Genomic DNA, 72,089 nt, shown 5'->3' with positions numbered 1-72,089 from the left:
ATCACCCTCTACACACACTCCAAAACAGGAGCACATATAGAGGACAATTCAGATGAACACTCCACTCATATGATTAAGGGATGCCCCAAGAGCATGTCAGGACATCAGGGCTTGTGTGCTCTCGGCCCATCTCTGACCTTCTCTTATGTACCAGATGGCACTCATCCAAACTGGCCCAAAGTGGCTTTTCCCCAAACCAGTATCACTTCTCTTGAAAACTAGGATAATGCTGACATGATGGGAAGAAACTGCCATATAACCTCCTCCCATCTGGTCTGGGGTTTCTCACAGCAGCTATTCCCACACCACCGGAGTGACATAAGAAAGAGCCACCAAACAAATGGTGGTAAAACTTGGTATTTTCATCCAAGTGGTTCTTTGTGAGGCACCTGAGCAGTTGCAGAGGTGAAAGGCACTTGTGTAAGAACTTCCTAAACTAAAAGCACTGCTCTCTTGAACTCCTTTAAAAAGCACTGCTCTCTCTTCCATTTCCCTTTTGTCCTGAAACATTCAAAAGAGCAGCATGTGCACACTTTGCCACTTATATGACATGGTATGTGATGGGTGTATATGTGCATGTAATTATCATAGCAACCTGTTCAATGGAAGGACAGCAGAGACTGGGTACCTTGAGGCGCAGGTGTTTACCCTGTTTCTGGTATGCTTGAGCTCAGTTTTCTGTAGTGTTGGTCAGATGCAGATATTTGATGTGACTTGCAAGTCTTCTATCTTGTACTCACATTCGACCATCCAGGTGTTACAAGAGGGAGCCGCCAGGATAGGACTCCAGCTGGCCTGGATCAGGAACATTTGCAAAGCTGTTTGGGGCTCATCAAATGGGGCAAAAGTTTCAGGAGGGGAAAGGATGCCATTGCCCTTCTCTATGGATGGCCCTCTTTCACTGCTAAACCAATAGGCATCGGACCACCAAGTACAGTATTAGGAAGAGAGCTATAATGATCTTACTTACTTATTTACTACCTACATTTATATCCTGCTCTTCCTCCAAGAAGTCCAAAGCCTTGAATATGGTTATGTTTATCCTCACAACAGCCCTAAGAGGTAGGTTAGGCTGAGAGAAAGGGGGCTGGCCCAGAGTCACCCAGTGAGTTTCATGGCTCATCGGGGATTTGAATTCACATTTCCCCAATCCTAGTCATTTTCTGATATGAGAAAGGCAAAGAGAGAGATTGGATCTGGCGATCGATTGACCTAGCTACCCCAACCATCCTATTTTTACACCACCCAATCTAATAGGCCCTGGCTAAACTAAAAACAATAAACAATTAAAAGTTTAAACAATTAAAATTATTAAAAAATCACTGAATGCTGGAGTTTAAAAAAAAGAGTCCCAAGGTTGTCCTGAAGGCCATTTGTGTTATGCCGTGAATTTATGCAGGGAGTGCATTCCACAGTTCATGAGTGGCTGTGGAGAAGGCCCTGCTCCAAGTCACCATCTGCTGTCTGTCAGGCAGCTGGAAACAGACATCTCCTGACGATCTTAATATGTGTTGGGAATCATGCAGAAGAAGATGCTCTCTAAGGCAACCCAGTCCTAAGCCATTTATAGAGTGTTGTAAGTTTCACTTACTTTTTAGAATTAATAATAATAATCCTATTATAACACCCATAGCAACGTTGCTGCTTGTTTGTGAACTCATTCAGTTCCTCTACAAACAGATTCAACTTTTCCAGTGGAGCATACTTCCTGTACAGTGGTCCCTCGACTTACGAAGTTAATCCGTTCCGAATGCACGTTCGGAGGTCGAAAATTTCGTAAGTCGAAAAGCGCACCCACGGAGGTTTAAAAAAATTCGTAAGTCGAGTAAGCCGCATCTAAAAATTCATAAGTCGAGGAAACTGCATCTAAACCGCCAACGGTTTCCGTTCGTAGCTCAAAAATTCGTAAGCGTGCGGCCATTTTTGTCGTTCGTAAGTCGAAAATATCGGATGACGAGTAGTTCGTAAGTCGAGGGTCCACTGTAATTCCATTCTATCTGTTCATCTATCTCTGATCCATTCCTCTTTCTTGTCAGCTGTTTTCTCCAGAGGTACGGCAGTATTCATGTGGAAGGAAAGACATTTCAAAAAGGAAAATTTAAGAGTAGCAAGGGCGCTGCATTATTTAATTTAATTTATTTATCTATCATATTTATATGCCACCTGATATAGACATCTCTAGGTGGTTTTGGGAATTCTCTCTGGTAAGCGATACCCTTCTAATATCGCAGAGTGCACAGAGGCACAACACAGCAGAGTCTGCCCAGCCATGTGTGTATGCTAAGAGTAAAATAACTTGGAGCCAGTTCATAGTTTCAAATCAATATAAGGAGTTTTTATTAGTGAACTCCATTCTAAATAGTAAAGTGGAGAGATAGGATCTCTAATCTAGCTAGCTAGCTGGATGCACATGGATTCATCTCTGCACACATGATGCAGGGAGAGAGGAGCTTGCATGTTGCAAGGGAGAAGAAAGGGAAGAGAAGGAAGAGGAAGTGGCCAGGTAGGCAGGCAGGAAGTCCTACATACCAAAGGGATAGTGTCAGAGCAGTAGAGAAGGGATAACCAATGTCTTGACCTCTCTAGCCCTCTGACTCACTAGTTTGTCCTCCTCTGTCACTGAGACATGAGACAGCACAAAGTCCTTCACTTCCAAAAGGTGGTATACACAATCCAAATCACAATATAAAAACAAAAACAAACAATTAAAACACTTTCACAGGGGGAAAAACAATTAAAAACAATTAACAGAGTGAAACAAGATAATTTGACAGGGAAAAAGCAAGTAAACAGTTTAAAATTACTTTTAATTAAAAACCTGAGAAAAAGGTGTGTTTTAAGGGTCTTTTTAAAAGCAATCAGAGATGGAGAAGCTCTTATTTTGACAGGGAGTGCATTCCAAAGCCCTGGGGCAGCCACAGAGTAGGACTGGCTCTGAATGCCATCAGAGGAGCCCACGGGAACTGTGAACAGACCTCCAGATGATCTAAATAGGCGGCAGAGTTTATGAGCTTTATATTTTGCTCAGAAAATATATTTCCCAAAGACATGCAGGTACTGCCCAGAGGTGCAACTAGGAAATTTTGGGCCCTGCACCTAATGAGCTTACACCCCTCCACCACCTCTGCAAAATAAGCATTCTCTCCGCATATATACATTTCACCACAAACCCACAGGTCTGGACCAGAGCACATATTGTGGGGAAAGGACAACACAACCCCCAAAGGGATTCATACAACTTCTTGATCATTCACCACAAACCCACAGACCTGGTCCAGAGTACATTTGAGCCAGGAAAAAAAAAGACTACACAAGCCCCAGTGGATTCACATGGCTTCTTGACCATTCACAAACTAACTGGGATACAACACATGTCCCTTACTCCATACAGTTCAAACACAAAACCAACTTGGATATATAGTGCATTCTTAATGGGGCGGGGGGCGGGAATTAAAATCACAACACATCCACTTGCTTCACAGTTCTTACAGTAGTGACCTTTTGGATCACAAACCAACTTGAGCTTACTGCATTTGTTTTTTAAAAAAATGTTGTTTCTTTATTCATATGTAACAGTTAGTTGCACTTTCACTATGTATGAAGTACTCCATGGATAGAGATAACTCTTTCTGGCAGCTTTACTACAGAAGGGGAAAAGATAATTAAAAATCACAGTATTGAAATTTTCTGCCAAAATTTCAGAACTCTAGGCCAAGCCATTCCATAAATACAAAAAGGACCCTCTTTTTCCTTGGAGAAAATCATGGGGCCCTCTAGGAGAGTGGGCACATGGACCTGGGTCCCTAAGTCTATGCCTAGGAGCAACCCTGTGTCTCCCTTCTTAGGCAAGCCAAGAGGCTTTGAACTGTTACACTTGACTGGCCTATCAAGAAATTCCTTATTTCCAAAAGGGTCCATCAAGCCCTATATACCTGAGAATCAGCTAGAGGAGGCTCTCAAGTGGATGAACTAGAAGATTGGTTGGAAGCAGTGAGTTCTCACAGGCGGTGTCAGCAAGAACAGAGCCAAGGTGTGTGATGGCACAAGCTCAACATGAGTACAGTTAATGTGACTGGAAAAGCAATGGCTCAGACATGCTTTAAGGAGGAAATTACTACCACCAGTGGAATAAATTGTTCAGCAAAAGGAGACTTCATTATTGTCTTTGGAGCGATTTCAGCTGTGGGTAATGTATCCTAGCATTATCCCATTGAATCACTTGCACATAGATCCTGTTCTGTGCAGACTCAAATGCTGCTGCTGGGTTAATTAGATCCCTTCTGATCAGCGCTGATCTCAACATATAGTTTGTCTTTTGATTCCTAATTGGCAAATGACTCTTCTGCTTTATATCATATCTTTGTTCAGTTTCCAGAAACTGACTGGCATGGTTTTTTGTTTTTGTTTTTTAATGCATGCATCTCCTCTTTTAGTAGCCATGTCCTGCAACTCAGCCAAATTCTTCTGCGTTGATCTCTTGGCCCACATGGAGGTAAAGGTAGAAATTGTTTGGGTTGTAATGATAATGTCTGACAGTAGGACCAAGTAGACTTGTGGACCAAGTTCCACAAGTACTTGCACTCAGGAAAACAGTTCTAAAGCACACCAAGAAAGATGCAGAAAGATATTTTACATCATGACATAAATACTGCACAGTTCAAGTAAAGTTCAATTGCAGTTTCCTGTTTGCATCATGTATTACGTTTTCAGAAGTAAATATTGCCTGGGGCTGTCGTTTTTTCATCCTGCTTAGTGTTTTACATGTACTATTTTAATAAAAATCACGTGTGGTATCCATATGTACTGGCTTGAACTGTTTCTCTTTCTCTTTCTCTTTCTCCTCAGTGTTTTTATTGTTATCTTGTATGTTATTGCATCACTTTATTCTTTTAATTGCACATGTTTTGGAAGACTTGTGAACGTATGCTGAAGGCTGCTTATAAAAGCACTAAATAATAAAATAAATTAAATATGAAATGATTCAGCTGTCAGACCTAAACCCATTTTAAAAAATACCTGGGGATTTGTGTAGTCTTCTCCATTTTACTCGATATGCCCACTAATATTCCTGTTCCTTTTAAAGGGCTCTGCCATGTTAGATGCCATACTGTAGCCATTTTTGGTGCAGTACATATACCCCTGCATTATGTTGAAAAAGCTAGTGGCTGGCAATTGCACTGTGTGGATATAAATGTGAGGAGGAGAGGAGAGCTGGTCTTGTGGTAGCAAGCATGACTTGTCCCCTTAGCTAAGCAGGGTCCGACCTGGTTGCATATGAAAGGGAGACGAGAAGTGTGAGCATTGTGAGATATTCTCCTCAGGGGGTGGAGCCACTTCTCTGGGAAGAGCATAAGGTTTCAAGTTCCCTCCTTGGCTTCTCCAAGATAGGGCTGTGAGAGATTCTTGCCTGCAACCTTGGAGAAGCCGCTGCCAGTCTGTGAAGACAATACCAATGGTCTGGCTCAGTATATGGCAGCTTCCTATGTTCCTAAAGGTACTCAGTGGCTAACATCCTGATTAACTTTACATCCTACATGTAAAGAGCACCTCTGAATGCGGAGCAAGTCAGCCGCTGCATCTCTTAACAGCTCCCTTGTGTGCACATTTTTGCACAACAGAGTCACTTCTGAAGTTCTCTTCGGCACTCACAAAGCCCTGTGTCACTGCAGAAACATGTCACTGCCCTCACTGATGTGTTTCTGCTGTGACAAAGGTCTTTGGGAGGGCTGGGGAGGGCTCCAAGAGAAGTACCTACTCACTCTGTTGTGCAAAAATGCACACATAAGGGAATGGATAGAGCTACAGGGTTTACGTACACTGTGCGTTAGGATGTCAGCCAGTAGCATTAGGTAGAATGAGCAGAATGTAAATTGCTCCACCAGAATGCAAACCTGAATCCACTCCCTTCTCTGCAGACAGGTCTTCTAGCAAAGTGGGAATTACATGGGAATGTAGCAGTTACAGGCATAATTCCTTAGGCCCACTATAATGGGCTAACCCAAGTCTTTGTGCTTGTTTCTTTAAAAAACAAAACAAAACAGTTAAGACTAGCACCTTCTGATGCTCTTTACAGCTGTGTCCTGAATGATGAATGCAGAAGCTGCAGGACAACAGCTGGGACAAATCAAATGCATAGCTGAAACAGAGGAAGGAAGAAACCCCCATTCATACAACAGAGGTGAAGGTCAGCAGGGGCTTTTACGCACAGCAGGTTTTACTGCGAGTTTACAGGGAGGCTTTACTGTGAACTCGAAGTTGTCCCAAAAAACCGACATAAATAGTGGATTTTTTTTAACCCCAGATATAAATGGGATTACACTATAATGTACAGTGAAAAACCCAAATTGTGTGTGAACTGTTCCCTGATAACTCACAGGGTCTTTGGGGTAAATCGTCTGCATTTGCCACTGACTCGTCTGGTGGCCACTCAGGGACAGGCCTTCTCTACTGCTGCCCCGAGGCTTTGGAATGTGCTCCCTAGTGAAATATGAGCCTCCCCATCTCTGACAGCTTGTAAAAAGTCTTCAAAGATGCATCTGTTCACCCAGGCTTTTAATTAATATTGTTTTATGGTTTTAATGCTGCTTTAAAATATTGTTTACAATTGTAAATTGTTGTAATGTTTTAAACTTTTTGTTTTTGTTTTAGTGAATATTTTACTTTTTCTGTTTTTATTTTGTTGTAAGGCTTCAAAAGCCCCATGTGAAAAGTTTCAAATAGATTCTCTTGTATCAAAGGCACATTAAAAGTCAGGCAGACCAAGGCTGGGAATAGCCAGAGGACCAAGTTCTAGAGCAACTATTTAAGGCAAGGCTAGAAGAGAATGGCTCGACCAGCAGCCAAGACCTAGACTTAAGTGAAGCTTTTTTTTTTTAGGCAGGAGAGCCAGGAAAAGTACCTTTGACCAGACTTCCTTCACGCATCTTCTGTAGTCTCTCAAAAAGCCAGCTTGCTGATATAGTATCTAGCTGCTGATATAGCCAGATGCCAGCTTGCAGATAGAGTATCTGGCGCCATCCACTTCACTGCACTGGGTCTCCAACTTTACCTTCATAACAGTCGCAGTGTTACTCATGATACAATCCTATGCATGTTTACTTGTAAGAAAGCCCCATAGTGTTTATTAGGGCATACCCCCAGGTAAATGTACATAGGCTTGTAGCTTACTACTAAGTAAATTTGCATAAGACTGTGCTAAAAGTCACTTATGCTGTTCACCTTTTTTGCAGTGGCACAGCCACTTTTAACTCCAATGAAAAATTCCCACTGGTTTCAGTGGGATGATTTCCCACTGAACTCCTTTTAAAAGCAATGGAATTGATCTCACCTTGAAATCAGGAAGACTTAAACTGACCTTGCTCTTTTCAGTAAAGAATTATTTCAATATTTGCATTTATGTCGAACCAATAATAATTAGCTGCAATAAACTGCATCTTAATGATCTTGGGGCAGAACTGTTCTGCTCCTGAGCATGTCCACATGGAACAGATAGTGGACTGGTCTCCAGTGCAGGCTAGCTTTCAAATAAGCAGAGAGACTTGATAGTTAGGAGTAATGGATTCAGGACAGCAACATAAGGAGGGTTGTTGTTGTTGTTTGAATGGTGTTGTTATTGCGGGTGAGGCTTTATCTCAGTGGTAGAGCCAGTGGCGGAGGAGGCCAGCCGGTGGCCCATGTTCCTCCTGCCGTGGGGCCCCCTGCCACCCCCCCAACCCCCCGCATAGACACATGGTGTGTTCAGGTCCCTCTTAAAAATGCCTTTTCAACCTGGTGTGGAGTTCCATTGTGAGGTAGGTTGCCAGTTCATACATCTTCTGGCTATTATTTGCAACCAAGCTTGCTCTAGAAATATTAGCAGCGGGATTTAGGCTGCAAAACTGAGAGAGGAACTCAGGTGCTGGCTGGGCAAGTCTAACTCTTCATAAGACTGCTCAGGCTTTTGCTGTGGACCACAGAGAGAACGCTTTGGTCTCGGGCCCATTAAAATTAGTCATAATTAAGTCTCATTGAAGCCAATAGAAGAAGTCACAACTAACTCAAGTCCTAGTGCTTTCTTTAAGACAGTCATGATTAACTTTATCTAGATTGGAGCCACGGCTTTCATCTAGAGGCATAAGGCAAACCCATGGTTGCCATGCCAACATGTATTCTAGAAAAGGGTAGCTTTCCTATCTTATTCTGAAAAGAATGAGGGGGGGGGGGAATTAACAGTGTGATTCCAAACATATTTTTTCATATGCAAGTGCCACTGTATTGAATGGGGCTTACTCTCAACTAAAGTGTTCATAGGATTACACCTTAGACTACTACTGTAAGCACACTTACTGGCCTGTGTCTGGACAGGAAGCCCCATTGAACTTGGTGGACCTTACTTCCAGGTATACATGTTTCCTCTCAGGCTACAAGAGAGACAAATGAGTTTTGTAATCTGCATTTTGCAGATATTTTTTAACAAAGGCACATCATTTTAAGTGATTTACCCTGGGTCAGACAGGATATCTGTGGCAGAGCCAGGAAATGAGTTTATATCTCCTGTATCCCACACCCATGTCTTACCACAAGATTATGTTTCCTCTTTATCCTGGGACTTTTCGAAATGAGTGGCTGCAAAGTGTTTTTCATGTTAGGGATGAAAAAAATGGAGCAAATGCTCCCTCTCTCTAATCTGTAGCGTTTTAATTCTACAATAATCACCCTGGGTGGTGTCCTGTTGCCTCTTTAATTATACATGTGTTTTAAGTACAATTAAACTAACAAGAACCATCCTCCATTCTTAGAACTGAACAGAAGCCAAACCTTTGTGGAGATTTGCAATATGACTTTGAAGTTTTCTTTTGTTTGTTTTTAAAATAAACCTCCTCATCCTTCCACATGTACTGATTCTAAGTGGCACAAGCACCACACATCTAATACTCAGGGAAGTTTGATGCGGCATTGTTGTTTTAGAACTGGAGAGCAGCATCCAGAGAACGGGAATCGAAACTGCTTCATATATGATGTCTTTTTCATCCTCCTTGAGAGGAGCATCAAAGATTTCAAACTTCAGAGAGCTACTCCTTCAGCAGGATGAAATGATTATTATTGCAGCACCATTGATATACATTAGGGCTTCAGAGAGAGCAATATATGCTAAAGGCAAGCTTCCAAAGAGCTTCCAAAGGAAGTGGGAAATGGGGAAATGGGCAAGGGGAAGAAGGGAGGAAAATACATGAATTAAGTCACACACTCTGGTTTTGTTTCTGTAGGGAGTGATAATATTACTATCCATAGCTTACGTACAGTACAGTGCACTGCCAGTCCAAGAGCAAGGCGTGCATGCTCGTTTCATGCCTCTCCAAAATGTATCCACACTGCTAATGAACTCACAGAGGTTCCATTGCTGCTACTAATTGTGTTATCACTGTAGCAATCAACTGACATTGAGAATAATGGGATGCTTGTCACTACAGCAATGATGCAGTTGTTAGGATCAATGGAGCCTCTGCGAGCTCCTTAGCAGTGTGGATATAGCAATAGCAATAGCACTTACATTTACATACCGCCCTATAGCCGGAGCTCTCTAAGCAGTTTACAATGATTTAGCATATTGCCCCCAACATTCTGGATATGGTTTGGAGAGGCACAGAATGAGCATGGATGCCCTTCTTTCGGAGTGGCGGGGCATTGCACTGCACATAAGTCCACATAGATTATTGTTTTACACTCTTGTTTTGACAGAAGAAGAGTTCTGGATAGCTCAAGAAACTTGCATACCATCCCCAACAGATAAAAGAGGAAGAAACAAGAGGATGCACGCACACACAAAACGAGGATATTCTGAGTAGATCATCATTGTGGTTGGCATGTCATTAAAATGGTGACTTGCAGGCTCCTTGGGTCTGCTGCCGCTACTTCTGCAACTACTACCAATAGTGCAAACTGGAAAAACTGCTTAGAATTTATTAGCAACAGTGGTTGCTCAGTCATGCACAGAATAAAGCTGTGACAACATTCTTGCCCTTGGAAGTTACAGTTCGTGCTACCACTGAAATTCATCAGAAATAATTTGGGCTACAATTCTATCAGTTGTGAATATGATCCCTTGATCATGTGTGAGGGTTGTTTGTCCAAATGGCCCCTAAACATACTAAACAATTGCTTAAGTATTTGGAGCATATGCTTAGGAGCCATTTGGACAAACAGCCCCACAATCAAGGGAAGGTGTTGGGACATCTGTGGGGGAGGATGTCCTGATGGGCACACTCTTGCATGCCCCTTCCTTCTTCATGTGTGCTGGGGCCAGTATGATTTGAACTGGCCTAGTATTTTTATCTGTACATGTGTATGCATGTGCATGCATGTGCTTGTGTACTGAAGATAATACTTTGTGTCTCTGATGGATTGTAGTTCACAAAAGTTTATGCTACAATAAATTTGTTAGTCATTAAGCTGCCTGGAGACTGTTGTTTTAGCTGAATTCAGCAGCCTTCAGGTTTGGGTCCTTAAGTAATCTAAAAATGAATGGAGTTATGATTAATAGAAGTTCATGCTGTGAAACATCCTTCACAGGAACAGAGCACCTTTTTTGCAGAGGTTTCTTGTAGAAAATTTTCTGAAACTCTGTATGCTTTTTCTTTGCACCATGACAGTTTCCAGGAATAAAGCTACAAATATAACTGAAATAAACCATGCAAAAAGTTTGACATCTTTCAAAGGAACATCCATCTTTTGATTTACCTGGGACTGGCCATTCCGAGGGAGCGGCTGGCCATAGGCGGCAAACCAAAGATCTTCTCACCCTGGTGACCTTCAGAGAAAGGAGAAGATCAGAAGGGAAATTTTGTTTGGTTTGTTTGTTTTCTTTCTCATAGTGAAATGCAGGGGAGGGGGTGTAAATCCAGCTCTGTGGGTGGCCCTGACATCCGATTCTTGATGAGTCTGGCAGAGTTAATTCTAGATTCCTGGGCGGGTCTGAGTGAAACATAGTGGTGGCATTCTTGAGAGAGGAGTGTGTAGGCATTCCATTTCCTTTTGCTGGCTTGTCTGGATAGGCTGAGAAAATGCTAGATCACAGGACTATGTTTTGCCTGCCTCAGAGACACCCGCAAATTCCAGCAATCAGGCTAGCTTGGGTAAAGTCAGATGGATGGGGGAGAAGTTGGAAAGGGCACTGTGGTATTGAGAATAGGGTATAGGAACTCAAAATTAGTGAGTGCACAAAATACTTAGAAGGACTCCAGGAGAGGGATGGAAGGGAGCAAACCCAGGGTTCTGAGAGAGGAGGAATGATATTAAGCTATATGGCCCAGAAAATAGTTGAATGACATTCTGTGTTCCAAACCAATAATGACTGACATGAGGAAAATTACTCAGAGGAGTCCAACTGAAATTAAGAAAAGAAGTTTTAATTCTAAGAAATCCTGATCCCAAATATGATTTTTAAAATGTGGAGGAACATTCAAACATGGAAACCTTCACCTGAAATTTGAAATGGTATGGTCCAGGAAAGTCTGTACCACACCATATTTCACAAAATGAAGTTCAACTCTAAAATTATATTTAAAATTATTCGGAACTTTATCCCTTTAGTTGGAAATATATGACAAACAAACAAATTTGAGTGTAACCACTGTAATTGTGGTTTCACAAGCAATGCAACTGCCATAAATCACCATGTTTTACAAATTTTTAAAAGCTCATTGTGAGGCCCCACAAAACAACATAAACACATTTATTGTTCTGGTTTATTGAGTCAATGGCTAGGTTCAGATGTAACATGAAACCAAAAGTTGGAGAACCTGCAGTTTCAATTTTAAACTGTAAATAGCATTGCAAACGGTTGTCCTCTAGTTCCAGGAGAGGAGAGCCCCTCCCTGCTGCATGGCTGCTGAGGCCGGTCCCAGCAAGCTCCACCACCAGACTGAGGGCAAAGCATCAGCACGTCAGCAGAGTGGCTGTGATTGGCCACAATCTCGGAGGTGGCATGCTGAGCACAATCATGTCTTTTCAGAGCAGTCCGCCTGTCCGAAACATGAAAGGGCATTTAAATCCCTTTAGATGCCATGCCATGCCAGAGCTTCTTCTGAAAGCAATGGCACTGCCACCCCCCACAAAGAGCCCTGCACCCGAATAGTCCCACACAAGCATAATTGGGGCGGGGGGGCGGGGCGGAGGCAGTATTTCCCTGTTACTCAGGGAAGGGAACATGTTTACTTCCTAGGAGGGGATATATAGATGAGGGAAGGCAAAGGATCGGGGGGGGGCGCTCTGTTCCGCTGTGACCTAGGATGCTCTTGCAAGGGATCATCCTAGCAAAGCAGTCCATGCAGACCAAAGCGAACTCCAGCCCAATGGCAACATGCTGCCAGTGGGCTTGCCCTCTCATGAGAGGGCCAGCCTACTGGAGAGGACCACAGGGTGTGAGCACTATGTCTCCCTCTGGACTGCACGGTTACGAGTTGAACTAACCCATCAAAGAGGGCCCCACTTGTTTAAGGCCCCCAATTCTCAATGGTAAAAGGTAGAATCTCTGCAACTGCCCCCCTGCCCCGTGAAACCTTGCATACACCCAAAGGAGATTTTGATTCTCCATGTGCCATAGCTTGGCCTCGTGCATGGATGGGGAGAACACTAAGTTCTGGGACAGACCTTTAAATCCATTCAAAACTCCCAGGTTTGGTCCGGCATTGTGCCATATGCAGATCTGCAGGCATGAGGAATTGCAGGCGAGGGGAGCCCCAATTTCTAGTGACCACAGAGAGCAGGTTACCATTTCAAGCCACAACCAAGGTACACATGTCCACATGGGTGGATGGGCTGGTGGGGGGCATGCTTTGTCAGTTATTTGGTGGCAGTCACCAAGTCAGGGAGCGCAATCACTGGAGTACCCATCTCCATGGCTTTCCTCCATAGAACAACATTGCTCGATAAAGAGCCCCAATGGCCTGAAACTTTCGTGAGAAAGCAGTCCATGGGAGAAGGGGTTGTTTCATCACAGCCACCTTGTTCCCCACGGGATGGTTCTTCTTATGAGTTGTGAGGGGATGTCCCCATGGCCTGGCACTCTTTTGAGTGAGTGTGGTTCTCCTCAGGTTGGCATCTCTGTCTTCACAGTAGTGGGCACTCTCCTTTGTCAGGAGCACTACTGACACTGGTGACAAGCCCTGCTCATGAGTAAGCCTAGAGAGTGCAAATCCCCCAAGGGGCTGGGCCCCCTTCCCCATCTCTTTGTGGGGGGAAATAGAACTTGGATGCTTCCGAATCCCTGCTTGCGTCTGCCTTTTAAGCCCGACCCTAGGCACACACACACACCCCAGCCATTTTCTGCTCTCCTGGTGCTGTGATGGGATGCCCTGATCATGTTGTCACCTTCAGGGTCTATGCTTGTGAACATACATCATTGCCACTTCAGTCTCAGGGAGCAAAGCACTTAGTACCTGTCCTGTCAGATGTTCCTCTACTGGCGTGGTGATGGGGTGCCCTGCTTATGTTGTTTGCTGATGATGGGCGATCCCTCATGGGAGGGCCAGCCTACTAGGAAGGACTAAGGTGTGTTAGCCCTAGGTCTCCCTTCAGACTGCACGCTCACGAGTTGAACTAATCCCTCAAAAGCAGGCCCCACTTGCATGGTCCCCTAACTCTCCATAGCAAAACATCAAACTTAAGTGCTGCAACCTCCCCCCTGCCCCCACTTCCCTGTGAAACCTTGCACACACCGAAATGGGAATCTGGCACTCCATGTGTCAGAGCCTGGCTGTGTGCGTGGACGGGGGGAACACCGGGTGCATGGAAGGATCTTTAAACCCTTCCAAAATTCCTGGGTTCCATCTGGCATTGCGCCATATGCAGATCTACTGGCGTGGGAATACATGGGATCAGGGAGCCCTGATTTCCAGCAACCCTTGGAGAGCAGGGTTGCCATTTGGGGGGCACAAGCAAGGGTGCACATGACCACCTGGGCAGATGGGGTGGCAGGGGGCACACTTTGACAACTATGTGGCAGCAGCCGCCAAGACAGGGAGAGCAGTCATTGGGGTATCCAGTCCTGTGGCTTTCCTCCATGGAGCAACCTGGCTCGATTTAGAACCCCAATGGCCTGTCACTCTCATGAGAGAGTGGTCCAGTCAACCCATCCGCTTTCCCTCCTGCTTGCTAGGTGTGGGGAGCAAGGGATAGAGTGGGAAGAAGAAATGCCCCTGTGTGACTGTGCCACTTGACAGGCTGACAAGCCAGAGACATGTCATGGTGGTGTCCCTGTTGCTGGTCAACTCCATAGCTGAGAGAGTGACAGGAGGGGTGGGGCTGCTACTCAGAGAGATGGCCAGCAAGAAGCGCCGCAGGCTTGGAATGGCCATGACCGTGGGTGCATCTGCACCACCACCTCTATGACTGCTATTTGAAATTCAGCACAAAACTGTGGTTATGGTGGCATCTGGGTACGGATGTAATGCTTTGGCAGCCAACCAGAGGTCTCGGTGGCGAACCTTTGTGCAAATCAAAGGTTTAAATTGGAGTTTGGCAAGGCAAACCATTGGTCACTTTCAGCCCCAAACTGTGGTTTTCTGAATTCAGATGTACTGGAGTTCCAACCAATGCCCCATTTAACTCTGGTTTCATGTAACGTCTGAACCCAACCATTGTCTTCCTGTCAGGGGTGGGGGTGGGGTGTGTGTGAGACATTTACATTTATTTCCCCTGGAGTAACAATGTGACATACTTTACGACTGAAGATTTCAAAATGACGAACACCAATAGTTAAAAATTAGCATTTCACACGTATAGTTTATTCTTCACAGATCACATAGGGGATTGGCAAGGTATTTGAATCATCTAGTTATAGCATCTCTTGTTTTAACAAAGTAATGTTTCTCTTTTGTGGACAGGGATGTTAATTAAGATACAGAAAATGGCACAGATGAAGCTGAAATCGATATATTACAAAATACTTGCAATTTGATAAAATATGTTGTGCTGCTTTGGCTGTTCATACTAGGCAATAGGTAGCTTATAATAAAAACATGGGGGGCAGCACTTGGGGGGGGGGACACTGATTGGATGGAGGTGATGTTCTCTTTCAGTTTTGCCTTATTAGTAAAGCTTCGATTAAAAGGAAGCAGAATATGAAGGAAGTATGGATAACCTGATACAAGAAAAGTTAAAGGAAAGGGATCTCAGTAGCATCATAAAGGAATGAGCAAAGAATCTTGTGGGCCTAGAATCCAGTGATGACTGAGTGAATATGCAACAGCTTTATTAGAGAATAAAAGAAGACTGGAAGCATAGTAGGGGCCAGAGATAGCTGTAAGGCAAAAAACTTATATGAAGGAGGCCCTTACTTGGCCCTACTTAGAATCTGATTTGGTGCATAAGAACTGTTAATGGAACTGCTCTGGGATGACTGGCAAACAAGCCTGAACGCAGTTGGGGTGTTCATCAGTCAGCCCAGAACAGTTCCATTAACAGAACATAAGAACAGCCCTGCTGGATGAGGCCCAAGGCCCATCCAGCCTAGCATCCTGTTTCACAGAGTGGCCCACCAGATGCTTCTGAGAAGGCCACAGGCAAGAGGTGAGGGCATACCCTCTCTCTTGCTGTTGCTCCCCTGCAACTGATATTTAGAGGACCAAAAGGAATTGTTTTTGAAATCAGATTGGCCAGTGGTGGTTTGATAAGATTCCCACCTACCCACCCACTTTTCCAGAAGCATGTTTTCTTGTTCAAGTCACCTATAGTCTTCTGTGACATGCCTTCTGTCTACAGGGAAAAACTGTAGCTCAGTAGAAGAACATCTGCTTTCCACGCAGAAGGTCCCCGGTTCACTCCCTGCCTGGCATCTCCAGGTAACTCTTGGAAATATCTCTCTGAAATCCTGGAGGGCTGCTCTATCTACTAAGCTAGATAGACCAATGGTCTGACTTGGTATAAAGCAGGGTTGTATTTGATCTAGTAATATTTAATGTTCTGTTATTTAGAAGTTTGTCCCAGTAGGGCTCCTTTAGAAAATGTGGGGGCTGAGTTGAAAAGAAAAGGGAGGGGAAGGAGAAGGAGGAAATGGAGTTGTTTCTGTATAAAATCTTAGTAAAACCTAAATAAGATTATGTTGTGTTTATGGGGGAAGCAGTTATAAAAGGCAGTCTTCTGTGTAACCTATGTATCTGTAGCACAAGGATGGATTGGAAGGTCTATAATACCCGGTGGGCAGATTGTCCTTCATTGGTGTGAAAAGCTGGACAGGAAGGTTATTTTTTATTCTTGGCATGTATAGAGCTGGATATAGTCTATGGTCATATACAGCATGGACAGTAGAGGGCATAACCCAGCACATGGTAACCCAACACATTGTACTTCTGCACAGGATCTGTGCTAGAGTTCCCCTGTGTGAAAATAAGCCATGACTCAGTAGTGCAGAGCATGCTTTGCATGCAGAGGGTTTCATGCCCAGCATCTCCACGTAAAGGTAATTAGGTAGCAGAGCTGGGAAGGATTGGGGATGGGGTGGACCTCTCAGTTCTACCGGAACGTTGTGGAGGACTCTGTTACAAATTGGTTCCAGTCTGCCAAAAATATCTGGGATACATTCAGAACAGATTCAAGAGGCCTCCACTCATATGCACACAGCTGAGGAATGTCCTGGCTGTCACTGACCCTGCACTGCATCAGAGTACACGGGCATTCATGGCAAGGAAAGCTAGGGCTGCACTAGATCTCATCCTCCATGCTATTTCTAGAACAGATCTGTCAGCAACAAGAAACCAACAAGGTCTGGATCCAGTCTGGTTACCCAAGCAGAACAAAAGAACTTGGCTCAGTGGTATGGATAGAACCACAGGCAGCTTCTGTGCATGGAGCATCTTCTTTGCATGGAGGAGGTCCCAGGTTCAGTCCCTGGGGATCTCCAAGTAGGGCAAGAAAAGACTACTGCCTCAAAGAGCCACTATCGATCAGTGAAGAGTCTGTAGACAATACTGAGCTAAATGGACCAATGGTCTGACTTGGTATAAGGCTGCTTCCTATGTTCCTATGGCCAGAATTCCAGATGGGCTGAATTCAGTGCCATTGATAGGAAAAAGCTCTGCCTGAGATCCTGGATAACTTCTGCCATTCTGAGTAAACAGTACTGGACTAGATGTAACAGTGGCCTCAGTCAACATGAGGCAGCTCCTTGTATAACCTTTTGTGAATGACTTTTGGTGTTATGGCTGTGATGTGGGTCCTTTTGACCCACGTTGCTGTTCTAAGTGTGAAAGCATCCATAGATTACTGAAACCATAGACCTTATAACCACAAGCACACGTTTCATGAAGACAGCTGCTTTGACCATCTCAGTTGGAAAAAATGCCCCCACACTCTTATTTGATGAACAAATATACTCTCTTGATTGTCTACACTGATACCCATCTGTTGAGATGGAATGGTGCCCAAGCATACACTGGCCAAACCTTTTGTTCTGGGCATTAGGACTGAGCAACAATAGGCTTTAGATGGGCAGCCAGCATGACACTATGTGAAATGTGTTCTGTATCCTGTCCTGTGCCAATACAGGAATACCAGCAGCTGGGAAACAAATACACCATTCTGCTTAATCACAGTTTGGTGCGGACAGCGTTGGGGAGAGCAGGGGGGTGGGGGGAGAGAGAGAGAGAGAGATCCCTTTCATTACAGATACCTGAAATAGCAAGGAAAACCAGGTGAAGATCAGTCCTGGCTGTCAATAGAACAGCTTGCACGGGCAAAGCATGAATGAGGAATTCATGAAAACCATCAGGTTACTGGATATTGTGCAACAAATAAGTGCTGGTCATGAGCACTGTTTGTCCAGAAAATACTAACTAGAAGAATATACAATGTGAATAAAGATTACAGCTACTGGAGTCTGAGCACATGTTTTTCATTTTCCAAAACAGTGGGCAAAAGTCCAAAGGAGTGCAGCCTTAGAGTCCAACAGCTGAGTTTCTCAATGGAACACATGGTGGAATAAACCCCAGGGAGAGTTTAAATGTAGTCTTTATTCTTATGCTGAAAATGGAGATCACTCCACACTTAATTGATAATTCAAGTGATAATGTTTTGCAGGGGAATGAATAAGGTAGAATAGCAGTTTGCCTATGCAACACATGCCACAGATTTTAACGAAATGATTGGTTATATATTGGATACAGTTAAACTGGTGAAAAGAGTTAATTTGCATTGTTTCCATAGTGGTTGTTTAAGAACTATTCAGAAAAAAAGGCAGAGCTAAAGCATCATAAACCTCTCTTATTTATGTCAAATAAGTACATTTACACCATGCACATATGTATGGTAACCTTCTTACAACAAAATAGCATAAATTATCATTTTCAAATAATGTATTAATTCTGGACTTTCTCCAAAGCTAGTTGACTAAAACTAAGGACACAATCTAGCCAAATTTAAGCACATTTAGGTCCCTTTAATTTTGAGGTGCATATGCTTACCTGTGTCCTGGTAAGGTCTCTGGGACATAAGGCCAAACAGTATGCCATGGTAGTAGATCCTTGTGTTTTTAGATGTGAATTTGCCGCCAATAATATAAAGAGCAGGAGGAGTGGGGTTCAGTTTAACCAGCAGAGTAATGTATGTGTATACTGAACCTTCGCCTCCTCTCCCAGTCTATGACCTCAAAGTCCATGATCTGGATTCCGTTTTGGGGCCCACAGTACCAGAAGGGATTCTAGATTAAACATTATGGAGCACTTGAAATAGATCCAGATCTTCTAAGCTGCCAGAAGGGGTACAGCTCCTCTCAACTGGGTGTCCCTTTGCTCTCAAAATCTGCCTTCTTGCTTTTCTTGTCCACAGCCTTCTGTGTGATTGGGACAGATCTGGGTTGAAATACACAGACCTGCAGCCATCAAATCTATGTTGGCTATTGAAGGTGCTTAATTTTGGTTGGACCCTATACTGTATATGTTTTAAAATTTAATTTGCAAAATAATTGAACAAATTAAAATGAGTCTAACTTTTAGAACCATGGGGGACACATTCATCAACCGGGATTGTGGGAACCTAACATGGTGGTTATATTACCACCCAGGAGCCTCAGTGATTGATTTGAACAAGCATGCATACTAATTTTTATAATAATCAAAACATTTTGGTTTATAATTAGAACCTTTATAACAGTGGCATAATAAGCCCCATAGGAGCCTGTGTTCTTGGGTGGGGGGAGTCTTTGCTACCCTACCAAGCCCCCTACTCTACACCATTGTAATGTATGGGCTGATGTTAGTAGGAGAGCCAGCATAGTGTAAGAGAGCTAGCATAGCAAAATGGTTAGAATATTGGACTAGGACTGGGAAGAGTCTGAATCCCCATTCAACCATGAAACTCACTGGGTGACTCTGGGCCAGTTATGTATCTCTCAGCCTAACCTACCTCACAGGGTTGATGTGATGATAAAAATAACCATGTACACCACTCTGAACACCTCGGAGGAAGAGCAGGATATAAGTGTAAACAAACAAACAGATCAATAGATAGTCCTTTGGTGCCACCACTACCTCCTCCGGCTGCCACCTCCTGCCTCCTCCTCCTCCTGCTGTGCCATCATTTCCTAGTGGGCACTCATGGTAGGGAGCAGGTAAATGGGCAATTTCCTTTCCAGTGCCTAAGAGAAAATAGTCCATCTATCTGCTCCCCTCCACAAGCACTGGTCAAGAAATGACGGTGGCTGCACATGTGCTCTAAGGGAGCATGCATGGCCACTGCCATCTCCTGGCTGGTGCTCATGTCAGGGAATGGATAGATAGGCTGTTTTTTTCCTCATTCACATGGAAGAGGAAACAATCCATCTACCCACTCCCCACTCCATCTACCCTACCCAATCCACCTACCCACTCCCTGGCAAATGACAATGGCGGCAGCAGCAGGAGGAGGAGGAGGAGAAAGAGGTGGCGGCAGAAGAGTCGGCAGAGGTGTCTGGAGGAAGGGGTGGCAAGGCAGGAGGTGGCTCCAAGGGGCGAGCGCTGGTCCCCACATGAAAATGGTGGGCAGCAGCTTGGCAGGGTGTCAAGTGAGGGGTCTTGGTGGCCCTTCTTTTGGGGGTTTCCCTGCAGCCTCATGTTCCTGGAACAGACCACCCAGTTACAGTTCTGCCCCTGCTTTATATATCTATGTGCATAATACAAAACCTTTGTCATACAGCCCAGATGCCCTTGTACTACAGAATTTATATTTGCAAACATAAAAGCAGTTGTGAAATTAAGGACTTTGGTTGCTTGATCCTCTCTTTTTGCATTAAGGGTACTAAACATAAACAACCTCACTCATTTGAAGACAGAGCTCCTCAGGACTTCCCAGAAGCGTAGTCTAGAAGTTACTGAGCAGACTAGTGTTTCTCCATGAGATGGAAATTAAATATCCATGACATTTGAAGGACAGAGTTTAAATATTAATCATACATAATAATAAATGCCATACTAGTTCTTGTCTTATAATGCTTAACCTCAAAAGACAGATATTTCTGATTCATTCTTTTACATATTAACAAATATTAGCTTAATGAGTTCAATATAGGTTCATGGATTCAGTTTTACAAGACGATGGGTTGGATTCTAAGTATTTATTCTGTGAACAGAAAACCAGTTTGCACAAGGGAAAGGGTAGTTTTTGCCAGTCCCCACTACCTGCTGCAGCTCCTTGTGCCAGCCATCCTCCTCCAGGGTTTTTGGAGGGAGCTGCAGAGGATTTGTGAAAATAACCTCCACACTTGCACATTAGAAGTACTTTCCATGCCTGGAAGAAATGCCAAGATACAACCCACTGAATGCAGACTTCAACCTATGTTTTTATTAAATCTAAAATTCATTTTGAAACAGGTTATATTATAAGGGGCACCTAATATAACAGGATATTTTAAAGTTAAAAACTCCAGTTTAAATGAAAATGCTTAAAAAACAAAGTACCAGTTTGTTTCCACTCTGGGTGCTTTATGAGGGATCACAGCCACTGTTCATGTAGAACTGAATAGGCTTTTAAACTTTTTTTAAAAACTGTGTTTAAGAGTGCTGAATGAAGTCCACAACTGAGCTGCAAATACTGTTAACTGTTCATTACCAAGATTGAATTATTGATGGTGATCATTATAATTAGAAAAATCAATCACAAGAGTTTTGTAATAAGCTCTATTGGGTTGGGGAACTCACCACAGAGCCAAGACAAAATGTTAAATAATTTTGAAAAGTAGTTGATGGTGTCCATGCTAAAGAACAACTGCTCTTTTAAACATTGTGGACTGGTGATACTTTACCTCACACAGGACCATCATTGTATATTCATTCATTAGGGGTAATTATTTTAAATTTTTGTCCCTATTGACCCATAGGCAGATGGTTAGCATGAATACTGTGTTTATCTGGACACTAGATCTGGCTGGGTAGCTCTCTGATGAGTTTGATCACTAAAACTGGCAGCTGCAATACAGACTTGCTCTTTTTTTCCTCTTGCTCCCTCTGGGGACTGCAGATTGGATGCACTGAATGTGAACTTCTGCAAAATATGGGGCTTTCTGAGGAGTCGTTTTCACTTTGCTTTCCCAGAAAATGTCACTCCAGTTAAAAGCTAATCATGATCGAAGGCAACAACATGAACCTTTGCTACTGTTAATATAACTTGGCCCTTTGAAGGGTGTTGTTTCTTTGTATGGAAAGCCCTCTGATGATCGCCACAACATACCAAATGTAAGCCATTGGTGACACCCACGAATGTGCTGATTTAAATCGGGCAAATGAATGGTTGCATTAGGAAGACAGCTATATGCTATTTCAGCAGCCTTCAGCTTTTCCAAACCCAGCTTTAACTCCAACTTGCAACGTGAGAAGAACCACTTTTAATTTTTGTTTGGTCATGTTTAAGTTTGTATATTCTCTCTCTTTCTGAGCCTTTCTACACAAGTGGCTGTTTTGGGGTGCTTGTTTCCATGGGTTTCCACATGAAGCTTCCACACACAACAGTTCTTGCAAGTTTGCTTTTGCACACTCATGTCATACTAGAGGGTTGGCTGTTGCCAGTTGTTTGTCTGTCCCTCCCCTGACCCTCCACTGTCTCTACCTTGCCACTAAGTTTTGCTTTTTACATTGTGTGTTTTTGGGTTGTTGAGCATCCCCTCCTCCTGCCACTCTCCTCATGCTGAGCCTTCGCAGAGTCCCCTGGAGCTTGGAACAAACAGAAAGAAGGAAGCAAGCAAACAAACAAAAGCAACACATGTTTGATGTGGTTTTAAGTGTCCCTGTTTCTCTGGAAGTTGTTGTTGCTTCTTAATTAATGACTCCTGAAATTGTTCCCTTCCATGGAACCTTCCCCTTTTTAATGACTTGGCTGCAAGTCAGTGTACTTACCTGGGGGAAGTAAGTCCCATTGGATATAGTCAGACTTACTTCTGAGTAAATATGCATGGTAGAGACCACCCATTCCCTCCTTTAACAAAAATGTTATGTTAAACTGCTTCTCCTGTGCGCTTTTGGTCCTCACTCCCCACCCCCTTTTATTTTTAGTTTACATGATGAGAGAATGTAAGGCTCCCCACCCTCAAAGTGTTAAAAGCCCCCCCTCAATAGTCTGAGTGGACAGAGTAGGGAGGGACTCAACTGTGGCCTTCCCTTCTAGCTGAGGGGGATGGGGAGATGAGGCCCTGCTTGGAGGATGCCCCCCTCTCCCTGCACCCTGCTGGAGCTTTGAAACTTGCTCTTGGTCTCTTCTGCATCTCAACATCTCAACAGAATTGCGTTTCTTTCACCAGGGTCTTAAGGCTGTGCTTGTGCTGAGAGGGAAGCAGCAGCAGCAGCAGCAGCAACAACAACACTAGCATCCCAATGTTATGAATTAGATGGGATTACTGTGTGTGTACACTCTCTCTCTCTCTCTCTCACACACACACACACACACGGCTAGAAGAGAGCAGACAGGGTGCTCTTGCTGCCAGGGATTGACTCAAGTAGAGGAGAGAAAGGAAGAGAGCTCCTGGGGTGCCCTTAATGGCCCCAGGCAGCAGGCTAGATGCTGCCCCCACTGTTCTTGTTCTTGACTAACTGAAGCTCAAGCCTTGTGGAGAGTGAGGGATGGAGGGAGGTTCTCCTCCTATTTAACTAATGAGTGTGGAGACTTAAAACTGAAGGGTGTGGACCCGCTGCAGGAGCAGCCTCCACTTGGGGAAAACATTTGCAAAGCTCCAGCAGAGGCTGCTTCACTTAAGAGGTGTTTCCAGCTCGCAAGCCAGAGGTGGTCGGTTCGAATCCCCGCTGTTATGTTTCCCAGCCTATGAGAAACTCCTATATCAGGCAGCAGGGATATAGGAAGATGCTGAAAGGCATCATCTCATACTGAGACATTGATCGAGGCGATTCTCACAAGTGCACTGGATGTAGAAACATGAGCATGCAGATGAAATTGCAGATCGGATCCTAGTTATCTATCCTGGTTAAATTCCATTTAACCACAGTGGTTTGACCAGGACTGTCAAGGAAATCTATGTTCTCACAACCAGTGTCACAGGCTGTGTTCCCTCTAACAGGGATTCCCAGATGTTGTTGACTACAATTCTCATAATCCCTCAGCAAAAGCCATTGCAGCTGGGGATTCTGGGAGTTGTATTCAACAACATCTGGAATCCCTGTTAGAGGGAATACTAGTCACAGGATTCGGCAATCCTGGTTAATTCTTTAACTAGGATTGCCAATTGTGAGAACACAGCCTGTGCTAGCAAGGTAGCTAGCTTTTGAGTGGCATAAAACCTTCATTTAGATAGGGGATTAAAAAAGGGAGAGAACTTCATAGGTTGTTTTTCTTACTGGGGTCCTTATTTTTTGGCTGATGAATGCTTGCGAGATTTATTTTCAGGGAACCCAACCTATAACATTTAAGTGTGGAACTCAGTGTTACAGAACATGGACCACCACTAAAAAACAGCATTTCCGCATCTAGTTCTATCCTGTAATAGGTAGAGAAACTCACGATGTGATGTGACATCATCAGCTGATTCAGATATTATGCTGATGCCATTATACATAGATGCCTGTGCACTCGTACATGTGTTTGTGTGAATGACTGTGCTTGTGTTCACTTTAAGAGTGAATCTGGATACAGGCCCTTCAAATGCATGATACTGATAGGGAGTGTACTTCTGTACCTGTGTTCAGCATAACATGTGCATTACTGTACCTGTGTACACTGTACACTTGTTGCATGAGTGTTGAACATAACGTGTGAATGGGCCTATTATGTCATGAGTTTCTCCATGGCCCCGATGTTGAGCAGAGGCAGGGAAGCTCAAAGAGTGAGGAACTTCACTGGATATTATGGAGGACTGAGAGAACTGGATGCAGGGTTTTTGGCAGCAGCCCCTATGTCCCCTATAATGTCTCATTCTACCCTAAGACCGAGATAAACTCAGCATAAGGTAATGGAGCTTTAAAACCAGAGGCTGAATGTGAAATGTTATGCTGAATGCAGGTTCTTCCAGTACATTGTTTCAACAGCAATACTTATCTGGTTATGATAAGAGCTCATGAAGAATCAGGATCTGCCCCAGATCCTACCTTTGTCACATACAGCAAGTAGCACACCTTATTTCATTTTTTAAAAAGCCGCCGTTTAGAGTCCCTGACATCTTCATGCTTATTGATCGGATTCTTAAGTGCTCAGACTTTGCTTGCTGTGCACTTTGGGAATCTGGGAGTTGGCTGGGGGTGAAGAGAAGCTGAAGAAATTCTTACCCTGCAAATAGCCTTAATTAACTTGCTTCAGCCATTGCCAGAGATGTGAAAATATTCATGGAACCCTTCCTTTGAGATTAATCCACAGCAGTATCCTGGGAATAGTGCTATTTGTACCACACACTTTAGTGAGCTGACAAGCAGTTATTTCTAAGTCAAGTTGTATACAAGTGACCTCATTTCCTGATCTGGTTGTTCAGAACTCACATGCCAGAAAAATCAGTCATCACTTTCCCTCACTCGACAGGCTTCCCTCCAACTCTTCTTGGGCAACAGCTGTTAAAGTTCATCTCTCTGTCAGTCAGATGAAGTGTCCATAATGGTCAACGGTTCCCCCCCCCCCCGCACACTTCTGTTTCTCTTTGGGTACATCTTACATTACACGTGCAGGGTGGGAGCTTCTTCCACATGCAACTATTCCATCCCACACTAGTCATGTCTAAGAGCAGGATACCATGTGGGGACATGGGAAATCATCACCTAGATGAGCCCTCACTGCCTGCTGTGTCATCAAGTTCAAACCTTGGTCTGTAAGGAGACCAAGAGGTTTTCTCTCTTGACTGGGCTATCATACAGTACCAGAAATTGGTACCAGAAATTGCTTGCAGGTTTAACCCTGCTGGGCTCTGACAGTTTTGGGCTCTGACAGATTTGAAGGGCAGACATTGTAATCCTCATCCTCAGTCTTACACCAGTAAGAACTCTATGCAAAGATACAGCATCCTGGTCAAATTATTCATGGGAAGGTGATGATAGATCATCTTTGTCATTATAACATTTTGGCCCTGGCCACATCTCCTTAGTAGAACTTATGCTAGTTCTTGTTCAAATTCTTGAACCACAAAGGCCCTCCCCAAACCTTCTTGGCCCTTTCTGTCTCTCCACCATACACAGACCCAAATTCATTTTCTTAGGTAAATACAATGCAGTTGCTCATAGTGCTGTCCTCAACCTTTCATAAACACAAACATCTTGCTCTTTCTAAATGAACATTTATCAATATTTGTGTAGCCCACCCTCTAGGCCCTGGGGCCATATAAAAAGAAATTAAAAAAATGGGCTCATGAGGAAATTACTGTTGGCATGAGGGAGCTCCTGTTATGTGCTACCTTTCAAGGCACCTTTAGGTCCCTTAAGTCAGCCAAGAACTAAATGTTTTAAATAAATAAGCAAAATAAAAGAGAGAGCAGGCCACCCTACGAATATTGAAACAAGAACTGCCAATTCCTCAAGCAAACAAAATAGCATTCACTATTTGTTCATTTTCCTAAGGGAATCCGCTGCCATATTCACGCAAAAGTCTGTCACTGAGCCCCTGGTGTTCGGTGACCATCTGCACTAGCCCATTATCTGTGGAGTGGGATTGATTTTCCTCCTCTTTGTGTGTTCACTTATCCTAATACCCAGGAGTCTGCAATGGATTCTGCAATAGGGACTGCAAGAGAGACTTGCAATTCATCAGAAATGGGAGCATCGGAACGAAAGATCATTATGTTCAGCGTACGGTGAGGTAGTTTCCCCCTCATCGTATTGCATTGCATTATGGAACTTCTTTAGGTAATTTGAGTCCAACGTTGTTGACTTTTCTTTCTTTATCGTTATGATCTACCTCATGCTCAGGATCAAAAAGGTGGGTTGCAGAACATATTTACCATTTTACATGAAGAGAGGGCTGCCTCTGCTCATCACCATCTCACAGTCCTAGGATAGCTGTATCTGAAAAGAGAAGTCGCTGTGCTCTGAAAGCACACTGATTGCATTCTTGTCACATGTTCCTTATCCTTTGCAGGGTTAAATTGGGGAAAACTTTGCCTTCTGCAGGGTTGATTTTACAGCAGCAACTAGCTGTGCACACAGCATGGATTGGCTCACACTTATGACGTTATGAAGCCTTTCCAGGAGGACAATTTTGTAGCATTTAAAACATTATTTTAAAACACACACACACACCAAAAGATGGATATTTTGATTGATTTAAATGGGAAAATGGTGCTTTAGAAGACTAGAGAACAATAGTCATCCTACCTGAAAGTTTCAGTGGTGGAACCAGGGGGCAGAGCTGGTCTTGTGGTAGCAAGCATGAATAGTTGCCTTTGCTAAGCTAGGTCTGCCCTGGTGTGTGTGAGATGTGTGTGAGCACTGTCAGATATTCCCCTCAGGGGATGGGCTGCTCTGAGAAGAGCACCTGCATGCTTGCATGCAGAAGGTTCGAAGTTCCCTCCCTGGCATCTCCAAGATAGGGCTGAGAGAGAGAAGGTGAGAGAAGGTGCTGTGAGACTGGAGAAGGTCCTGTGAGTCTGGGTAGACAATACTGAGCTAGATGGACCAATGGTCTAACTCTGTATAAGGCAGCTTCCTATGTTCCTATTAGAAGGGGGCCAGGTTAAGCATTGGCACAGAAACTTGTGCCCATCAGGGGACCTATCCAGTTGACATCCTCCTGGATAGTGTTCACAGGTTGTGAGGATGAGAGAAGCCTTCCCCCTGTAATAATCCTTTCTTAAACCTAGGACACTATTCTCATGCTCCCCCATCCCCAACCAAATATTCAGAATCTGCAAGGTTTAAAACACTGACTGACATCCACATGCGGAAGAACATTGCGCTAGCACAAAGCTGTTGTGCTAGCTAGTTGTGCTAAGCCTAGTGCTGTCATTCCAGACTACTGTTTCACAACTTCAAGCAAGAGTGTGGTTGTACAATAGTTGCACAATGGTGGTACACCTAATCTGTTTTAATGAGAACTTCTGCACAAGAGAGATATAGCACAGCTTTGCAGATCCCTGGGTTTTAACACAAATAAGACAAAACACAAAAGAACCCAATCATATATCTAATGTATAAAATATTTTTAATACAATAGATATGCATATATTTGGGTTCTTTTGTGCTTTGTCTTGGTATATGTGAACCCAGTCACAGGTATTTTTATTATTATTACTTACTGTTATTATTAATTATTATTAACGCCAATAAGTCATCCTCTTGCATTAGTGCAACTTTGCTCGTTCTGCATGCATTTCAGTGCTCTAGATGTTGACCACTGTGTTTTTAGGAATGCAAAAGTCACACATGTCTGAATTAAAAGTCAAAATCTCTGAATCCTAGTTGTTTGGACATTCCCCAAGTTTTTAGGTTGCTAGGTGAGGTTTTTGTGTGCAAATATATTTTTTTATTGTTAGATTTTTGATAATTAGGTTTTTAAGATGATAATGAAAAGCCTTCTAACCCCTCTCTGAACTGCTATCTGACTCTATGAATAAAGCTTGTTCTGGGGCAATATTAAAAATGTCTAAAGTCTAAACTGTTAACAACAAGTTTGTCATCTCCACTGTTTCATCATGAAGATAATTGGGACTGTGTATACACTCAAAAACATGTAATATCTATTTCTGCTCCAGCTTACCAAGCCCATGGAGATTCATCCTAGCAGCAACCAAATGACAGCAAGATCACTAATACCAAGAATACATTAAAGCTGGCATATCTTTCCTATAGACCAACAACATTTCTCCCTGCTGGGTGACCTAGCTCTACTAACCATCACAGAGAATTAGTCTCAAGGGAATGGTTTGCTTATAGGTTTATAAACGTTGACAATAATCCTAAATGGATGTTAGAGGAATTGACAAATCTCAGCATTTTTCCTCCGTGCATGTATGCCTGGGGGAACCGTGGAGCTTCCAGCATTCATTAAGCAGCAGCAAGTCATTGACAGCTGACAGAGAGACAGGTAAAAAAAGCCAAGAAAGGTAGGAGCCATTTGTTAGCACAAATCATGAGATAAAAGCACTAAAGAAGGATGCATTTGATTTCAGAGGCTGACATCCTCTGCAATGGTGCAAGCATCAGTGCAACAGGAAAAGCACTGGTGTGGCACCAGTGCTCAGGGCATAGCCACCATTGACCGAATGGGTCCGAAAAACCTGGGCCGCCATGCTCCTGGGGCCGCCCCTGGCACCCTAGCCATGCCCCTGCATTTGATGTCAGACACAGGGGTGTGGCCAAACATGGAAATGGGGCCGCACAGCTCTGTTGGCAAACCACTTAAGTGACCAGCGCCAGGCTTACAGCTGGTGGGGGGGCGCACCTAACCCTGCCTGGAGGCTTTACACACAGGACTTCTACCCCAAATCTCATTTGGGAGAGAGAGTGTGCATTCAAACACCAGCCAAAAGTTACCCAAGGTCCCTTAGAGATCCTTCAACCCACTCCACACACGTCGGGCTTTGTCTTGAGAATTCTAGCTTATCTTGAGGTATTCGGGGGGGGGTTTAAATGCTGGTTTTAAGCTACTTTTTCTGAACATGCTGGAGTAAATAGGGAGAGGCATTAGCATGATAAGAAGGATACTCTCTTTACAAATGCAGAAGTAGTTCTTCAGTACTCTCTCCCTCTCCCACCCCACCATTGGACAGAAGGAAAACACAAAGGAAAACATGTGAACTTGTATCAAAAGCAAACCGGAGAGCAGAGGGGAGGGGCTGCTTCCCTCAATGCCGTGAGTGTAGTTCAAAGTGGCTTCACTCAACATTTACCCTGCAGCATGAAGCCATGTGCGAAAAACTCCCTCGAAAGGCAGAGAGATGCTTCCCAGCCTGGCTGGCAATGCATCTCTCTGCCTTTCCAGTCAGGGAAAGATGCTCCTTGCCAGGCTGCAAACCTGGCTTTGGCCACTGAAGCGGCTTGCGGACGGGGCCGTGCAGTCCTTCCCCCGCATTTGGTCATGCCTCTGCATCTGATAGCAGACACAAGGGGTGTGGCTAGAGCACCAGGGGCTACTGCGGCGGGTTGCGCCCGGGCCAGCAGCAGCTTCCCTCCACCACTGCCAGTGCTTCCCAAGAGTTCCACACTAACTCTGCACTGGTGCTAGTGTGTATTGCGGGGAGGGGATTTCATTTATCTCCCCTTCCTCCAGAAGCCCTCTGTGTCACCCAAAAATATGTCCCTGAGGGCAGTAGCCATGGGACATAACTTGTTAAAAAACTGAACTTACCCACCTCTAGCACCCGGCAAGCTTAGGGAACAGGAGGCTAAGCCAGCATCCCATTGGGAGGGTGTCCTGGGAGGGTGTCCCGCCCCCACCACTCAGCTGGCCTCCACACATTTGAGAGCTCAGCACAGCAAGATGAGGCAGGGGCAGGTCACCCTTCCTGTGGGATGCCGAGTCAGCCACCGCCAATTCCCTAAGGATGCTGTGTGTTGGCAGCAGGTAGGTTCAACTTCTTAAAAAGCTATATCCCACTGCCCTCACCGTCCCCCTGGGGCAGACCTCTCCAGTCGCTGCTACCTGAGGGCTGCACAACCTTCACTGCTTCATGTGACTTCATGATAAGGCCAGCCCTATCACAATTCGATGGTTAATATGGGGAGGATCCGGTCATCCCACACTGACAGGCCCCACATCCCACCCTGTGTACAGAACTACCAGAATGCTGAGCTTGTGAACAGACTCTTACAAGACTGTTTTACTCTGTTTCTTGTATATATTTATTCTGTTTCTTTTATATATTTATATCCCACATTTCACCACAAAAATGCTCTCAGAGTGGTTCATGAGATTTAAAAACAAACTACAAGAAAAACAAGAAAAATCTAAGCAGCAATAAAAAACAGCAGAAGAGAACAGCAGATTAAAAACAGATAAAAACACAACCGATAAAACAGTCAAGAGTGGTTTAAAAGGCTTGGGGAAAGCCTGGCACCAAAATGACGTCAGAAGAATAGACACCAAATGAGCCTCCCTGGGGAAAGCATTCCATAAACAATATGTCACAGCCAAAAGGGCCCTCTTCCCAGTTACCACTGCCCGCTTTACCTCAGAAGGTGGGGACACTCCTCTGAGTGTTTTCCCACCAAGACCTCAGTTTCTGGGCAAGAATGATGCCATGGGAGGCAGGTCATGTGCAGGGTTTTAAAGATAAGCCTGTCACTTTGAATTGTGCTCAGAAATAGGAGGTAGTGGAGCTGTCTCAAGACCCGTGATGTATGATCTCAACATCCAGCCCCAGTTAGCAATCTCTAGTTGGTATTCTGAAATAAATGCAGTTTGTGAACAGTCTCCAAGGGCAGCCCCACATACCATGCTTGTTGGTAGTCCAGTCGGGCGGTTACCAGAGCATGAATAATTGTGACCAGGCTAGCTCTGTCTAGGACAGGCTGCAGCTATTGCATCAGTGTCAGCTGGTAAAAGGCACTCCATGCCACAGAGGTCATGTCGGCCTCCAGTGACAGAGCAGGATCTGTGAGCACCCCACACTGCAGGGCTGATCCTGTAGGGCACAACCCCATACAGAACTGGTTGAACGCCACCTCCCTGAGAAGGAAAAACACCCACCAACAGCACTTCCCCTTATCAGGATTAAACTGCAGTTTGTTGGCCCACATCCAGTTTATTCCTGACTTTTATTATTTCAGTGCTGTGAAATCCCTTACAGATATCAACCTGTATGGGATTATAAACCTATAAGCAAACTATTCCCTTGAAACTAATTCTCTGAGATGGTTTGTTTGTTTGTTTGTTTGTTTATTAATCAAACAATCATTAGATTTATATGCCACCTTTCATTAAAAAATAATCCCAAAGTGGTTCACAACATATTTAGAAACAGTAGAAAACAAAACAGTACAAATATTAACTTTAAATATTTAAAACAGTACCAGGCCCTGGTTTATATGCTTCCCAGGGATGTGCAAATCAATTCGGGTACAAATCTGATTTGCGTGATTTTGATACATAACAGATCGCCCCTGTGGTCCACTAGCTAGATATGGGTCCAAATTGAATTGCACCAGATTAGATTTGAATCGCTTTGAGATTCGGATTCCTCCTATCATTTCCCCCAGATTCCCAGCTTTCTTTCTTTCTTTCTTTCTCTTTTTAAAAATAGTAGATGGTCAATAGAACTAGTTCACATCCAGCAGAGAAATCTGGCTGGTCTATATAGGAAGTATGTGCCAGCTTTAATGGAAACTGGGAAGAAGATTACACCTAGGATTGATTCCAAGGCTAGGAGGCTTGCCTTTATCCAGAGGTGAGGCAAAGAGGTTAAGATTCACTTCCTAAGGGAGGCAGAAATGGGTTTTTGTTGTTGATGATGTTAATGTATTTAGTGCAACATCCCTGAAATTTCAACATGATATCCTAGAAAGAAGAAACCATATATAGAAAGAAGGAATATAAAAGAGGAATATGCAACATAATGCTGAAGGACACAGTATCCCTAGCAAGATCTTCTGCACAAGCATCATTGAAATGATAGGAACTTGCTCAAGAGCACAGGACAATTGGACACCACTGCAAAGCAGCTTCAGTGGATCTCTCTTGAGTTAACAAAGATAAAAAGGCTGTTCACAGGTCACCAGCTGCCTGAGGTAACCCAGGCTACTGGTGTCTTCTGAGCACTGAGAGCTGTCTGGTCTTGGCTGCTCCAGATCTTTTCTACACAGCTCTTTACTTGGTAGGTGATTGTGTTTGATCGCCAAGAGTAGCTGGGCTCCTGAATGACCTTCTGCCATTATTGGCAGTGAGCTGGGTGGAGGGAGTGGCTGTGCAGAGCAGAGCAGCTGCAACACTGAGAAGTAGTTTTGGTCTGCTACTCCCTCGTTGCACTGTACCATGTGGGAGGACTTCCTCCTTCTGATCCCACCTTGGGGCTCCACCACCACACTGATTGGGTAGGCATGTGGTGGAATCCAGGGGAGCCATTGCTTACATGGGGGGAGAGCCAGCATAGGGTAGTGGTTAGAGTGTTGGGCTAGGACTGGGAAGACCCGGGTTCAAATCTCCATTCAACCATGAAACTCACTGGGTAACTCTGGGCCAGTCATGTATATCTCAGCCTAACCTACCTCACAGGGCTTTTGTGAGGATAACAATAAGCATGAGTGCCTCAGAGGAAGAGCAGGATATAAATGGTTTTTTAAAAAAATTAAACAAGGCAGGTAAGCTTCTGCCTTCCCCCCAGCCCTCCCCAGACCCATCAGCTAAGGTAAGATGAACAACCTTAATGTCTCAGTTAAGGTCATGATTCCTGGCGCAGAATACAATTTCTGAGACATTGAAAATAGTGGTGTAATGACATTGATAGCAGTCTGTGTTCAAAATCTGGTGGCTGTCGCCACAACTACACCTCCAGCTCATCTTCTGCCTTTCTTGCCACATGGGCCCTACGGTTGCCTCCGTACCAGCTGCTTCTGTGGTGGCTCACTCACTGTCTTTCTTCTATCACCACCAGGCCTCCGCCTCCACTGCCTCCATGTCTGTTGCTTCCTATTATAGCTCCTACCAGAGCCAGTGAGGTCCTTCACACGATTGCTGTGAAGGGCCTCAATGTGGTCTGTGGGGAGAGCGGGCTTAGCCCGCTCTCCCCACAGACGAGCAGATGCTTGTAGCTGGGCAGCCAGATCAGCTGCCCACATGGCTGCCGGCTCTGTCATGCAGCTAGAGAGGGCTTTGGGGATTGGGGGCTGCACGGCCCCTGGAAGTTCCAGGGTGCCCCACGCAAGTGCGCGGGGCATCCTGGAGAGACCCCCAAGCCCGGGAGGCTGCTTGCAGCCTCCTGGGTGAGGGGTCTACTTGTGTGTTGCTGCACACTATGGAGAGACACAGCAAAAAAATGGAGCACTTGCTCTATTAATCTTATTTAAGGGGAGGGGGAATTAGGCAGGCTAACCGCCTTGGGAGCACCGGGCTCACCTGCGAGCCCGGTGGTTCCCACAATCCCTGGAAAGAGGGCTAAGCTCCCTAAGCCCACTTTCCAGTGATCATGGGAATAGCCTCTGTGTGTGGGTGGAGGGAGTTCACTGAGGTGAATCCTTGACTGTAAGGGATTCACAATAGGCTGCCACCATCCACTTTATTCAAATGTGGGACAAACCACTCTCTCCATATAAGATTCCTGGGGTGGGGGGTATCAAGTGGCAAAACCCTCCCTCGAAGGGCTGAGCAGTCCTAGGCCTCCAAAGGCATATGACTAAGGCAGACCCAAGACGAAGAGTAGCACACTTCACCAACAAGGGTTTATTACCACATTTAAAAGAAAATAGTATGCAAGAAGAGCAGTTTTCTTTTCATAGAGAAGATTGTAAGAGAGAGTTTTCACTAACCAGGCAACTCAGATTCAAGCAATACAACAAAGGAAAATAACTTCCCTCACATGTCCAACTGAACTGGTCCCTATCTTATTACTGATAGGCAGGGGGCCTTCCTGCTGTCTCCCCCAGCAGCTTCCTCAGGGCACTCTTGGGACAGAACAAGTCTACAGGACAAAGCTTTCTCCTCTTCTGCGGGTTGCTGTGCGTGTAGTTCCCTTCCAATCCTCTGGACTGGTCCTTCTGTTTTTATTTTCCTGAGCTTTTTCCCTATTAGGAAAGGCCCACCCTCCCAGCAGTTGCTCTAAATGAGGCCTAGTCCTCCTTCAAATCCTTCCCATCACAGTAACTTCTGAGCCTCCAGGAGCTGTGGCAGCTTTCTAAAGGTTGCCTGGGCTGCTGTGTGGTGTAGAAAAATCACAGCCCAGTGCCTGTCACTGGGCCATGACACAATGCTAGGTGATCTCATAAGCTTACTTCCCTTAAGAAAAGCGGGCTAAAAAGCAAGAGATGCTTATGCCGGGAGCTTTTAAAAAAACTTAACCAAGGGATCTTTTTTGTTGAATGCCAGCATTTTTTTTTAATGCTTTGATCCTAATTCTAAATCTTCCAAATGTCCAGGACCTGCTGCTGAAAGCAAGAAATGAGAAAACAGCTGCCCAACTCCTGTGAAGTTTATTCTGATCTCATGTTACTAAAGGATGTCGAATATTTTTATAATAGTTAATATTCAGTATCATTAGAAGGGCTGCAGCAAAGGAAGTTTCAGAGCACTGGTGCTGAGGCACAGTATTTCAGCAGAGGCTATTCAAAGGGCTGCATCATTTCAGAATGCAGGCTAGGGATTGTATGATAATGTGTCGTTCCATATGAAACCAGCACATCAGACAGAAGGCTAATGTAGAATTTCAATATGCTAACTCTCTAAGAATTGTTGTTATTTGGAGAAGCATTCAGACATGCTGAGCCTGATTCCTTCCCCACCAGCATTCTGAAATGGTACAGTTCCAGGAAATCTCTACAATGTGTGTGTGTGTTTATTTACTTACTTGTTTATTATGCTTGGACTACATGGCCTGTATTCTGTGCAAAGGCTTTTGGTATTATTGCCAGAAATAAATACTGAAGGCCCATAAAGTTAATAGGCTGAAAGGAAAAATGAAGAAGGCCTGCAATTTTGCAGATAAGCTAGCTCGACCATCCATTGTGATGTCTGCTAAACCAAGCCACAGGTGAGCACAGGAGTTAGGGGGAAATGGCTACCTGGCATTCAGACCTAGCCAAGTAGGTGACTATCTTGTCTTCCAATAGATCAACTCTCTGTCTCAGTTCTTTGCAGTGTGAAACACTTGACCAGCAGCAAGCTATCCTGGCAGGTGGGTGGAATGCAAGGAGTGTGAGCATACTGAGTGAACTCTCAAAGACTTAGCCCTCCTGGAACACCATATATTTGCATATCTGCCAGATCTAAGGCTGATCTCCAGGAAATGTGGGCGCTAGAAAATCAGGCCGATCAATCTACATTCCATTGACAGGTTTGCAAACCTGCCAGAAAGAATATGGATGAGATGAGGAGGAACAATGAAACTGATGGCATGGCTCTGTCTTGAGGGTAGATCTTGGTTGGCTGTGCAGCAGAGCACATTAAGTCTTCCTTCTTCTACCTCTTTGTGCAGCAGCAAGTAACCAGAAGCATTGGAGGGGAGGAAGGCAAGCTAATTTGGAAAGATTATTCACTATATACAAAGCATATCTGATTACTGAAGGCCTAAGTAGAAAGATTCCCATCCCATATACATAAAGAGTAACTTGGGGGTGGCTGGGTGGGGGAAACCATGTTTAAATTATGCATCAAGGCTAAAGCAAAACACAAATAGTTTGCTTACACTACAGGAGTCTGCCCTAAGATTCACAGCATTTTTCACCCTGATTGGAAACAAGACTGAAGCTACATATATCAATCATTTACCAAGCAACACTGGTATCTCTCTTTCACTCTCTTCCTCTGGAGATCCAGTGAGGCTGAAGGCCCTTTTAGGGAAGGAATGCAGATATTTCCTGCCGATTACAAAAGGTGAGTGATGGAGATGAGTGTACATTAGAAATGATTACAGGAATCCGATATCATTATCTTTCCCAGCTCATCACAACAGCAAAGATGACTACCTGAGGCACTGCAGACATCTTACTTCCTCCATCAGATAATTAGCAAAGGCTGTCAGTACACATTTCAGTAGTTTTGTTTCTCAGCTACTCTGGAGCATATACAAGACGAATCCATCTCATCTTCTATCTCTTCCACTTCCTGTTCTCTGCCAGATACAAATTTGTAATACTTCAAAAGAAGCAGATCAAACAGTGGCACTACTTGAACTATGACGATAAAGGCTTTGGTACTAAACTAGCTCATTTTGCAACTTCATCTCTCCATTCAAAAGGTCTTGGCAAAAAAAGACCTTATTGTTTATAACATTTGGGTCTGGGGCTTGTTTTGCAATTTTGGTTTGTGGCAATGAAAATGTGTTTACTGTTCAAAAGAACGGATGGCTAAATAATTTTGAATTTATTTTTCACTCATGGAAATGTTCAAAACATCAAAAAGGTCAACAGATTATACAGAGTAGTGATCAAAATGGCTGACATGAGGAAAATTACTCAAAGTACTGAAATTAAAAAGACAAATTAGGCAGTCCACATGTAAAACCTGACACCATGAAGTATCACTGCCAATTTCTTGTCCTCTTTTTGATCGACTAAGCATTTACAGAGAAAAAGTATTCTGCTCTGAAAATATCAGAATTATTTATTATTATTATTATTTTACATTTATATCCTGCTCTTCCTCCAAGGAGCCCAGAGCAGTGTACTACATACTTGAGTTTCGCTTTCACAACAACCCTGTGAAGTAGGTTAGGCTGAGAGAGAAGTGACTGGCCCAGAGTCACCCAGCTAGTTTCAAGGCTGAATGGGGATTTGAACTCGGGTCTCCCCGGTCCTAGTCCAGCATTCTAACCACAACAACACGTAAGAGGATCTTGTTATCACTAATTTCTAGACTTTCCTTGTCCTCACTGTGGAGGGAGAACTGGTCTTGTGGTAGCAAGCATGATTTGTCCCCTTTGCTAAGCAGGTTCTACCCTGGTTGCATTTGAATGGGAGACAGCATGCATGAGCACCAGTGGTGGCTGGGGCGGGTGCTGCCAAGGGCAGGTGGAGGGAGGCACCCTTAAGTGTAAATTAAAGGTGCTTACCTCCTGTACCACCGGACCTGAAAGTTCTTCCCAGCAGTAACCGCTGCGGTGGAGGATCAGCTCACGCATGTGTGGAGGAGGCCAGCTGAGTGGCAGAGTCAATCCTCCGTGGTAGCGGGTGCTGGACAGTGTGCTGCTGCTGGGAAGAGCTTTCAGGTGTGGCGGTACAAGAGGCAAGCACCTACTAATTTACACTTAAAAGTGCCTCCTGCCACCCCCTTCTGGTGGTACCTGCACCAGCCATCACTGGTGAGCACTGTAACATATTCCCCTCAGGGGAAGGGGCTGTTCTGGAAAGAATATCTGAATGCTTGCATGCAGAAGGCGCCAAAGTCCCAAGTTCCCTCTCTGGCTTCTCCAAGATAGGGCTGAGAGAGATTCCTACCTGCAACCTTGGAGAAACTGCTGCCAGTCTGGGTAGAAAATACTGAGCTAGATGGACCAATAGTCTGACTCGGTATGTGGCAGCTTCCTGTGTTCTCTTACATATGTTTATGCTTTACATAGGATGTGTTTAAACAACCTACTGGAAGTACAGCTGGCACAAACTGTCAGTTCTGGCAAGTGTGCTCTCCTGGTGTGAGCCGCAAGTACAGCTCATTTTAGGATGTAAGAACCCAAAAATGTTGGGTTCCTGAGCAGCACTTCCCTCCCGTCACCTAATATTGGTATCAAAATTTGAAGTCAGGCGATGGCAGAGGGAAACACTACTCAGGTATTCGACATTTCCAGGTTCACATGTCACAAAATGAGCCGAACTTCTAGCTTGTGCCAGGAGTTTGTGTTTGCTGGAACCAGCTGTTCACACCAGCCATACTTGGAAAGGGTCACATGGACTCATCTATAGAATTATTACAGACTATACATTTTGCATTTCATTTCCATTTTGCACCAGTGTTTACATTTTGCCATTTAAATCACACACAGAGAGTCAACTGGGAAGGTCTGTCTGCCGTTGCCACCAGCTCGTCTGATGGTTACTCAGGGACAGGCCTTCTCCATTGCCACCTCAAGGCTTTGGGATGCGCTCCCTACTGAAACAAGAGCCCCTCCATCTCTGACAGCTTTTAAAAGAGCTGCTAAGATGCATTTATTCATCCAGGCTTTTCATTAGACTTATATAATTCATCATTTTTTTAAAAAACCCTGTTTTAATGTTTTAATTTTTATTTTAATCTGTGTTGTTTTATTGTAAACCACCCAGATATGTGGTTGGACAGTATATAAATATGTTAAACAAACCAACAAACCTGTAGGTTCTATACATAACAGTATTACTATTCAGCAACCATTGCAATTGCATTGATCTGAATCCTAGCATTATTCTCTGAATAACTACTATATTGCACATTCCCATTTAATCTCATGAGAAAAATTCAACCAATAGATAGTAAAGGGGACTAAATATTCTGACTACTGTTATTTTATTACTAGTTAATATTTATGTAGCATCAACAGTGGACAAGACATACACTGAGCAGAACAAATCTGGTTTATATCTACATTATCCAAAAACCTTCCTGGATTTTATTTCCACATTTATTTTAGAACTGCTGGCAATGTTTGGGCCTGGATATGAACATCAGGGGCTTGGCATAAAAGGTACCTGCCTTGCTCTCCCGCTGAATGGGTGAACATTTCCCCCCAGTTTTGGAGAAAATCTCAACAAAATCACTGAAAGACAGCACTTTTGTTACTCTCAAAAATATTGATTAAAACTGAGCTCCCTTAAGGCTCAGCCTTAGTTAAAATAAAAACAAAAATCTAGCTTTACGTCTGGCTGGGTCAGATGCAAAAGACAACAAAGTATCTGTACAATTAATATAGTCATAGAACAGGAAAATCTGGCAGATTTGGTCCCCCCCCCCATTCCTGCAGCATGATAAGAATGTACTTGCAAACACACACACACACACCCCTTCTGCCTTTACAGCTATTGTATACCATAGTATGCTTATCATACTGTGTCCAAGCTGTATATGCTTTATTTTAGAGGTTCCTCCTATCCCTCTACCATACTTCCCCCCCCCGCCCCCCAATAAAACTGTAGCAAGAAGGATGATTAAAGGCAAGTGGAACATTTCTATGCCTTACATAGAATGTTGTGCTAGTTCTGATGGAACAAGCCTCTGCTTGAACTGCTGCAGCTGAAGCACAGAGATAGAATCAGTTGAGGGAGCTACCTACTCATTATATGGATTAGGCAGCAAGTTGTCAAGATGGTTCATGGGGTAACAGAATCACAGAGCTGGAAGGATGCAGTGTGACTTCTGCTAACTCAGCTCACACCTGATTCACAGTGAGGCCCAGTCACCATTTGGCCTGCAATTTTGAGTCAATGGTCACTGTCAATTTAAAATCAAATTGAGTGCAATAAAGAAAACAAAACCCTTAATTCCATACAGCCGTGGACGCCCTGACTAAGCCAGCCTGATCAGATATGTGGAGAAGATTCATCCATGCTGCTTTCAGAGTACTGCAGCATGGAGTGCACAAGGTGGGGGATTGTTTTTGTTCATCTTTGCTTTCCCTGGAAATCCCCTGCACCACCCAAAATATGTCCCTGAGGGCTGTGCAACCATCAGGGGCAAATATTTTGGTGGGAGAGGAGATATCCAGGGAAAGCAGAGACCAACAAAAATCTGCTCCCTTACCCTGCATGCTCTGCACAGTGGAGCTGGGAAAACTGTACACAATGCAGATGCATCTTCCCGATGCGCTGCTGCTGGCTTAGACAGCATATCAGCCAGTAGCCATATTCCATCATTATGTTGGACATGTTTGCACGTTGTGTGAATTACTGTATGTATGTTGATCTTAAAAGTGAACCTCAGTACAGGCAGGGTATTTGAGAGGACATATATGAAGTGCACTACTGTATATGTGCTGAAAATAATGTCTGAATAACGGCACAAGTGTTCTGATTTGTACATATGTGTACACTGCATACAGATTGTACATGCATTCAGCATAATGTGTGAATAAAGCTAGTGTTATTTAATCTTCCTGTTGACTTCTCTTCAGTATGTTGTATAATGGTGAAAGCCCTAGCAGCAGAGTTTCATTCTGGTATATCTCAGAGGATATAGTTGGCTGAAGTAATTTTCATTTGGCAACATTTGTATTTGCAGTTTTATTTCTCAGTGGCTTTTTGTTAAACACTGTTTTAAACCAGTTTGAATCAGGTGTGTCTGTGCATCTTTGTGTGTAATTTATGTCAGAGGTAATATAAAAGAGAAATCACAAAGATTACAGCCTACTGTTCATAGCATTAAAAAAGATATGTTTTAACACAACCCTAATTACAGTTTTGTGAAGTACTGTTGAGGCCTGCTGTGAAGTTTCATCAGGACACCGCTTTGTATTGTTCTTTTGCATTCTGTTGCCACAGCAACTGCTACTTCATGGTCTAGTTTGAAAAGGCCAAACACCTGCAGGATCACTCAGCAGAGGTGAGGAAGTGGAACACACTTGCAGGATTGGGCCCTTAATTAAAATTAGGAACTTCCCAAGATGATAGCTATTCTAAAGGAGCTGTAAATATAGTGAGCAGAATTATTGGCATTTACATCGGTTTTTCTTTTTTACACTCCTGGGGTTGCCCAATGACACCCCCCCCCAACGCTTTAAAAACCAAACACATTCAGAAGAAAAGCAGTGTCATAAACAACATATTGGAAGATTTAGTCCCTTTTATATTCACTGCCAATTCATTTGGGTTTATGATGATTTAAATGCACAAGCCAAACAAGGACAAGAGAAATGAAAGGCTGCTGAGAGACAAAAGGTGGGTGATAAATGGATATGTAAATATTCCAACTTCCATCCAGATTACCCCAAGGGGTTTCTTTTGGTCTCTCCTGTTGAACGGAGTCTAATGGGATAGTTCAGTTTAACACCACTCTGCTGCTTTTTACCTTATAGCCCATTTCCTCTAACATTTGTCTTGGTGTCAGGGTGTGAAGAGGGCATTTGGGGCATCAACAGCAAAGCAGATAGCTTAATTGGGAGCAGGTATGAGCACACCTATTGTTATCTGATGCTGTCTGAACAGGTACTTGCCCTTTAGACAGCTATTTCACCCTTTGTGGTGGTGAGATTAGGTTGTGAGTGACTAGGGGGTCAATTTTTCTATGAATTTCTATTTATGGAGACAAAACATTTAGCCAGTATATTTCCTTTAGAAAAAAATAGTTCCATAAAAAGAATTTTGTGGGCTGAACACCAAATTATCACTGCCCCTGTAGATTATAGCAGTAGCCAAAATTAGACTCCGAGTCAATTTTAATAATAAACTATTTAGATTTTAGGCACTAGAATGCTTTTCTAGTTAGCAATGGGGGGGGGGGCACAAAAATAAAATAGCATGTAATTTGATAACTCATATTTAGATTTCTTCATCAGATGGGAAATGACTTATATGTCATATGATAGTATTTGATGGTTGGCAGTCAATAGTGTTTAACATCTTGTTTTTATGAGTGCTTGGTAAACAACATGCAGTGGTATTTCATTTCTGACAGCACTTGACAGATAACATGCAATGGTAATTAGTTTGACAGTTTATGAGATTTCATACATCAAGTCTGCCACAATCAAAACAGTCAAGAGACTACCATGTCTAAAGTATTATGATTTAAAAGGTCCTCCCCCCCAAAAAAATATCTCACATCCAGAATGCAAATTTTAAACAGAAATTTCTCATCTGAAATAGAATTGGTGGAATTCCATGAAGGAATTGGAAAATTAAGTACATTCTGAATACTGAATATCCACTGAATATAAACTGAATATTTGATAGCTGAAATCTGATCTATGATTTCAGTACTTGATGTCATGACAGTAAGGTTGTCCTCACGAGCAGCCTACCCCAGGCTGGGGCATCCTAGCCTGGGTTAGGTTGCTCATGTACAGCGTCGGGGTCCATGTGGATTCCAGCACCGCCTGCCTGCCTAACCCCACTTTGAAGCCTGTCCTTTAGCCGAAGTTAAGGGTGAGAAGAACACACCCTCCACTCCAGTGCTGGGATCGTGTGTGAACTTGGGCTACAAGCAGAGTGCCTAAAGTGCCTATCTCATGGGGCTCATCGCATGGTGCATTATGGGATATCCGGAGGCCAGGATGCGTCATCATAACCTCCAGAGATCCACACTATCATGTGGTCGCGCAGCTTGTGTGCCAAAGACAAGTAGAGCAATTTTCTAGAGGAAAGGTAGGTTGAACCCTGCCTTCCCCTATTGCCTGCCCACGCCCACATTGGTCATAAGAACAACCTTAGTATCTGGTAACAGACATGCAATAGCATTAGTATTTGACAGTATTTCATAGCTTATGTACAATTGCACTTTTTTAGTCCCTTTAGGATCAGGGCCAAATCAATCCATGGTCTTTCCCTGCAGTCAGACAGGGTCCCCACCCACCCCCAGCACTGTTGGTCTTTCTGCAATGCCCACAATCTACAAATCACTTACATTTACTTAAGATGGAATAAACCATTTAAGGAGAAACATAGTTGTGTGCATGATTTCTGGGTCACACACTGCTTTGGACTGTGCACTTAGCTTCGGATAAAACACACCTGATTTTAAAGCAACTACCCACTTTTTCCACCCCTTGATCTGTAGCACACTTCTAACATATTCTTTCTTGCCCCTGTTCTCTGTCACCACCGTGCATTATTTTAAAATGTGTATAAACAAATTTAACAGTGGTGGGGTGGCAGGGCACAGCAAAGCAATAGAGAGATGAGGAAGCGGCAGAATCAGGAAGTAGCAGATTCAGTCCCTCCATGGCTGCATCTACAGGTAGCTCTGGGAGAGACTCCTGCCTGAAACCTTGGTGAGCCACTGCCAGTCAGTGTAGACAGTACTGAGCTAGTTATACCATGGTCTGACTCAGTGTAAGGCAGCATCCTGTGTTCTTATGTGATGAACAAGCAGAACATGGACATGAGCAGGCAGTAGCGCCGCCTTCCTCCAAGTCTCAAGAACCCTGAAACTTGAAATCAAATGCAAATTTCTGACCCTTGCCCAGCTCTAAAGCTGGGAGGATTAAAACAAAACAAAACAAAGAGACAACTTTGCTGGGACGCAGCTTTTCTTTGCCACCTGAGAGTGGGCTTTCCTCTCACCCCTCCCCGCCCCGCTTCTAAATGCCTGCTGTCTGGTGATCAGAATTCATCCTGTATCGCATGTGCGCTTTTTCTGATGCTTGTCAGCTGGGCTAAGGTACCAAGCACTTTTGATATCTACATTAATAATCCAGTAATTAGTGAACTTTTCAATGCATCGCCTTTTGGATTTGTTAGACTGAAATGCTAGCCACAGTTCAACAACGTTATCTGATCTTTAATCTGTGGAAACGGAGCACCAGCTGGACATGTGAGATAGCAACACAGTTTGCTCGCTTCTGGATATTGCCAAGGCCTTAAGTAGGCAAAGGAAGATAAAAGGGGAGAAGACAACAGAGCACCCAGGGGAAGAACAAACCCAGCAGGGGACAATCTGAACTGTCCCTTCTCATTATAGCACTTGTGCAGCCCCCTGCCAAGCATTAAGTTCTTCAAAAATTGTTTGAGAAATTGGAAGATACATTAGGATGAAATCATGTCATTCCCCTTCAATAAGGATACCTCGATACTTATTTTTGACATGAGAAATATTTGAGCGGGTGGTGTTTTTTTTAACCAGTGGGGCCTGGCAAATGAAGTGTTGGCATAACAACCTTTGCAGGGAAATGCTAAAAGTGATTCTCAGAATGATCTTTTGTTCAGCTGCAGCTACAGCAAGGAGTCAAGAGAAACATCACAAGGCTCAATGACATGTTTTACTACAAGTGCAGGCCTGGAGACATCTATCTACCTATCTATCCGAGTCATTTTGCAATTTCTATGTAAATTTCATTGGCTTAATGTGGTTCCTGCAAGGGAGATTTACTGATAACTCTTTAAAATAATGATGTTGTTAATTTATTCTGAATTACTGCACTGATCGCCTTAAAGCACTTGCAGCAGATTCATTAATAATATCTAATGAACCCACCCTGAAACTATGTCTGTGAAATATTGCAGGTATTTGGGTGACAGAATCAACCTATTCTCTTTTATACTGTGTGGGTTTTTTTTGTTTTTTTTTACTAGATCCTCATCCAGAGAATGAGAGTACTTGGGAGCACAGGGCAGAGCTTAGTGTAAAGAGCTGCCTCTGGATACTGCCATTTTGGAAACTGCCAACTGGATACTCATAAGAACAGCCCTGCTGGATCAGGCCCAAGGCCTATCTAGTCCAGCGTCCTGTTTAACACAGTGGCCCACCAGATGCCTTTGAGAAACCCACAGGCAAGGAGTGAGGGCATTCCCTCTCTCCTGCTGTTATTCCTCTTCAACTGGTATTGATAGGCATCATGCCTCTGAGGCTGTGTTGCAGGAAAATCCTCTGGAACCTTGCCCTCCTGTTTGATTCAGTCCCTTGCTTTCATCCGTCCATCAGATTTGACAGAGAATGGGGTGTGTTACTGAACCAAAGAGGATTAGGCAAGCTCCCCGCAATTGAACTCGTTGCCTGACAGAATTTAGTCAAATACAATGAGGGTGTGTGCTCAAAAAATGGCTTTTTATTCATGAATCATGAAGGCACAGTATAAGTCAAAAGTCTGGCATGCATTGCACACGAGGCTATGCAGTGGCTATCCTATATAGATTCAAAAAAGCAAGCAAATCAGTAAATCCTACAGTATACGTCTTTGTGAATAAACAGATGTATTCATGAGGTGCCAACTAGCTTTGGCTACATCCGCTACCGTTGTGGCCTATCTGCCCTCCCTACTCCTTATCGGTATTTTCTGATATCTTCAGGTGCCAGCTATGTTTCTTCTTCTGCTGAGTGGAGAATTGTCTCATGCCCTTGGCTACATTCAGAAGCTATTCCCATGAGCAGCAAAAATCGGGCTAGGAGAGCCTAGCCTGATTTTTGCTGCTCGTGTAAACCACCAGGCTCGCATGTGAGCCTGGTGGCTTACAAGCGGCTAGCCCGCTTAGGTAGCCCGCCCCTTAAACCGGGTTTGTGGAGTGAGCGCTCCGCAAACCCATTTTTTAAAATCGTGAGTAGCTGTGGTGCTGCTCCGTGCCACAGCTACTCACAAGTAGACCCCGACAGGGAAGCTGAAAAGCAACCTCTCGGCTCGGGGAGTCTCTCCAGTATGCCCTGCGTGCTCGCGCAGGGCATGCTGGAGCTTCCATGGGCTGTGGGGCCCCCGAACTCCCCAGCCCCGGCCAGCTCCGTGACGGAGTCAGTAGTCGTGTGGGCGGCTACTGCAGCTGCCCAGAGCAGACTGTCTGCTCGTCTATGGGGAGAGCGGGCAAACCCCCTAGAGGCTCTTCACACTAATCGTGTGAAGATCCTCACAGTGTCTTTTGTCAGGCTCTGGTATTTTGCTCTCTCTTGGCAGAGAGAGAGACCTTACATTCTTAAACAAGCTTGTTCTTAAACAAGCATATGACTTCTGGCCATACATTCTGTTAGAAGCCTGAACCAAACTTTACACTTATTGATGATTGATGAGCCTGTATTAAACATTTCCATATCAGCTGGAGGTGACCCACAGCCACCAGACTAGTAGCCAGACTTGTCAGCCATGAATTTGTCTAAGCCCCTTTTAAAGCCATCCAAGCTATTGGCCATCACCACATCTCATGGCAGTAAGGTTGCCATATTCAAGCCTGCGAATCAAGGTACCCTAATTTGCACATTTTGTAAACTGGCCTGCAAATAATTTGCATATTATACAAATCATGCAATTGAGCTTCTGCACTTTCCAGTTGACTTGCATTTGCCCTGGATACCTGCCAACAATAGTTTGTGAAGATCTCTTTGCCTGACCATTTTATTTATTTTATGTGTCTATTTGATTTATATACCACCCTTCCAAAAATGGCTCAGGGCACTTTCCTGAGCATTAAACACCCATTTTCATGAGCATTAAACACCCAGACTTTATATCCCAACACTTTGTAATATAGGAATTCAGTTTTTAACATTGTCTAATGATCTGTGTGTGGTGCTGTCATGGATTCCTCACCAACTGCAGACTACCACCCCACTCCATTTCCCAATATCTCAATATGCTATTTATTGGTTTAAACATGCTAATTTAAATATGCTATTTATTGGTGAAGGTGAAGATAATTAAAGCTCATGCTGAGAAGCATTACTGAGACTGAGTGCATTTTCATTGCCACTAAATTCTAAAATTGACCCCACAAAACTGGCACTAGGGCTTAAGGCTTTCATGCTTAAGCCTTGTCACAGTCACCATTTACATCCTGAAATAAATACATAAAATGTAACACCAAAATGACTATAGGCTTTAAAAAGAGCAGGGGCAGGGAGAATTCATGGTGCTTAAAGCAAAATGTAAAAACACACAAAAACAAAATAATATATATTATTATTTGAAAATAATAATGAAGCCTACACTCAGTTTTGTTGGAGCTAGGACCCTGGCAGCATCAGCTCTCAGCTGGAATGTCTCATAGTAATCACTAGGGGGTTATTAGGGTCATGGATAAAAGTGCTGGACTCCTCCCTCTTTGTTCTTCCAGTGTTAGTCTCCATTTTGTCTCTCTGCAGATGGCTGTTTGTTTTGGTCTCTCTCTTCAGCCATGAGCTACAGCTGAAATAAGCTGCAGGCACTTTCACATTTGTTTGTAACCTTTTCTTTAAATAAATCCTTGTAGTTCTTCAATACTTAAGAACTGTCTCAAGACCTCTAGCTTTGCTGCTTTCTCACCAAACTGTTTTTGCTTTTCTATTTGGGGACTGAACTGCGATTCTTCCCCTACATGTTTGACATATTACCAGCAGCAATAGAACAAAAAATAAATGCACATATTTTCAGTAAACGCTGCAATTCTGAACACACTTACTTGAGAGAAAATCTGATTGAAACCAATGGTACTTACTTCTAAGTAGGCATGCATAGACTGGATTGCACTATAAAGCCAAAGACCTTAAACATTACAATACACAGCCTGGTAGGCAGTGATTTACATCAAAACCAAGCTATCCTCTCAGCTGCCTGATAGAGAGGATCAAGCTATCCTCTCAACTGCCTGATAGAGATCCACTGTTGATTTAAAAAAAACAAAAACAAAGGCAACATTCCTTGGGGGATTACTATACTTGTGAGGCTCTTCCAGCTAGCCTCCTGTGAAGGCCTCAGTTGTAGTCCAGTGGTTGAGCAGAATAGTGACTTCGCGTTTTGCTCCATAACTCCACTTCTACAAGCTTAGCTTTAAAAAAAAAAAAAAAAATGAAATCTGGGAATCTGGGGAAATCCAGGCACTGCCTGAAAATCTCTGGGAGACAACAACCTTACCTGGCAGAGAATTCCATATATAATTATGTGCTGTATGAAAAAGTTTTGTTGGTCCTAAATTTCTTTGCAATCAATTTCATGGGATGACCCCTGGTTCCAGTGTTATGTGAGAGGGAGAAGAATTTCTCTCTATCCACTTTCTCCACATCATACATGATTTTATAGACCTCTATCATGTCTCCCCGCAGTCATCTTTTTTCTAAACTAAATAGCTCCAGGTGTTGTAGCCTTGCCTCATAAGAAAGGTGCTCTAGGCCCCTGATCATCTTGGTTGCCCTCTTCTGCACCTTTTCCAGTTCTACAATGTCCTTTTTTAGATGTGGTGACCAGAATTGTATGCAGTACTCCAGGTGTGGCCTCACCATAGTTTTGTATAAGGGCATTATAATATTAGCAGTTTTATTTTCAATCCCCTTCTTAATAATTCCAAGCATGGAACTGGCCTTTTTCACAGCTGCCACACATTGAGTCTACACTTTCAACGAGCTGTCCACCATGACCCCAAGATCCCTCTCCTGGTCAGTCACTGACAGCTCAGACCCCATCGGCGTATATGTGAAGTGAAGTTTGTTGTTGTTTTTGCCCCAGTATGCTTCACTTTATACTTGCTAACATTGAACCAATTTGCCATTTTTTGGCCCACTCCCTCAGTTTGGAGAGATTCTTTTCAAGCTCCTCATTATCTGTTCTGGATTTCACTACCCTAAATAGTTTGGTGCCATCTGGAAATTTGGCTACCTCTCTGCTTACCCCAGCTTCTAGATAATTTATGAATACATTAAAAAGCAATGGTTCCAGTACAGATCCCTGGGGGACCCCACTTCTCACTTCCCTCCATTTAGAGATCTGTCCCTTTATACTTACCCTCTGTTTCCTTTCCTTCAACCAGTTACCAATCTACACATGAACCTGTCCCATGATTCCTAGTTTCTCAAGTGTCTTTGATGAGGAACTTTGTTGAAAGCTTTTTGAAAGTACAAGTATACAGTGAGGCGGATCTCATGGTCAAGGAGACCTGCCTTGGGAGGGTTAGTGGGGAGAGCGGGCTTAGCAGTCACGAGCAGTCAGTCTGCTCCGGGTGGCCTAACTGCTCGCCCACACAACTGCCGGCTCCATTAATGGGGCTGGGAGGATCGGTGGCCACGCTCCCCCCATAAGTTCCAGCATGCCCTGTGCAAGTGCGCAGGCCATGCTGGAGAGACCCTCGAGCCAGGAGGCTGCTTTTGAGCCTCCCAGTCGGGGGGTCTACCCGCTTAAGAACCACCAAGCTTGCAGCTGAGCCCGGTGGTTCTCACAATGGGAGAAAATCAGGCTAGCCTCTGCTAGCCTTATTTTCTCCCATTGTGTGAATAGCCTCTATGTCAACTGGATCACCTTTATCCACATGCCTCTTGACACTCTCAAAGAACTCCAAAGGGTTAGTGAGGCAAGATTTACCTTTGCAGAAGCCATGCTAGTTGTTCTTCAGCAAGGCCTGTTCTTCTATATGCTTAACAATTTTATCTTTAAGAATGCTTTCCATCAATTTGCCGGTTACCTTAAGCTAACCAGCCTGTAATTTCCCAGATCCCCCCGGATCCCTTTTTGAAAATCTGTGTTACATTGACTACTTTCCAGTCCTTTGGTACAGAGCCTGATTGTAGGGATAAGTTATATATTTTTGCAAGGAGGGTGGCAATTTCAAATTGAATTCTTTAACAACTTCTCTATGGATGCCATCTGGCCCTGGCGATTTATTAATTTTTAATTTTTTCAGACAGTTTAGAACATAATCTCTTGTCACCTCTATCTCTCAGTTCTTTAGCCTTTGTCCCTGAGAAGTTCTGTTCAGGCACAGGTATATGCTCAGTATCCTCCACCATGAAGGCAGATGCAAAGAATTCGTTTAGCTTCTCTGCATTCTCCATAGCCTCCTTAATATTCCCTTTCACTTTGTCATCATCTAATAATCCAACCATCTCCCTGGCAGGTGTTGCTAGCAATGCTTTTCTGCATGCTCTTAGGAGCCTCCTTGTTTGTGTTTGAGTCTCCAGGCTTGGGGATCTTACTCTTGACATGCTCCGGAGCCTCACAGCACCATGAGCTCCCTGTTTATGGCACATGGGGACAGGTCACTTAGCAACAGTGGGCCAGTAGCCCCTAAATTTGGCTCCTAACAAGCAAATTGGAAAGGGGAACAGATTCACACCCTTCCTATGCTGGGATACCCTAAGTAGACTGCAGAAGTTAACTAAAAGCAAGTTAACTCTCTGCCAAGGCCCATCTGCACTCAGAGTGAACTGCCTCCCCATCCTCTCCTTTCACAAAGGATAGCAGCCAGCTAAGGCACCAATTAGCTCAGCAGGAAGAACACAGATAAAGCAAATCTCCCTACTCACAAAAGAGGCTGTCAATAAATACCTAAGAGATGCACCCATTAAAAGTACTGATTGTACTAATGGACCTTCTGTCCATGCAGATTTCTTCTTCTCATGTCCATGCACTCTATTTTAATAGCAGAAGCCTTGGCATACCTCGGCAATTCCCACATTGTTACAAGCAGGAAGAGTTAGACCATCAGCAATGGAATCCTTGCCGTTTCCACCCAACACACATATCCAATAAGAAAGGTCAATTGGAATGTGCCCCCAGGATATGTTTTTGGGTATAAGAAGTCCCTGTTTCTTGATCCAATGTGCTCTTTATGTCCCATTCACCTTTGAGTCACCAGATGCTGCTTGGAAGATTTATTGTCCACAGGCCATGACAGGCTGTGCTTTGTGCCATCCTTTAGATCAGCTTCCTTGCCCAGCTTGATCTGCCCAGTCTTCCTTGCTAACATAGGAAGCTGGTTCCATGGTGGAAGCACCCGCGTGGATTCATCTCTATCAACTATTCCCTCCAACCTTCTTGCACCTGCTTTTGCCTTAGCTGTCCTGGAGAAACAAGGTCCCTCAGTGGTTCCAGGAGCCTTGAGATCCCTTTGTCCAGATCAGGTGATATGAGCATTTGCCCTGCACTGGAACCAATTCTATCTCTATCCCCCTTTCTTAAATCCAACTGCCTCCCTCTCTAAAAAGCCTCTTTCTCTTTCCTGCCAGGGAACTTACACAATTATGACTTTAAGCTAAAATGCCTCATTGTAGTTAAACATATTTTAGATAGTAATATTGCTTAAACCACACATTTCTTTCTGCTGTACCCCTCCCTACAGTAAATACTCTCTTTTGATTTTGAAACTTATATCTTGTCTCAGTCCAGTCATTTCCTGAGTCCAGAACTTTGTGCAAATTAAATCTGATATGAAACGGTCCTTTCTGAGCTAATTTCCCCACACAAGCCTGAGCATAAATGTAGAGGTGATCACCAATCACCCTGGGGCAGTTTCATTAACACAGATTTCCTGCTTCTGATGTATTTAAAGAAGTTTTCTTTATTCCCCTTGATGCTTTTAGCCAAATGTTCTTCAAAGTCTCTTTTTATCCCTTCTTGTCTCCTTGCATTTCTTCTGCCAGAGTTTTGTGTTCCTTACTGTTCTCTTCATTTGGGCAGGTCTTGCAACTTTTGAAAGAAGTCTTTCCCCCCTTTACAGGTTCCTTGACTTTATTTGTTAGCCATGTTGGCATCCTCCTGGATTTGGTGGTACCTTTCCTGATTTTTGGTATACATTCTAACTGGTCTTCTATTATTGTGGTTTTAAATAAATTCCATGCATTCTGGAGCAAAGTGACTATCTTGATTTTCCTTTTCAGCTTTCTTTTCACCAAACTCCTCATTTTGGAAAAGTTACCTGTTCTTAAGTTCAGAATGTCTGTGTTAGACTTATTTGGCAACTCTCTCCTTGCACGTATGCTGAATTTGATCACACTATGTTCACTGTTCCCTAAATGTTCCACAACACTGACTTCTTGTACCAGGTCCTGTATACCAGGATTAAGTCTAAGATTGCCCCCGAACCAGTTCATGCACATCCTTAGAGTTTGTATCCAGGGATAAGTGTTCCACTGGTGGTTCTCACTGGCCCACCATGTTTCCATTATGCCTACTATATCTATGTTTTCATTAGCAACTGAGCACTCTACTCGTATGCTTGCTCCTCACTGACTGACTTGTTATCAAAAACTAACAGGTTATCAAAATTGTTAAGGTACTTTCCCAGCAGAATAAAAGCTGATTTCATTCACACCTAGTTCAAAACACCCCAAATTCTTATGAATGTAATCCATATGACATGCAAATGGCTTAACATAGGAACACAGGAAGCTGCCATATACCAAGTCAGACCATTGGTCTATCTAGCTCAGTAGTGTCTACAGAGACTGGCAGCGGCTTCTCCAAGGTTGCAGGCAGGAATCTCTCTCAGCCCTATCTTGGAGAAGCTGCCAGGGAGGGAACTTGGAACCTAGATGCTCTTCCCAGAGCAGCTCCATCCCCTGAGGTGAATATCTTGCAGTGCTCACACATCAAGTCTCCCATTCAAATGCAAACAGGGCAGACTCTGATTAGATAAGGGACAAGTCATGCTTGCTGCCACAAGACCAGCTCTCCTTGGAACATGAATTCAATCTCTTGATGGTGGCCAGCATTCTAGCACCTAGCAAGTGAAGCCACATGTGTGACAGAAGGGTATAATATTAGACGTCCCTTTCCACATACTAAAACCAGCCTAAGATTGGGAGAAGGGGATTTGCAGTGGCACCCATGAATAGAATTCTGAAAGCAGTACAACATAATCATAGAATGGCTGAGTGGAGATGAGTAAGACCATAAAATGTTAATTTATTGGGGGAAGGAGGTCTTTCTGTGGCAACCAGGAACACAATTATGATTTCAGAATCCATGCTGCATTTATCAGTAATACAACAGTAATGATTATTATTAGCATCCATTCTGAGTCCTTAAAGTGTATCAGTTTCAGTTGTGTCTTATTCAACAAGATGCTTATGACTCTATTTCTCACATTATCTCAATAATCCTTACAAGCAGCCCTGTAATCTGGGAAGTAGCTTCCTTAAGGCTACCTAGTGAGTTCATGGCTGAGTTCAAATCTGAGCTGACTTGGAGACTTCCTGCTCCTGTTCCCTGCTACACTCACTTGGGTAAGACTTTGCCAAGCTATGAAAATCTGCTTTTATTTTGACTTGCTATTTAAATGGAGCCATAAGCATCTTGTTCGTAGAGACATAGCTAGAAAAGTATTTATTACATTGATATCCTGTCCAAGTTATTCAAAAGAGCAATGGGCTTGTTAAAATCAAGCTCAGCCTGCAGCTGCCCCTCCATGCAATAACACTGGGGCCAATGTGCAAATGTGCCCATCCTGACATCACTCAAGAAGAGTATGTGATGTTTTCTAACACATATAGAGGGGTGATTTGGATGATCACCCCTCACATGTTTTTAAAAGACGTGCCATGACATTGTCAGCACATCCTTGAGTGATGTTGGGGTGGGCACATTCACACTGCAGCCCCAGAGTTATCACATGGAGGGGCAGCTTCAGGCTGAGGTTCATCTGACCCAGCCCATTATGGGACAAATGTATGTATGAGTTTTACACTAGGAATGGTGAATTAGGTTTCTGAGATTGGGAATTAGATCTAACCATTTAGACTGGTAGTCTTTATAAAACCAGCCAATATATTGCTATGACAGTGGTCTACTTCCGCGGTTCCCTTCATTTTGCCTCCAATTTTTGTTCCAGAAGACTGAAATGGCAGCAGTGTATTGAAATCTCCCATATTTAGGAGATTTAACTTTTAGGAGCACACAGGAGCATTCCAAAAGGAAGTCAGCTGCCTGAAACAGAGTTTTCAGCTTGGCCTGATTACATTACACACACCATGCATATTGAAACACTCTGGCAGTTTCCTAGTGCTCGCAGTGAGGGACCTGAACCTTTTGACCTCAAACATCTTATTAAAGCCTATGCCGGACTGTGCTTCTACAAGGGAGGGGAGAAAGGAGCAAGAAATGACTGGACTTATTCTCTCCTATAATTCATTCAAGTAAGCCCTTGTTGAGTGGAGGACCTTGGCTTTGATGTTCAAGTCTCCTAATTGGAAGGAAGTGAAGTGTTAGCCTGTCAGGCTATTAGTCTCTCATCAAATACTTTAAGAGGTATTGGGACATTGAAGTTCTCACACCTTGGCAAAAAAACGCCCAGAGTGGCCTGGTCTTTGTTAAGCCATTTCAACTTTGCATCTGTCTAAAATAAAGAGTTTAATATATGTTATCCCTTAAATTTTCTTTCCCTTTATCTCCATTTTAAAAAACTGCCTAGAGCTCATTGGCATTCTTTGGCAGCAATGTTAGGAGCGGGTGGATGAACGGAACAGGCTGAGAATGTGTACCTTGTGGAAGGTTCAACACCGATTTTGAAAGAACTGCACTGGTTGGTTAGCTGCCCTGGTTATTACCTATAATGCCCTCAATGACTTGGGTCCAGGGTTCTTAAGAGAGCACCTTCTCTGTCGTGAACTTTGCTGCCTATTAAGATCATCTGGAGAGGTCCGGTTACAGTTGTCGCTGACTCTTTTGGTGGCAACTCGGGAATGGTCCTTCTCTGTGGCTGCCCCAGGGCTCCCTACCGAAAAAAAGAGCATCTCCTTCTCTGTTTGCTTTTAGGAGGACTCTGAAGATGTACATGTTTTCCCAGGCTTTTAATTGAAATTTTAATTTTAATGTGTGTTTATTCACTGAGATTTTTACCAGTTTTATGAATTTTAACTGTTTTATATTGTTTTTATATTATATTTTAACTTGTACATGGTCTGGCAAGTTCTATATCAGGTGGTATAGCAATACTACTACTAATAATACTTCTATTCATTCATTCATTTTAAGTGAACGCTTAGCATTCTTTCTACCATGTGAGCTGTGAGCTTTGGGTTGGTTCATTAAACCTTCTTCAAATCACCAGGTAAAACTTCTATTCACGTGGAGATCATCTGCAGAGGAGCCTGAGAAGATGTGAAACTATCTCAACAGTACTGATATGATGTCATATAGTAATAACATGATTCTTGCTGCTAGAGATGCTAGAGCTATACAACCTATAACCCCTTCAACTGGATCTACAGTGTTTCCTTCCCCCACTGCACTGCATATGAGCAGGGGGCCTAGCATAGGCTGAGAGTGAGAGTGCTATGCAAACAGAGATTTAATTTGGTATGTATCCACATATTTGACTCTTCCCACGCAGAAATAACCTGCTTTGGATCAGAACCAGGGGACCTTGGAGGTCTTCTACTCTAACCCCCTGCTCAGTGTAGGAAACTGTTACAGCATGCCTATGTCTGCCCAGCTTCTGTTTGGAAACCTTCAGTGAAGGGGAGCCCACCACAGCTTGAGGCACACTGTTTCACTGTCAACATCTTCCTAATGTCTAGCCTCAATATATATACTTATATATACGCTCATCTATACTTCTGAAGAAGGGGATAATGCTGACCCTAGTCAGCAGGTGCTAGGATACCATTAACACACAGCTTCCCTAATCCCTCTGTCTCATGGTTTATGGCTGTCACTGACCAGGTACTCCTTAAGATTAGCCAGAGGTCTGTAGATAATACTTCTTACTGCTCTGATGTGTGGCTGGAGCACCTTGGCCATGGGTATGCAGTGTCATAAACTAGGGGTTCTCAAACTTGGATCCTCAAATGTTGTTTGAGGTAAAGGTAAAGTCGGTGTTGACTCCTGGCGACCACAGAGCCTGTGGTTTTCTTTTGGTAGAATGCAGGAGGGGTTTACCATTGCCTCCTCCCATGCAGTATGAGATGATGCCTTTCAGCATCTTCCTATATCTCTGCTGCCTGAGTTAGGAGTTTCCCACAGCCTGGGAAACATACCAGCGGGGATTCGAACTGGCAACCTCTGGCTTGATAATCAAGTCATTTCCCCACCGCGCCATTAGGTGGCTACAACTCCCATTATCCCCAGCCACAATGGCCAAAGGCCATTGTAGCTGGGGGTGATGGAAGCTATAGTCCAACATCTGGGGACCCAAGTTTGAGAACCCCTGTAATAACCTATGGGTTGCAGTGGGTGAGGATGAACTCTATATAGTAATTCCCTCACACATACTGTAACTTAGAACTGATGCACTGAGGTCAAGCAAGAACATTTACTTATGTAGCATTGCCAGTAGCGGTGGCGGGGGGCGGGGGATAGAACATTTAGAAGCTAGTCTCATGACCAGGAGAAGTCGGGCTAAGGGAGCCTAGCCCGATTTCTCCTGGTCTGCTGCCACAGGAGCTGTATGGCAGTACCCTTCCCCTTAAACGAGGTTAGTGGAGCTTCTGAGAACTCTCATTTCCTGCCAAGGTGTATAGAACTAGAAATTTTATATGCACACTGGACTGAGAGGCATAGAAAACTACAAACCATGCACCCCACAAGTACATGTTGTACCTAGGCCAATTAAGGTGGGCCTACTAGGTTCTCCTCGCCACTGGTTTCTACACCCCTTTGGAAGGGTGAACCTTCTTCTGGTAGAGGGGGCTAACTACCATATGTGAACCCCATTGTGAACCCCATGATAAAGGTCAGAGTTGTTGGGTGTGGTTCATAATGGGGTATTAATATCTCAACCTGGGAGAGTTTGTATTGCAAGCCCCATAATACAATTTAGTTCTGACATTGGCAGGTTGAACTCCTGCCAATGCTCCCTGTCACAACTTCACAACTGTCACAACTGTCACAACTTCGTCTTTAACAAAGCTTCCATGACACAGGGATGCCCCTTTGCTCATGTTACTGCAGGCCATCTTTTGTGCTACTGTAGGGAAAATGCCTTTTATGGATTGGACTAGTACTACTGAGTACATGCTTTATCTTTCTTGTGATTGGGAATACCTTTCTAAATCGTTAAGAGTTCAATAAGTCACTTAAGCATGAACTTAGCTTTAATACAAATATTCTTTGAGCTCAAGAGAGTGAAGTGTAGGTTTATAACTAAGAAGACTTGTGAACCTTTGGGTGAGGCCTCCACATGTCTAAAATGTTCTGCTTATTGTGCTTACAGTGCAGACAGCAACAGCTGAAATTATTTGCAAGGCTTTTTCAGCACCACTGAGAATCCAGCTTTTGCACTGAATGCTGATCCTGGCTACTCCATCTTATTATCCCCAAATTAGCTGTGCTCTCCAGATGCAAACATGAGTGAAAGTTTGTAAAGTGCTATAAAAATTAATTACTGAAAAAGGAGGGGCACAATGAGTCCCCTAAACCACAGAGGAGGATGAAAGAAAATTGACTGCAGTGGAAATGAAAGCTAAAGGGATACCGTTAAGGAGAAAAAACACTTCAATAAAAACTCATTGGTTCAGTTACTGGAACCATTTTATGTTAGAACACATTGAGAAATGTTTTAATGAATGTTTCATTATGTTTAGTTGTTGTTGTTTTTAAAATTCCCCTTTCATACATGTATGTTTTGAACGGGAGTGATGATGCACATAGAGAACCTACTGAGAATGGGCATTACGGTTTTTGCAGTGTGAATGTTCACCATTTACCTCTGTTTATCCCTTTTGGTCCATCAGCATCCTGGCATTCCTATATCTAGGAGTTCCATCACAAGGATGCATGCTGTAGTTAATCCTATCGAGTGCTGCTTATGCTGATAAAGGACTCACAAAATTTATTACTGCAAATAATAAAATGGCCAAGTTAAGAAACCATGGTTTAGCACTACAAGGATGAGCTTTTGGGTGCTTTTGGGCTCATGTGCTCCCTGTGAAGAAACGGGCTGGGGTTTATGCACTTAACATGAGCGCTCTGGCCCCAATCCACTCCTTTTCTTCTTAGTAGTGCTGCCTCCACTAGAGGAAGACCTCTAGCTATAAGCCTTGGTCTTGGGGCCCCCTAGCCTCTTCTCTGCTGATCCCCTCTGTCACTTCTCTCAGCAGGAGAGAGAAGATGTGACATGTTCATTTCAGCATTAAGGTGGAAACTCCCACAGTGCTCTCTCTCTTTTTCTCCACACTCCCCCTCCCCTCTCCTGTTCTCTTGTTCACAAGATTTAAAGGGGATTTAAAGCTTCTGCTTCCACGTTAAAACAAATAATAGGGAACTCTGTTATTAACTCAAGGAACTGTGGTTTGTTCCAAATATATTTAGTTAACCATTAGGATCAATCCAAAGTTTATTATGAACTTACTGGCTGACTTATTTCGCTTCCACCTGTGTTTAAATTAAGACTTTGCATTATTGTGCAAGAGTGCTAGTATAGAAATGCGTAGAAATGTGCAAATGGAGTTGCACAATGGCCATTATTTATAGTTGTCGCCCATTGTGCAACTCCAGTGTACAGTTTCACATGTTTGTGCAAGAGCGCCCTTACGCAATTGCACAAATGCATCATTAAAACACAGATGAAGTTGCACCATGTCACCATGGTGCACCATGTCAGCTGTGATTTGTTCTGAAGTGGAAGTGGAAGCTTTGGGTCTTTTTCTCTCATGCGCAAGGGAGGAGTAGAGCAGGGAGAGGAGCTTATGGTTCTCAGAGGCTCCTTCTTGTAGTGCTAAACCACAGTTTAGCATTACATCTGAACCAGACTGATGATTTGCATGATTTGTGTATTGAGTGTTTGAAAGCACAGGTTTTGAGCCTATAACAAGGTAGAAATCTGACTGTTCAGTAGTGTCAGCTTTACATTTTCTATCCATTTGCCTGATGTTAAACAAGCAGGTATAGCCTGCCTCACTGATGTAAGGGAAATTTGGTACGCTTAGCTTGTTAATAGATTGTGTGTTCCTCCTGCAGAAGGATTACAGCTGGAGCTACATTTTTGCCATGGTATGTTTTTGGAAGCACTGTAGATTTTTAGAAAATCATGAATAACTTTCTGTGATAGTTTTCCATGGGACTGTGGTATATGAGCAGTAGAAGACTGCAGTCTGTGTACAGTGTGTCATTAACGTTTACTGCACTGGGGTGTTTACCTTTGCCATGGTATTTGCTCCAGCCTCTATACTTAGATTTCAAAATACTGTAAGTGTTCATGTTAAATTTAACTTGCTAGAATTGTATGCTCATTCTGGGGGGGAAATGGCACTATGTGTGTGTGTTGTTGTTTTTTTAACATTCCAAGCTATGTGCTCGATCAAACTATATCCTGGTATTCCACAGTCCTATGCAAATACCACACATGTGCATACTGGGCATATAATTTGACCTCTGGAGAATCTCAGCATTTTTCTTTTTTAAAAAATTAAGCTACTTCTTGCCTCTATAGCCCTGAAAACAAGCTAGAAAATGTGTTAGTAGGACCATGCTAACACTACTCATTTTTACTCATTAAAACCTCTGTTTTACTTCCGGCTAATTACAAAATGGCAATGCCTCAGCAGTGCTTAAAGGGCCCAGTGTGGGGGAAATCAAAGTGATGTGTCTGAAGTTGCTGTTAAAAGGGGAGAAACCCCACTGACTGCAGAAGACAGTTAGAAATGCTTGCTGGATCAAGGTATGTGTGGCTATGAGAATTTAGGTGGCTGCATTTCATTATATGTCAGTAGGTGACTCAAACATTGCAGAGGAGACAGAGACACATATTTTAAATCAAATGGTTGTGCAAACTGACCCACTAAATGCTGATTCACACTGCACTGGAATGTCTTATTTGTCTGAATGGTATGACTTTTAAATTGTAAGGTGATGGAACACTCTAAAAGTGACTAAACACCACTATATAACATTTCCTGCCTGCCTGTCTCCCACATGTTTAACTCTGTTTTTTAACTCTGAATATAAAATATATATTCCAGATTTAAATTTAAAGTTTTCAAACAACAACAACAGGGGAGGAGCATCAAAGAGAAGAAACAGAGCGTCAGCAGCCCTGCTTATACATATGTATAATGTATAGCCTAACTCTCAGCACAAACTGCTCACAGGGTTGCTGTGTGGCTAGAAGACCACTCTCTGAGCTCTTTGGAAGAAGGCTGGAGCGCCAACTTAAATAATAATTGGGAAGAGCCAACTATTTCATGAGTACTATCAGACTGAATTTTGTGAGATTGCGGGGGTGACCAAAAGGGGGGTGACCAAAAGCCTCCTTCCCCTTTTGCCTTCCTTTGCAGCTATTGCCTGCTTTATGGCAACACTTCTGGTCAATGGCTGCCATTTTGATTTCCCAAGCAGCCCTGGATGGCTGCTATGTCATGATGTAGCCCTGTTCTGGGTTTGCTGAGAAAGAAGAATAGTGGCTGGCCACCTGGAAGAACACCACTGTTGCTCCTACTCATAAGGCTGTCATTCTTTTGCCCTCCCTAAATTGCCAAAAACATACCCAAGTTTCATCAGCCATGAACCAGGGTGCCAAAATGGGGCAATTCAAGTCAACTCTAATTAATACTAGCGATATATACCTCTCTGTTTGCCTTAGCCAGTCTCCCCAATATAGAGAAAACTTCTGGAAATTAACAAGTGAAGAGGTGAGTCTCATGATCACTGGGGTGGATTGGGAGGGTGCGGGGGGAAGGCTGCTCTTAACCTACCCCCCCTCCCCAGACAACCAAACTGTTTGTCTTAGGCACACCTCCCATGTGCTCACACAGGCAGCTCTGTGAGGCATGGAGCCGGGCAGAGGGATCCTGGGCCAGAACTTGTTCCAGCCTCCAGATATCCCACAATGCAATGCGCAACATACATGTTGCATTGGGGATTTCCCCTTCAGACAGGCACTCTATGCACCTGGAAGTGAACTCAGCCCGAGGATATACACAATATCCAGTAGCCAGGGTAAGGGTGCAAGCACACCCTTAGCCTCAGCTAACAGCCAAGTTTCTTAAGAGGGTTAGGTGGTCAGGGAGTGGAGGGATCTCAGGGAGTGGAGGGATCAGTGAAGCTGCCACAGGCAGGGAAGCAGAGGGATTGACTGGGCTGCCACAGGCTGGGTTAGGCTGGTCATGAGACCTTTACCCTTTAATTAGCAAGGTTGGGAGGTCTTTTTTGTTTATAAAGATAGGAGTTGTTGCCTCTTGATAACAACTCTGAGTTGGCAGGCTCTGATTCCTCACATGAGCCCAAGAAAAATTGTATTTAAAACATCCTGAGCAAATTATGATTATAATCTCTTAGTGCTAAGAAGCCCTGGGGAAAAACAGAAAGGGTATGATTTGATCTCTTCCCATTATCCACATTATTTAATGCACTACTTTCAGCAGAAGTTATATTGGACCCTCTCTCCAGATGTTTAATCTTAGACACAGGAGTCATAGTCGACAGAAATTGCTTACTATAGTCCTCCACTCTCAGATGAAAACTGCTCCCAAGAGCCAAACCACAGATTAGCTTAATTTTTTTCTTATTTTGCAAAGGCATCCAAATGCCCTAGAAGATGACTGTAAGAAATGCATTGGAATTCACACTTTGCTAGAAGAGGCAGATCTCTTGGGGCAGGAAATTCTCAATTATTTTAACCTGAAGACTTGCTTCAACAGAATTCTTGGATACCACCCCCTGTCCCTTGGTATTATTTTGGTACTTGTTTCTGAAAATGTAGAGGTGTACTTGATGGTTGCAGGGGTTGGAGGAATTAACCAAACCCATTAAAACTTCAAAGAAAGTTCAAGTTAGAATTTTGGATCAAAGGATTTGGTGAGTCCTTCTATAATAGAAACCACCTGACTTGTTTCTTTAAAACCTCCATTGAGGAGACATCTTTATTCCAATGTATAAGGACTTAGCATCAAATGAATTAGAACAGCTTCCGAAACACATTACCACAATTATGTTACTATAATGCAGTTAACCAGCCACTTCCATCTGATTATTGTTTGAGCATTTAGAATATTGTGTTACTAATTACAATAATTATTTTTTTACTCAATTTCCATTTAGTTCTTGCAAAGCTTTCTAGGACAAAGGCAGAAGAAGGTTTCATTCTCTTGCAGAAAATCAAGGCTCTAAATGTGACTGTAATATGAGGGGGATAATGAACACTCCGGAGGTGATGAGGTAAGACAGAGCAAGAATTAAGGTAATAAGATTCCATACCTGCCAACATGTCCCTATTTTCCCATTCACCTGAATGGGAAAATAGGGACATGTTGGCAGGTATGAGATTATGCTGCCAGCTGTATTCATTGGACAATTGCTGAGGGCCTGTTGCCATGCAGCAAAAGTTTTATAGAGCCTCAGGTATAATAAAAAAATCAGTAATCCAAAAACTGTCAGTTTAAGATGAGTGTTAAGATGCTTTACTTTTCACTTGTGCTCTAAAAAGAATGGAAATTGCAAGTTAAGTTGCCCATCTTAACGTCCATGCCATATAAGATGTAAAGACTTTGTACAGTCTGGTATATGATGATGGCTTTAGAAATGAGGCTCCATGCACCCACATTTTGCCTTGATCAGAGATGCATCAGGCAGATATTCATCAGGGACATCCCTAGGAAGTGATTAGGGAAACTGCGCCTGTTAAACATCTGTCTGGATGCATCCCTCCCCAGCCCAATGTCCAACTGAAAGACCAAGGCAAAGTATGAGTGAGTGGAGCCAGCTGTACTCTTGACAAAATTGTGCACCGCAAGATTGCTATACTGGTTGTGGGCAATGCTGTGGGCACCACAGCTTCAAAAGGCCTACTGCACAGGCTCTTTCAGCAGAGTCTGAAAGAGTCTGTGCATTTTTCTGCCTCTTAAAATGCAACTTTAAGGATCAATTGTTATATAACCATAAATTGGGTCCCAGAGGGATACACAAAAGGCACTTTTCTGGCATGCAGTCTAAAAGCTGAAACTGGTCCACAAATGGACCACAAAATTGTTTAAATACCACTTCCTCAGTCTGAAAAAATGTTGCCAACCCTTTAAACCTCTGTTCAAAAGAGAAAAACTTTAAACTGCTCTAGCTAAGCCATTTTCCAATGGATCATTACCAAATTTGCAGGGGAGGTATCTCTTGTAACCTAGTGAATGGCTCTTCAACCTGGGTCATGCAGAGGCCAATTGCACAGGCATGGCGGCCTCCAAAATGGCTGCCACACCGGAGGGCCAAAGAGCCAGCCGAATGGCTGGTATGGGCATGAAGGGAGGCTGGCGGAGGGGGAACCTCCACAGACCCCACCACTACCTCCAACAACTCCCACAAAGGGGGTAAGTTAAAAAAATTTTTTTTTTAATTTATTTTTTTTAAAAAAAATGTCCGGGAACCCCCTGAACAGTTGGGGGTGTTCAGTCCAGGGTCGGACTGAACAGGAGATGGTTGGGTTCGACCCCAAACGAGCGAACCGAACCAGTTTGATGTCGAACACGTTCAGCGTCTAACCTGTTTGCACATCCCTACCATGCACTCATGTGGTGCATTATTTGGGCTCCAGAGGATGGGGTGCCGCACAGCGGTGCTTCCCTGCACCTGACCCCTGGAGCTGCTGGGTGAGCTGTGGCCTGGCGTGGAAACGCCGGAGACAAGCCACTGCTTGTCTGGGTGGGCAATTTGCATGTCCAGCGATGGGTGAGTGATTGTCTGCGGGGAGAGCGGGTCAAACCCGCTCTCCCTGCATGCCTCCTCTCGGCGCTTCACAATGCTCGTATGAAGCCTCAATGTGTGCTGCTGGCTGGGCAGGTTGGATAAATTATTTTGATTTTATAAGCAGCAGAATGTTCTAGGCTTATAATAATTGTTTATAAGTAGTAGAATGTTCTGGGCTTATAATAAGCCCACTCTCCAGCCTAACTATACTGGCGCTATTGCTCCAGTATAAATACCGTATTTTATGGACTATAAGACTCACTTTTTTCCTCAAAAAATATCCGCCAAAATTCAGGAGCGTCTTATATGTTTTAACAGTTTAATATGTTAAAACTCTGAAAAACTGGATTAAAATTAAGGTGTGTCTTATAGTCCGTAGCGTCTTATAGTCCGTAAAATACGGTAAATCACAGCTAAAAGGTTTCAGACTTCTTACATATATATGTTATGTGAAAATACACTCTCAGTGTCACACACTCACTCACTTCACTCACTCGTTCATCATAACCACACCCTGACAAGTACTTCTCCCAGCCTTAGATGTGGCAACCTCCTTACCCATGCTTCTAGATTACCCATTCTCTCTTGCAAGGACTCTTGCACTCTGGCGAAGGGCCACTTCACACAACTCTGCCTGTAACCTATTGGCAGCCAATGCAATTGTTTTAAAACAGGCATAATATGATCCCTCCGGGAAATTCCAAAGACCAATCTAGCTGCTGAATTTGGAACCAACTGAAGTTTCCGAACTACGTACAAAGGCAGCCCCACATAAGACACATTGCAGTAGTTAAGCCTAGAGATTACCAGAGAGTGTACTACAGTTCTGGGATCATTATTTTCAAGGAACAGATGCAGCTGTCTTATCAACCAAAGTAGATAGAAAGCACTCCTAGCCATAGCCTCAACCAGAGTGAGAAACCAGAGTTCAGAATCACTCCAAGCTACATAGCTGTTCCTTCGTGGGGAGTGCATCCCCATCCAAAACAGGAAGATCTATCATGTCCCTCAAAGTATGACCCCTTACCATGAGTAGTTTTGTCTTGTTTGGATTCAGTTTCAATTTATTATCCCTCATCCAGTCCATTACTGCCTGTAGGTAGGCATTTAAGGGAGTTATGCCATTTCCAGATTATGATGTCATAGAGAAATAGATTTGGGTGTCATCAGCATATTGATAACACCCTGCTCCAAATCTCCTGATGATCTCACCCAGCAGTTGCATGTAAATGTTAAAAAGCATTGCAGATAGGATGGAGCCCTGAGGGACACCATACAATAGCTCTTTTTTCAGAGCTATCTATCTCCTAGCGACACCATCTGGAATCTACCCGAGAGATAGGAATGGAACCACTGCAAAACAGTACCACCTATTCCCCAATCCCTCAAATGATCCAGAAGAATACTATGCTCGATAGTATTGAAAGCCGCAGAAATGTCCAAAAGAACAAAAAGAGTCACACTCCCTCTGTCCATTCCTTGGTCAAGCTCATCCAGCCCAAGGCCGTCTTCACCCCACAGCCTGCTCTAAAGCCAGCTTGAAATGGATCTAGATAATCAGTATAGCCATGCATGCACAACTGTTTGTTTATATTTTAACCAGCTTGCTGACTACAGTTGCACAGATATTACTGCTAGTCAAGAATTTGGGCAGCAGGGGGACTAGAAAATGAGAAAGACAGTACACTATTACTTGCCTGTCTAATGAACAGTGGCTGAAATCCAGACTAACAAAGCATAGGTGTTCTAGGTGAGAAGCACCAGTGCTCCTGCTGAGTTCCTGAGGAATGCAGGGCTGGTACTTGCAGAGAGGCAGCAAACTTTGACTACTTCCCCCGTCCCTCTTAGGTATGCTGTGCCACCTAGGGTTGTCAACATTTCATTGCCAGAATGAGGGACACAAGTTCCAGAATGAGGCACACAAGTGTGTGGGGGCTGATTGGAGGGTGGTGGCTGGGAGGTGTATGCAGTAGTAATCAAGAGCCTGAGTATCACTGACGTATATGTAATTGAATTATATGATACTGAATAAATGAGGGACAAATGCTGTCCCTATAGGGACCAACATTTCATCTCTGAAATGAGGGACATCCTGCGTAATGAGGGACAGTTGGCAACCCTAGTGCCACCTGAAACTATGTCCTCAAGTGCTGCACAACTCTCAGGAACATATTTTCAGGCGGCCCAGAGTGCTTTCAGGGGAAGGGGTGGTCATTGAAATTTGCCCCCCATGCAATTGCCAGTGCTGTGTTAATTGAAACTTTCAGCAACACCAGTGCTTACAGCACTCACGCTTTGTTAGTCTGGATCTCATTCTCAGCCACTGAATATTATTGTGCTAGTCTCTGCACGCATGTGTATTTCCATATAGATGAAGATGATCATACAGACCCTTATGTGAATACTCTTTGAATCGCATAGCTTAAATAATAATGGAAGTGCTATTTGTATAAGCTTACCTGACCTGTGGTGACACCAGCAGGGGTGTGCAATGAATCCGGACCACAGGAGCGTTATGTTTTATTTTGAATAGAAGCTTGCCCTATATGAAGGGCGCAGAAAGCTAATGCTATAATAAAGTTTTTATTTTGTGAAGAATAATTAGGTAAATGGAAAACAGTATGAAATGAAAATGAAAGTGTGACAGGGACAAAGAGAATTTCCCCCTCTCTACCAACTCCTCTTGCTTTACTGGCCCACACCAAAACAACAACTCTTTCATTTCTCTCTCTCTCTCTCTCTCTCTCTCTCTCATTTATACCTCCAAGGAGTTTAGGGCAGCATACATGGCTTTATCGCCATTCCTTTTCATAACACACTTTTGAGAAAGGTTGGACTGAGGGATAATCATTTTGCTAAGGCCATCCAGTAAACTTAAAGACACAGCAGGTCTGTCTAGTCTAAATCAAACAATCACCTACAGCACCCTAGTTCAGCACCCTAGTTTTGTCTCTTTTTGTGACTTCTTTGCATAAAAGGCACAACTGTTCCCCATAATCCATTCTCTCCAGACTGGTCTTCAACTCGAGTCCGATCCTTTAGCCCAGATGCAGAGATTCTAGCTCTTAAATTCCCTTAAATTATATGTAACACAGTTCTTAATTGGAAAAGAGGACCAGAATAATTCCAGCGATTATATAATATGTTCAGCCTATGCACTCTAAGTGGCAATTACAGATTTTCTACTCTCTCTAGCAACAAGTGTTCAACTACTGTTTTACACATAAGCACATTTGGCATAATTTAGGTAGATGCAGTTAGGAAATCTTTTATGTTGTGGGTGTTCTCATAACCAGTGAATAGAAACTGGAGGGAGACCCAGAAACACAACTCACCCTAGAAAATCATTAATCACATCACAAATAAGTATTCAAGCAAAGAAAATGCATGCAGCTCAGTCCTAAGGATTAAAATTCCATGGATTTTTCCCCCCAGTGGATGTCTTCAAGGGGTTTGGATTTGATTATGATAGGATGGTCTTAAGGCACATCAAGTGAAGAATGCATTTTGAAGTCTGCTGCAAATATTAGTTTTCAGTCTTGCTTTCATCAGTTTTGTTTTGAGGAGTGAATTAAGCACACTGTATTTTTCCAACATAGAAGAGCTATTTCACAAACATACATACATACATACCTATCTATCTATCACACTTGTATACCGCCCCAAACTTGCATCTCTGGGTAAAACAGTTAAAAACACATACAAACAGATGAAAACAGATAAAAACTAACAATTTAAAAATCAATCACAGAATAAAAACCTATAAATTATCAAGAAGCTGAAAAAGCCAGAGTGAAAAGATGGGTTTTAAAATATTTTTTAAAAATTGTCAGAGATGGGAGGATTGTATCTCAATAGGGAGCGCATTCCATAGTCCCGGGGTAGCAACCAAGAAGGCTCATCTCCATGGACCAGACGAACTGGCGGCAACTGGAGATGGACTTCCATAGACGACCACAATGGACAGTGGGGCTAATAATAAAGAAGACGTTCTCTAGGGCTTTATGAGTTATAACTAGCACTTTGCATTTTGCCCGGAAACCTATAGGCAGCCAGTGTAACTACATCAGCAGAGGTGTAATGTGGTCTCTCTGAGATGACCCAGAGACCAGCCTGGCTGCCGCATTCTGAACCAACTGAAGTTTCTGGACTACGTACAAAGCCATCTCTACGTAGAGCGCATTACAGAAGTCAAGTCTGGAGGTTACCAACAAATGTACCACTGCTTTGAGGTCATTGATCTTGAAAAACAGGCGTAGCTGGCATATCAGCCGAAGCTGATAGAAAGCACCCCTGGCCACCGCCTCAACCTGAGAAATCAGGGAGAGGTGCGGATCCAGAAGTACTCCCAGACTATGAACCTGTTCCTTTTGGGGAAGTGTGACCACATCTAGAACAGGTAGATCAAAATCGTCTCTAGAGTTCTGACCCCACACAATAAGTACCTCCGTCTTATCTGGATTCAGCTTCAGTTTATTCTCCCTCATCCAGCCCATTACTGCTTCCAGGCAGGCATTTAGGGAGGATATGCCAGCTCCTGAAGAAGTTGACATGGAGAAGTAGATCTGGGTGTCATCAGCATACTGGTAACACCCAGCTCCAAATCCCCTGATGATTTCTCCCAGCGGTTTCATGTAGATGTCAAAAAGCATTGGAGAAAGTACGGAGCCTTGAGGGACACCATACTTAAGCTCAGATTTCGAAGAGCAACAATCTCCAATCAACACCATCTGGAATCTGTCCAAGAGGTAGGAGCGGAACCACTGTAAAACAGTGCTTCCCATCCCCAACACTCTCAGACATTCCAGAAGGATACTATGGTTGATAGTATCAAAAGCCGCCGAGAGGTCCAAAAGGACCAACAGAGTCACACTTCCTCTGCCAATTCCCAATTGGAGATCATCCATCAGGCCGACCAAGGCAGTCTCCACCTCATTGCCCGCCCGAAAAGCAGTTTGAAATGGGTCTAGATCAGGGATTCTCAAACTTGGGTCCTCAGGTGTTATTGGACTTCAACTCCCATAATCCCCAGCCTCAGTGGCCTTTGGTTGGGGATTATGGGAGTTGAAGTCCAATAACACCTGAGGACCCAAGTTTGAGAATCACTGGTCTAGATAATCAGTTTCCTCCAAGACCGCCTGGAGCTGAGAGGCCACCACCCTCTCAATTACCTTGCCCAGCCATGGGAGGTTGGGAAAAGGCCTATAATTGCCCAACTCTGAGGGATCTAATACAGGCTTCTTTAGAAGAGGTCTAATAATTGCCTCCTTAACACAAGGAGGCATCCTGCTCTCCTCAGAGAAGCATTTATTATTTCCACCACGTTGTCTACAACAGCCTCCCTGCTAGATAGAACAAGCCATGTTGGACAAGGGTCAAGAGAACAAGTGGTAGGCCTCACCACTCCAAGCAGCTTGTCCACATCCTCAGGAGTCATGGAGTTGTTAGGCACTTCCAGTTCAGACATCAAATTAATTGTGGAGTCTCCATCTAGGTCGGCCCAAATCCAAGAGATTTTATCTGCCAAAAACTCTTTAAACACATTGCAGTGGGTAACCGATGACTCCAAATTCTGATTCAAGGGAGGGGGAGCAGATACTAGTTCCCTTGCAACCCTGATTTGCCGTTTGAGATACTACTTCGTCATTTTGGGAGCAAGTGTAAAAATTCTGTGGGTAAAGTTTAGAACTGAAAAATGAAGTGTATTTCCATGTCCTTGTTTTGGAAATAGGCCTCTTTAATAGTTTGTTTTGTAATATGCATTTTCAGTATCTTTTGACATAGATTTTTTTTAATGTGTTCATTCTGAAGGTACCTAACTATGTGATGCAAATACTACTTTAACTCCTTGTTAAGTCAACGATCATATTCTAGAAAAATAGAATTTGACCACAAGATTGAAAGGCTTTCAATTACAGTAAGTTACTTTGCATTTTCTCTTTGAACAGATTGATATTTAATTTTAAGTTTGATCAAAGGCTTTTCTCAAATTATGCCAGCCTCAACCTTGTACATAGAATAACAGCCAGCACTGAAATAGTGTAGTAGTGGAGTTCTGTGAGCTCCTCCTCTCCACCATAAAGCCTCCAATGAGAAGTGGAACCTCTGCCTGATCACACAGGACTTGGAGGCTGTTCTCACAAGTAGCTAAGACAGGGCTAAGGTAGCCAAGCTTGGGCTTGGCTGTCTGTGAGAACCACCAGGAGCTGTGCAGCTCTTGGTAGCAGAACCAGCCATGAAGCCCAGTTGTTAAATGAGGATGAGGGAGCAAGCGCGTGAGTCTCCATCTAAGTCGGCCCGAATCAGAGAGATTTTATCTGCGAAAAACTCTTTAAACACATTGCAGCGGGTAACTGAGGACTCCAAATTCTGGTTCAAGGGACGGGGGGCAGATACTAGTCCCCTCACAACCCTGAACAACTCCGCTGGACGTGAACTTGCAGATGCAATATGGGCAGAGAAGAACCGCTTCTTTGCCGCATGTATTGCCTGAGCATAGGTCTTTAAATGTGCTCTATGTCATAATCTGTCAGATTCGAGTTGAGTCTTTCTCCACTTGCGCTCCTGTCGCCTACCTTGCCACTTCAACCCCTGGAGATCTTCCGTATACCAAGGGGACAATTTTGAAGAGGGTCCGAGGGGATGCTTAGGAGCAATCATGTCTACTGCCCTGGTGAGCAAGTTGTTCCAATTCTCAACCAGGGCATCAACAGGATCACCAGCAAAGCCAACATTAAATCCCTCCAAGGATCCTTGGAATCTTAGTGGATCCAATAACCTCTTCGGGTGGACCATTCTAATGGGCCCCTCGCCCCTGTGGAGGTGGGAAGTGGTTGTAAGTCCAACCTTAACCAGATGGTGGTCCGTCCATGACAACAGGGAAATCACAGGAGTCCCCACCCACGGAACACCACCCTGACCAGAGTAAAAGACCAAATCAAGCATGTGGCCTGCAATATGCATTGATCCAGAGACTGCTTGGGATAGGCCCATAGTTGTCATGGTCGCTATGAACTCCTGAGCTGCTCCGGACAAATTGGTCCCGAAATGAACATTGAAGTCCCCCAGTACCAAAAGTCTGTAAGACTCCAACGCGAGTTCCGCAACCAATTCCGTGAGCTAAGTAAGGGATTCTGTTGGGCAGCGGGATGATCGGTACACCAACAGAAGTCCCAATCTATCCCTGGTCTCCAAACTCAAGTACACACCTTCAATATGTTCCGATACCCTAACAGGGACCCTGGTAAGGGAGATGTTATCATAGACCACAGCCACTCCACCTCCCCACCCACATCCCCTCACCTGCTCCTCTACAGAATATCCTGGAGGGAGAAGCTGGGCTACTAGCGTCCCCCAACCAACTCTGGCGAGAGTTTGGAGAGCTGCTGGATAGCAACGGGACTGGTGGGGGAAAGAAAATGGCAGCGACAGTAGCTGGCTGGCCGGCCAGAAAGTGGCGGTGCTGGTGGGCAGTCGAAGGCGCCAGCGGGAGAGAGAAGAAGCTGCTACCTGACCAGCCAGAAAAGGGGGGCGGGCAGTATCTGTCTGGCTGGCCAGACAGCAGCAACAGGTGGGAGAAGAAGCCGACTGGCAGGATGTAGAAGAAGCCGGTGCCTGGCCAGCCAGAAAGTGGCGGGGTGGTGGTGGACGGGAGAAGAAGCCATTGCCCGGCTGGCCAGAAAGTGACGGGTGGCCAGAAACTGTGGGGGGTGGGCAGGAGAAAAAGCTGACCTGCCCACCCACTGCCTGCCAGAAAGGGGGGAGCGGGGGGGGGGGAGAAGAAGCCGACACCCAGCCAGCCAGAAAGCGGCAGGAGGGGAAGAAAAAGGTGGTGGGTGGGCCGGAGAAGGTGGGGGGGGAGAGAAAGAAAAAGGTGGTGGGCAGGCTGGAGAAGGTGGATGCGAGTGGGTGGGCTGGCCGGAGGCTCAGATGTTCCCAACCCAGTTAGTAATTACTAATAGACTATTCATGTGAGCGTGCAAAATCTGGCTAAGGGAGCCCAGCCCGGTTTTGCACGTGCATGTGAACCACCAGGATCATGCCTGATCCTGACAGCACCATGGTGGCAAACCTGCCTACGGAGCCTCCCTTGAAAATGAGATTGAGGGAGTGAGCGCTCCTTTAACCCAATTTTCCCGATCATCTGTAAGCTGCGGGCTGCAAGGGGAAGAAAATTTAGCAGACTCAGGGAAGGGGGGATCCCCAAAATGCACCACAATGCATCATGCGGTGCATTATTGGAGTTCTGGGGGCGGGGCGATGCGAAGTGACCCTCCGAGCTGCCGGCAGGGATGGTGCTCGACTGGGTGGGTGATCCGCCCGCCCCCGGCGACGTCATGAGGATTGTCTGTGGGGAGGTAAGGACTTCCAGGCATCCTCCCTGCAAAAACGGGTAGCCTTTTCTCACTGCACGTGAGAAAGGGCTCATAGGGGGGGTTTTTTTTGGTGAGATGTCCTATCTGTTAATCATGTGTTTGCCTATTTTATATAACTAAAACATTAGGAACAGCAAAAGACAAGCCACGCTGGATCAGACCAGGTCCATCTATTCCAACATCCTGAGTCCAAAGAACCCTTCAGAAGACATAACAGTAACATCTATAAATGGGGAACAAAGACCCTGACCCCAAATTACTGCATTCAGGTGATCACCTTCCTATATATATATGAACTGCATCTTACATATATGTGAACTCCACATGTATAGGTTTGTCCATACAACTGGGGACCTACTATAGGTCCAAGCACATGCGTAGATCATATGTACAATTGGTATCCATATTGGATCTGTAGAACAACTGAGAAAGAGATGGGACCCTGCTTCCACAATCCCACTCCCATGCCTATCCATATTCTGTTGTATTTATTCATTTATTTATTTCATACTATTTATATCCTGCTTTTAATAAGTCAGTATCAGTCACTGAGGAGGTTTATATATAAAGATGAAACTGTGCTAACAGTAAAACACAGTGAAAACTTTGATCCAGTGTGCATCAGCAATAATGTCTCTTGTTCCTTGGCCTTTTCTGCTAACTGGGCAAAGAGCTTTTAACATGGTGATTCTCTTTATTTAGCAGCGGGAGAGTAACTGGCCCTATCCACCCCCAGCACAGTCGCTCCAGTGACTGTTGCTGCTGTCTATCTTATGTTTTGTTTTAGAATGTGAGCCCTTTGGGGACAGGGAGACATCTTATTTATTTAT

The 72,089-nt window shown here is 43.9% G+C and overlaps 1 long non-coding RNA gene across 1 annotated transcript; it reads left to right on the top strand.

The window, feature by feature from the left end:
• Positions 1 to 40,520: 40,520 nt before the first annotated feature.
• LOC128340380 (uncharacterized) lies at positions 40,521 to 71,722 on the top strand. Its single transcript, XR_008313662.1, has 4 exons — positions 40,521 to 40,838; positions 61,253 to 61,369; positions 68,696 to 68,801; positions 71,388 to 71,722. It is a non-coding gene; the product is annotated as an uncharacterized LOC128340380 (long non-coding RNA).
• The last annotated feature ends 367 nt before the right edge of the window (positions 71,723 to 72,089 follow it).

This window comes from Hemicordylus capensis, chromosome 1, assembly GCF_027244095.1.
Source record: "Hemicordylus capensis ecotype Gifberg chromosome 1, rHemCap1.1.pri, whole genome shotgun sequence".
In the NCBI taxonomy this organism is placed as follows: Eukaryota; Metazoa; Chordata; class Lepidosauria; order Squamata; family Cordylidae; genus Hemicordylus; species Hemicordylus capensis.
This window is presented reverse-complemented; position numbering and strand designations above follow the sequence as displayed.